Source organism: Crinia signifera, chromosome 8, assembly GCF_055691185.1.
Source record: "Crinia signifera chromosome 8, ASM5569118v1, whole genome shotgun sequence".
Classification (NCBI taxonomy): domain Eukaryota; kingdom Metazoa; phylum Chordata; class Amphibia; order Anura; family Myobatrachidae; genus Crinia; species Crinia signifera.
Window position 1 is genome coordinate 125,411,682 of NC_139224.1, and position 72,089 is coordinate 125,483,770.

At 44.5% G+C, this 72,089-nt stretch overlaps 3 protein-coding genes across 7 annotated transcripts in view; 2 read left to right on the plus strand and 1 right to left on the minus strand.

The window, feature by feature from the left end:
* The window catches only part of KYAT3 (kynurenine aminotransferase 3), a 55,116-nt gene extending 39,186 nt beyond the window's left edge, over positions 1-15,930 (plus strand). For all 4 annotated transcript variants that reach the window (XM_083157140.1, XM_083157142.1, XM_083157139.1 and 1 more), the window contains 8 exons: positions 308-433; positions 917-1,037; positions 3,250-3,326; positions 4,256-4,345; positions 6,933-7,119; positions 11,074-11,147; positions 11,976-12,062; positions 15,725-15,930. In XM_083157140.1, the coding sequence (XP_083013266.1) occupies positions 308-433; positions 917-1,037; positions 3,250-3,326; positions 4,256-4,345; positions 6,933-7,119; positions 11,074-11,147; positions 11,976-12,062; positions 15,725-15,778 (816 nt within the window). In that variant the 3' untranslated portion in view covers positions 15,779-15,930. The remainder of the gene's footprint in view (positions 1-307; positions 434-916; positions 1,038-3,249; positions 3,327-4,255; positions 4,346-6,932; positions 7,120-11,073; positions 11,148-11,975; positions 12,063-15,724) is intronic.
* Positions 15,931-26,025: 10,095 nt separating this feature from the next.
* On the plus strand, positions 26,026-54,657 carry GTF2B (general transcription factor IIB). The gene is made up of 7 exons (XM_083157143.1): positions 26,026-26,209; positions 46,437-46,537; positions 48,718-48,851; positions 49,681-49,827; positions 49,907-50,036; positions 52,185-52,466; positions 54,402-54,657. The coding sequence occupies exons 1-7, from the start codon at positions 26,193-26,195 to the stop codon at positions 54,533-54,535; spliced, it is 945 nt and encodes a 314-aa protein (XP_083013269.1). The 5' UTR covers positions 26,026-26,192; the 3' UTR covers positions 54,536-54,657.
* A 10,724-nt stretch (positions 54,658-65,381) lies between these two features.
* PKN2 (protein kinase N2) overlaps positions 65,382-72,089 on the minus strand; it is a 113,672-nt gene continuing 106,964 nt past the window's right edge. For both annotated transcript variants that reach the window (XM_083157144.1, XM_083157145.1), the window contains exons 19-22: positions 70,762-70,904; positions 70,264-70,371; positions 69,483-69,563; positions 65,382-69,289 (exon numbers count right to left, since the gene is read on the minus strand). In XM_083157144.1, the coding sequence (XP_083013270.1) occupies positions 69,086-69,289; positions 69,483-69,563; positions 70,264-70,371; positions 70,762-70,904 (536 nt within the window). In that variant the 3' untranslated portion in view covers positions 65,382-69,085. The remainder of the gene's footprint in view (positions 69,290-69,482; positions 69,564-70,263; positions 70,372-70,761; positions 70,905-72,089) is intronic.

A 72,089-nucleotide genomic window follows, 5' to 3' on the forward strand; every position in this document is an offset into this window, starting at 1 on the left:
ATTGAAATGTTGGGCGCCATGCTCCCATTCACGCTCGCTCGCTGGCGGTATTCAAATGTTGCTGCCGACGGGTGCGCACACATATTTTCTGCCCGCTACCCCCAGGGGAAGCAAGCTAAAAGATGAGAAAAGACACCCGTTTGGGAGCCCAAACAGGACTTTTCTTGTCTCGCCCATTAGTGTAGTTTGCAGGAAATGGGCATTGTTGGGCTATGGAAATGTGTGCAGGCAGACATTGCTGAACACTGAATGTCCCTGTTTTAGTATTTAACCAGCTACTAATATTACACACAATTATGATTCACAGAAGGACAGTGGTAAAAGTACTGCATCAAGTGCTGACTGGACTTTAGACCCTGAGGAATTGGCCAGTAAATTCAGTCCCAGAACAAAGGCTATTATATTAAATACTCCAAACAACCCCATGGGCAAGGTAAGAAGAAGTGATGTATTTCCCACTTTCAATAGCTGTTCTGCTTAGGGTAGAAAATGTAGAATCAATTTAAGGATAAAAGAACTGAATTCTTTCGTTATCCTATTTTTTAATAATGAGTTACTTGGCCAGATAATTTAATTGGCTGCATAGGCTCCTGCTGGGTCTCCTGATTCCTGGCGGTCATGTGACCATCACTACCAGGTCAGACCTCCAATCCTCCAGCATAAGGATTTCTAGGCTATTCCTAATCCCCATCCCCTCCCTCTATTGCCTGATGTCACCAACAATGCATGTCATCTATATATTCTTACATAACCACAGGTAGCTTAATTATTTTATGTATGTGTACAGATGATTCATTGATTAATCTAGCTGTCCTTTGAGGAGATCTGCAAGTTATTACATATGTATGTCAGGGCAACAGCAGTGGCTGAGGTGACTATGTAGTGTGACTGAAATACCTTTCCTACTGTGTTTTAGGTGTACACCAAGGAAGAACTAAAGGTTATTGCTGACCTGTGTATAAAATACGACACACTGTGTATCAGTGATGAAGTGTATGAATGGCTGGTGTACTCTGGGAACAAGCATGTTAAAATAGGTACTGTGGTCCTGCGTAATGGCTATGCTATTCCTGGTTTGTTGGAAGCATTCTCAAAGTTACTTTGAACACTAAAAAATTAGTAAAATGTCTTTAAAGCTGCCAAAAAAAGTATTTATGTACATTTAAAGCAACAATAATTTAAAAGGCAAAAAAAAATGGTTTTGCCTTTTAAAATACTTTTCAGTCTTCAGGGAAACTTTCTAGAATCTCGCACATGTCTGCAACAAAAATGCTATTTAGTAAGAGCCTTCGAGCCAGATGTATCAAGCTTCGAAAAGTGATGAAATGGAGAGCCAATCAGCTTCTAACTGCCATGTTGTAGGCTGGGTTTAAAAAATGGCAGTGATGAGCTGATAGGCTGGTTGTTTGTCAGTCTCCATTTTATCACTGTTTAAAGCTTGATACATCTGACCCTTAGTCAGTGGTGTAGGGCGGGGTGTTCATGTAGTGCTCTTACAGAGGGCCAAATGTATCAAGCTTCAAAACATGATAAAATGGAGAGTAATATATAGCTAGCCAATCAGCTCCTAACTGGTATGTTACAGGCCGGGTTTGCAAAATGACAGGGAGGAGCTGATTGGTTGATTGGGTACTTGTGTAGTTTCACGGCGCCTTGCGGGGCTCGCTTCGATCGCCCACACTGCGGGCTCAGTGGCTCGCTACGCTTGCCACGCTATCTAAAATCAACTCCATGCCAACATGGATAGTGGAGGTATGAACTATCCATGTTGGCATGGAGTTAAGAGGTAGATTTATGTACCGGCGATCAGGGGAATCTGCGCTATCCCCGTGCGTTATAGCAGGGGATAGCGCTTCCCCTGATCTATCACACCCGCCGAGCGTTTACTCTAACGCCGGCGGTGTGGGGCAGGAGGCATAGCGCAGAGGCGATATTTTGCACTGCGCCCCTGCCTCCTGCCAGATTTATGAACGGTCAGCATCGCTGACCGTTCCGCCGCCTGCAGCTGTCGACTTCGCCAGCTGCAGACGGCGATGCCCTATACCTAACAGCAGGGACAGCGCTGTCCCTGCTGCTGGCGCTCAGCTGCGCTGGGATCTCGCGAGACTAGCGAGATCCCGTGCATGCGCAGTCAGCCGGCCGGGGGGGAAGGAGACGGCGCATCAGTATTAACTGATGCGCTGTCTCCAGGAGGGACATCGCCGGAGGGGGGAGTTAGCGCTTCCCCACTCCGGCGGCAAGATCTTAATAGATCTTGTTGGTGTCCCCTCCTGCTTCGCCTCGCTAATGAGGCGAAGCAGGAACTGTTATAGCGGCGCGATAGGCGCCGCTATAATAAATCTACCCCTAAGTTACTTTATTTTACATAGTTTGTGGCGAGCGTACAACCCGGAAGTAGCACGGCGCCATACTGGCGCCGTGAAACTACACAAGTGCCGTTGATTGTTTATCACTCTCCACATTATCACTTTTTTAAAGTTTGGTGTATCTTGCCCTCAGGGTGTAGGGCCCTGTGGGAAGCACCATCACTGCCCATGGCCCCTGCTTCTTGCTTTACAGGGTGTCTAGAACCAGTGTTATTGCTCAGTGCTGCCTGGAGCGTCCAAAGGGTGCTCCAGACAGACATCCCGCAGTGTGTGGAGTCTTCCAGAGCACCCAGGTAGCTCTACACTTTCTTGTGCTTTAGCACTCTCCCCTCGCTTGATGAAAGTTGTTCGGGGATAGTCCAGTACAGGTGTTGTAGTGATTATTAGATAATATGTATAATCAATTTCCTCTGTCCTCCTTTCTTTGAATACCTCTGTCTGTTGTGTAGTGGCAGCGTGATGCATGTAAGAGACACTGACATGGAGATTGTAGTGTAGTGTATTATCCCCAGCACACAGGGATGTATTAGGGTACATGGTAGCTATGAGGCCGGAGATAAGAGGGCTCTCTGCCAATTCTGTTTTACCCTAGCTCTACCCTGAGAAGCCAAGTCTGCCTCCAGTACACTGTACATGTCAGAAGAGGCTCCCTCGCGCTCTGCCTCAGTGACCGTAGAGTTTGAGGCCGGCAGGGTGACCACAGAATCGCAAGGCCCCTACCAAAGTGTTATTATGGGGCCTATACACTGCTCCTCCTGCCAGGACAGTTGTTTAAGTTATCAGTTTATTATCTTTATAAATAAATACAATTGGAATGACATTACATATTTCAAATGACAAGAAAGCTATTTATAACACATTGTATTTTTATATTATTTTATAGCGAATTTACCTGGAATGTGGGAGAGAACCATAACAATAGGAAGTGCAGGGAAGGCGTTTAGTGTAACAGGGTGGAAGGTAAGAACTTTATGCATCCTAGTAAAGTGCATCTGTCACATACAGTGGAGCCAGTCATCTGGGCTTATGGAGCCTACACATATAGACATTTTGCTGAAAGATATGAGTGATGCCCAGCACACAGCGCTGCACAGTGGCATCTGCATAAAGTCACAGACATGCAATGGGAAACAGACACAGACCTGACTGCTAAAGTATAGTAGATTAGAAGGAACCAAATGCGCTTCTGAAAGGCTGCTGCCAACCGGATGAGTGCTGAAGGCCTTTCCCAAAAGACAAAAAAAGGCAATAAACGTACAAAATGGCGCACTCCCTATGGCGCTGCCCCCTGCACTCGCGATGAGGTGAAAGTAAGGAAAATTACTATCCTTATATTTGTTGTAGTTCTCTGGATGCGCTGTTGCCAGCTGACGCTCCCTTGAATACACAAGAGGACCACCAGCACCACCTGCATTCCAATCAAAAAGTTTGAAAGTTTTTCTCAGTTGAAGAAGCTGTAAAAAGCAACCAGGAAACTCATTATTCCTTTCAGTCAGATGACCGTGACTTCCTGATGGAGAGATTCAGGAAACACATCCCGGGAGCATCCAGGAAACTACAACAAAGATAAGGATAGTAATTTTCCTTACTTTCTCTTCATTACGAGTTCAGGGGGCAGCGCCATAGGGAGTGCACCATTTTGTATGTTTACAGACGTGACTGCGTCCAACTCAGAATAAGCCCCAATATGTTTATATTTATTTCATCAGCCACTTGAGTTCTATCCATTCTAGTGGTGGTTTTCTGAAGCACACAATTGGACACCCATAATGGTTACCGCATTCATTGCTTCAAGAACCTGTCTCTGTATTGGTTAATCCTGTAGATCTCTAGGTTAGAATGTGATGACATACAGCAGCAATGACTAATTATTCAGTATCGTTTCGCAGCTTGGCTGGTCCATTGGCCCAGAACATCTCATCAGGCACCTTCAAACTGTCCAGCAGAACTGTATCTACACCTGCCCAACGCCACTTCAAGTGAGTATGACACAACACTTCAATTCTGTTTTATAAAACAGTGGCAGATCCATACTAATCTTCTAAAATATAAATGGCAGAATTTAGCAATCCCACCATTTGTATGGTATCATTAGTATAAATCAGTACAGTATGTAACAGTCACAGGTTATGTTGCTGTTGTTGATACGATGTATCAGTTCCTTTAATGTTGCACTTCCCTCTGGTCAAAAACATAATTTATGTCAAAAATATATATGTATAAAATAAAGCCATTAGACAAAAGCCTACTGACACCCTAACATCGCAGTCATGTGTTTAGTGACCATCTCATTACAATTGATGAGTTTGTTCTCTTTTTACATATTTTGGTCTATGAGGCAGTTGGTATTCCTAGTCATCTCGGTGAGGTCAATCATTTTCTACACCAAACTCGGCAAACTGTTTTTTTGAGGGAACTTGCTTTGGTACTTGTTTCCTAGCACGGCCACAATCGTGAGTAATCGTGTCCCTTACTTAAGGGACACGATTACCCACGATGGACCCGATTTCTTTTGAAATCAGGTCCATTTTGCCGGCTAGGATAAAATATCGGGGGCATCGCGTCGGTCGGGACCATTAACATTGGTCCCGACGCGACCGACGCGATGCCCCCGATATTTCCATAGACTTCAATGTTAAAAAATATTTTAACATTGAAATCTTGTCGGGAAAGGTAAAATATCGGGGGCATCGCGTCGGTCGGGACCATTAACATTGGTCCCGACGCGATGCGACGCGATGCCCCCGATTTTTGCATAGGATTCAATGTTAAAAAAATTTTTAACATTGAAATGGTGTAAAAATGTCAAAAAATGTGAAATGGGTCCATATGACCCATTTCACATTATAGATGTCCCCGTCGTCGCCCCACGATAGACGCCAACCCGAAGCGTGGCGAGCGCAGCGAGCCCGCGAGGGGCGGCGGTACGCGTCCTCCGACCTTTTCATGCCCTACTATCCACGTCGGCGTGGAGTGAGAATAGAATAGTGTGGCGAGCGCAGCGAGGCGAGCGCAGCGAGCCCCGCGAGGGGACGCGGATACCTTCACAGTTATACGCGTCCCCTTGCGGGCTTCACAGGTGTCCGTGGCGACGCGGACACCTGTGAAGCCCGCGAAGGGACGCGTTTACCTGTGAAGGTATCCGCGTCCCCTCGCGGGGCTCGCTGCGCTCGCCACGCTTCGGGCTCGGTGGCTCGCTGCGCTCGCCACACTATTCTATTCTCACTCCACGCCCTAGTGGATAGTAGGGCATGAAAAGGTCGGAGGACGCGTACCGCCGCCCCTCGCGGGCTCGCTGCGCTCGCCACGCTTCGGGTATGCGTCTATCGTGGGCTGCTGTTTACGCGCTTCAATTTGGGGGGGTTGGGAATTTTTTTCATTGAATACAATGTAAAATTGGGTCCCAGGGACCCAATTTACATTGGATTCAATGAAAAAAATCGGGTCAAAAATCGGTCGGTCGCGTCGATCGCATCGCATGCGACCAAATCGCATGCGATGCGATCGACCCGATTTTTTTCAGCACGACCACCCCGATCTTAATCGGTGTGGCCGTGCTAGGAAACAAGTACCCTTGCTTTTAATATTTCCCTTCAACTAATACCCCTTTCACATTCACCGGCCCGGGTCATACCCGGGAATGTGTTTCCGGATGCATCCCGGGACATTACCCGGGAATGTAGCCTTTCACACTGGCCACCCGACCCGGAATGAAGTCGGGCAGGTGGAGTCATCTGGAGGCTTGGCCGGGGCGGCACTGGGAGGTGTCAGCACCTCCCAGACGCGCATTTTCACTGCAGTGAACGGGATCTGGGTCACGCTGACCTGGTATACCCGTTCACACTGACCGCATCCCGTGCCGATTCCGGGTTCTACCCAGGTCAGGACCTGGGTAGAAATCCCGGAATGCTGAACACGGGATATTCGTCCAAGACCCTTTCACACTGAGCTAAATCCCAGGTTGATGCGCATTCATGTGCAAAAACCCGGGATATTTTTGCAAGTGTGAAAGGGGTATAAGGGAGGCAAGCAAAATCATGAAACACCGCCACAGCCCCATTAAATTCTGGCCAACCCAGATCTATCCACCAGACTGCAAGATGGTGAAGCCTTCCTTGTTCCTCCTTGTAAGAAGGTGATTGCCGTGTTGCAAGCCACTGACCTCTTCAGTGCTACCCATTCTACTGCTAATCTCTGTATACGGAGGTTGCATAGCTATATGCTGGATTTTAGCCTACATATTTCTATGGCCAAACATACTTTATTAGATGACATGTCTGTATACTAGTTGTCCATAAAGGTCTCCAGAAACTCTCTAAATACATTTGCTATTTTCTGTTACAAAGACAGTGCAGCTGGGGGTTTGTGCAGCACTTTGAGGGTGAATTACTGCCGTAGTATATGTGGCAGGTCCGCACAGACAATTGTGATATATTTTTAAGTTTTCTAAAGACCAATATGACAAACTACCTAGATCAAATTTATGTAGTTCTAGATTGGGCTTCTTGCAAACAAACCCCTGTATATTGGGTCGATTACTGCGTCACTTTATTTTCCGATGTGTAGGAAGCTTTGGCTCATGCCCTCTTCAAGGATTTTAAGAGGATGGATGAGCCAGAATGTTACTTCAATTCGCTGCCACGGGAACTGCAGGTGAAGCGCGACCGAATGGCTAGCTTACTGCAAGAAGCTGGACTGACACCAATCATCCCAGAAGGAGGGTATTTCATGATGGCTGATGTCTCCATACTAGGTAATGGAATGTTCCTTGTTTAGGATTTATGATATAACAGATGTATGTTCATCTACAACAATCTACTGATTGTTCCACAAGAGCTGTCTGTTTACTAGTGGACAGTTTGCAGTAGTGTAATTGTAACAACAATAACTTGAGTTGAGAGTGCGCTCTGAAGGGAGTATAAGAGAAAACCTGATTTAAATTTCTAAGGCTATAATGGTTAGGTTTATTTAGCATATTCAGCCTCAATCCTCTTCTGCCACTCTTACATTCTACCAAAGCAATAGATTTTACCCCAACTTATACCATGCTTTTATTTATAGATATATTACATATATAAATTAAAATATAATACAATGAATACTAATTCAAGAATAGTCTAACAATATAGTAAAAAAAATTGTTTTTGTTTGCTATGCACGGCGCTGCGGATACTTTGTGGTGCCTTATAAATAAACGTACTACTACTACTACTAAGCCCTTATTTTGTCAAAGTTATTGTGAGTGTATAGACATAACTAAAACACACACACAAAACGTGTGTGTGTGTGTGTGTGTAGAGCTGTCCATACACACCTTAAGATTATCTGCCTAAAAATCCAACTACTTGGCTGCTTTTAAAAAAAACATTTGGACATGTATGGGATCAAATGAAAACCATCCATTAGCTCACTAAAGTCAGAAAATAGATAAAACTTGCGAATTGATGCAGGTTTCGGGTGAGAAGGGGCTGTAGTTTCCAATGAAATGTATGGACCAGGCCTTTTGTCTTCTTTGTGATGTGCACAGATTTATAGAACAGAGCTGTTTATCGATATATTTTTAAAAGAAAAAAAAACATTTGTGCAGCTTGTAATATTTGTTTGAATCATGTCAAACTTAATTAACATATGAATGTGACAAAGTTAAGCTTATTCAAATAATGAATACAGCCATTTTTTGTGGTCTAGCTTGTTCAGAAACAAGGCATGACTGACAAATTTGAGGTGATTACATGAGTGTATATGCTGTTCTTTTGTTATCTGCTGCCACCTAGTGGACTTTATACAGAGTTTTGGATTTGTAGATTGAAAGGTTAGAATGCAAAATAACGTGTCTATACTAATATTATACGAACGTTGTGTCTGTTTGTTCCAAGTTGGTGAGAAAACTACTGAACCAATTTTTATGAAACCTGGATCATTTAGCATTGGAAAATAACCTGCACTTGGTTTCATCTCAATCTGTCAAGATAAAGCTGAGCAATTACTAAACATAATTGATTGGCATAATCCAGGGGTGGGGAACCTTTTTTGTGGCAAGGGCCGTTTGTATGGGGAAAAATCCTTCGGGGGCCATATGTGAGCATTTCTCTTACAAATTGTCCTGCGGCAGCTGTCCCACGCTCCGGTGAATAGGACTGACAGTCTCCGACTGCTGTTGATTAACAGGAATCTTGCGAGAATTACGGATCTCTTGTGAGAATTCCCCAGTACTTGACTCCCGGCAAAGCCTCCGGGCGGGTGGGCGGGCCACTCAGAACGGCTACGGGGGCCGGCCTGAGGTTCCCCACCCCTGGCATAATCCATGCAAGATAGGATATATCTCACATGGGGAAAACATCAAATGTGAAGACAAATAAAGCAAGAGTGATTAGATAAACTGGAAGCCAGCAAGTAAGAGAAGAAAGGCTTAAATATTTGGCAGCGTAATGTAAGTGCTACCGAAATAGAAAAAGAGCAAGAAATATGTCTACTTAAAGACCACGAGTATCCCGTTCCAATAATATATTCAGAATTAAAGACTGGGAGGCAGGGAACGATTAGCCTTAGAAAGAGCTCATCATTTTTTTTTGCATTGGAGCATAAAACGAGATTTGCAATTTCTACCCAATCATTGAGTACACCAGTCAGATATTAGAACACTGACTGACATCCGCACTCTGCATCTGATTCAGACCTGTTTGGACAGGTCTGAATTTGCTTATTGTCCGATGTTATTAGTAGTGCACATTGTCTGCAATTAACCCCTCAATTGCCTACTCTGGACCAAAGAGGACCTATCTACACTGGAAGTGGTAAGTATTATTTTTTTCACAGGTACCCATTTGGATTTTTATGGGACAAGTGGTCCGAACCTACGTGTCAAGATAGGTATGTATGGGTGTTGTGTGTAATAAACCTATACTTTCTTTGCGTGTGTTATTTGGGTATTGGTTCTGTAGTGGGACTACAAGACCCAGCGCGCTAATTAATGCCCCCATGTTGTGACTTGTGGTTCTCCAAGTCCCTGTATGCGGGGATGCTTGCTGGGAATTGTAGTTCCACTACAAAACCCAATACATCGTTTTTACTTTATTTTACACTTTATTTGTATTAGCCCGGCACCCACAGCCCTAGAGTGCCAGGGCTGTGGGTTCCTTAGGGGGTTCCCACTCCCTCATGGACTCAGCCAGACATGACCAGCCACACTGCTGGGGAAGCTTATAAAAATATATTTACCCTGTATTTCTAGAACCAGAACTGGCTCAAAGAGCCTTGAGCTGGTTATGCTTGTGTGTGTGTGTGTGTGTGTGTGTGTGTGTGTGGGGGGGGTCATATTATCTGTTGAATAGTACATTTATCGATAGAACTCTATGGCCATATAAGGCAGAGTTCTATTAATGGAGTACTTATTCATACACCCAAATTCGGCTGAGCTTGCCGTATATAAATACGGCAAATCACACAAATTTGACTGATTGTAAATTGGGCGATTGTGGGGTTCTCGGATGTAATTAACATCAAATGAGTACGAATGGGTGCATTCGGACCCATTCAATCTTTTTAAATTTTCCCCTTTTAAATCCATCCTACACGTATGGGTACAAAATGCTTCCCCAACTCTAGAATTATTTCAGGATAACCTTTTTTAAATTTTCATATGGATTGGTTGGAGGCATCGCTACAAAAAGACACGTACCAAATTATTTTTTTATTTTTTTTGAGATACGCGAGGGTATGACAGAGAACCTACCGCTCGCTATTAGAAGCTATTTATAACTGTTTTCTGTATACCTTGTGGTATGAAACACTGTATAGCGCAAAGGGCGTGGTGAGGTGCGCAAACAACTGTGCTAGGTAAGAGGGTAGCCAGCCCTCTAGAAGTAAAAGAGAGAGGATATACCAGCGCAGGCTGAAAAAAGGTTTATAGACGCTTTTCTCAGTTAATTTCTCATAACATTTAATGAATACCACTGGATTAGTTAAGAGCATCCATATCAGAACGAAGACCCTTTTTCCAATAACACTGGGCAGCATATGGTTGTTACCAGTTCCTTGATCCAATCCTGTTGTGCTTTTAGGAACAGGCAGTAGTCCCACAGTAGAAGCACAATCACACTTTCTCAGTTGGAGCCAGATGAATCGGCTAATTTTACATATATTTACTGTGTAATGTGGAAGATCATCTATTTGCAAGCCGAAATGGCAGCAGCTGTGACGTGTCAATGCTAACCGCAAAGGTATATTCTTTCTCAAATGGACAAAACCATGTGTACTGGAGGGGGGGGGGGCAAATGTAACATGCAGAGAGAGAGTTAGATTTGGGTGAGGTATTTTGTTTCTGTGTAGGGAAAATACTGGCTGCTTTATTTTTACACTGCAATATAGAGCTCACTCTGAAGTAAAACCCCACCCAAATATTACTTTCTCTGCCCCACCTGCAGTGTACATGGGTTTGTCCATTTGAGAAGGAATTTGCCTTTAAGAGTGAACGAGAATAGGGGCCTATGTACGTGCTCTTGCACACACAATGAAGCCCTTCATATAATTAGTGATAGAGAAGAACATAAAGGTATCTTTGTTCTGAAAGCCCAGTGAATAGGCATTGCCAGCACTGTCAGATGCAGTCTATTATATAAGTAGTGCAATGATTGAGAAATCCCATAGACAATATTGTTACTTATATTTAAGACCTATTTCTCTTAAATCATTGTATTGTCTATTAAAGGAGTGGATCTGTCCCATATGAAGGACGATGAGCCTTATGATTACAAATTTGTGAAGTGGATGATTACAACCAAGGTGAGTAAAATACTGTCCTAAATGGTATCTGGTCTGTTTTTTTTTTTTATCTAGGGACACTATAAATATTGCTATACTTTTACACTAGTTAACTTGTAAGAGGCTCATCTGCAACTATCTTGTCTCCTTATCATTGTTTTGTACATTTGGGCACACAACATATAGAGGAAAATTCCTTCTCAAATGGACAAAACCATGTGCACTGCAGGTGGGGCAGAAGTAACATGCGCAGAGAGAGTTAGATTTGGGTGGGGTTTTACATCAAAGTGAGATCTATATTGCAGTGTAAAAATAAAGCAGTCAGTATTTTCCTTACTCAGAAACAAAATAACTCACCCAAATGTAACTCTCTCTGCACATGTTACATCAGTCCCCCCCTGCAGTGCAGCATGGTTTTGTCCATTTGAGAAGGAATTTGCCTTTGTCCTGCAGTATTCAAATTAAGCACTACGGGTAAACAGCCACAGGTTGGTATTATTTTATATAGCTGCCATCCTAATGATTTAGGTAATATTAACCAACCAGAGGTGGCAGGAGAGTGCTGGGGACAGTCACCAATATCAACTAAATGGGTCCCTAAATGTATATTATACTTTAAAACTAGGTTTACTTTCCTTTGACTTATAGTTCCACACCTGCCAGAGAGCCCCAAACTCTGATTTTAGTATATATAGCTTACATTCCGGTGAACCTCGCCATTATATAAATGCCATTGCAGGTTATTCTACTAAAGACAATAATAGTTTTACTGTCTAAAAAGTGTGACTGTGTGATTGTTCACCTTACTCTCCTAACGTTTCACTTGTATATTTTACTTTTTTTTCCTAGAAACTAGCCGCTATACCTATAACAGCATTTTGTGGACCTGAAACTAGAAAACAATTTGAAAAATATATACGATTCTGTTTTATCAAGGTAAGGGTGTCTGATTTTGGTAAAGGGTTGTGCACAATATCATTGCATATATTTATAAAAGAGATAAGTGATGCTACTTCAATGGCCACGGGCAGATAAAATATTAGGCAAAGATTCCACTGGAACAGTGGCTCATACTGGATATCAGAATGGTGGAATGTTTGCTGGCTTTAGGTTCTTTGTAAAAATAAAAAAATGAGCTCTTGTCTCTCCTTGTTTTACTCAGCAGTTAAGTTAATATGGTTACATGAAATAGGTTGGGTGCGGGGTCCCGGTGCTTAGGATGCCAGCATTGAGAACGGCACCCCAATGCTGATGATCCCGATATCACATAGGTAAGTATCCTAACCCTCCCCCCATTACCTTAACCCTTTCTACCTGCAGCCTAAAGCCACCCATCAAACTTAACCCTAACTGTCCCGTCTTAGTGCCTATCCTGGACCTTAACCGTACTCCCTTGGTGCCTAACCCTCCACCCCAATCTTTACTCCCTCCGGCATTGCCATTGTGAGTGGTGCCGGTCTTCTGACCAGTGTCGGGATTCTGGTGCCAGTATTTCAACTGCCAACATTCCAGGGGCATCAGTATGATATGACCTGCATCTTCATATACGTATAACATAATTGATAGGAAGACCAAAAGCTGGGTGTAACCATTGTAACACGACTCTTTTTTTTGATATTTATATACTTTTAATGCTACTTAAACCATAGTTGCAGTCTTTCTGACTGCCTTGTCTGGGTGGGGTAAGCCATCATATGTTGAACCACTTAGTAAGCGAAAGCCAGAGGATCATGATATGCATATTGTGCAACTGATTCGGACCTGATTGCACGGCGGCGATTATCGATATCCTGCGCATGTGTACATTTCGCAGTACACTTGCGCTAGCCCAGCCTGCAATGAAATGCTGCAACTATGTCTACACGCAAGCCGTTCGCGAGGTGATTGACAGGAAGTAGGTGTCTGGCGCCGGTTCCAAGCCAGGACGGATCCAGGATTTGCACCGATCCACCGTGTAAACGGGGGCGGCGCTTGGAAATGACATCATTTCCAAGAGCAGGGACTGCCGCTTGCTGCACTGGAGCCCCGGATCGCCATGCTGGGGGCAAGCCCAGCACCAAAGGAAGCTGCTGGGCTGCCCCCAACCTCCATGAACCCACCCTAGTCCCCGTCCGTGAGGTGAATGGATGTTGCACACAGGCATCCATTCACCTCCTCCCGTTTGCACTGCCCACTACCCAGGTCCTGCTCGTGTTCCACCCTGGTCAGGACCTGGGTAGAAGTCCCGTGTAAATGGTCATGGACCCCTTTTACACTGCTGCTGACATGGGTCGATGTGGGAATAACCTGGGTTTTTGTGGCGGTGTAAAAGGGGTATTATCCAGCATGCTGGATATTAATCACCGGGCGATAGTGATGCTACACACAGAGCACTGTAGTGGCATTTTCTAAGTAATCTAGTGAGATTGCTTAGAAAATGCCCTGAAATCGTCAAGTGTGTAGGCATCATTACAGATTTAATGAGGTTGTGTTTCCCACTGTTATACATTAATTTTGTACATCCTTATTTCACAACATTCATGGTGCACTTTAGGTGCTTTATGTATACAACCCTAAAGTACACTGCATCTTGTAGTGGAAGAAGGGTACCTTTTGACCCAAAAGTCCTGTTCTACCAATGACTGAAAGAAGGGGGTTTTTGCTAGCGCTCAGTTACCTTTTGAGCGAAGGGGCTGCACAGTGGTGAGTTGCCCAGACCCACAAGGAAATAGTAATAAACACAGTATACTATGCGCTCACCTTCTAACAGAGTTCTGCCTGTATGCAGAAATCTGTCCTGTATGAGACCCTTTATATGTGATGAGTGCTGAGGATGGTCAGCCACTCAGAGCGTATGTAAAAGACAATTGTAGGCAGTAATGATTTAAAGCACCGTTGCTTTATTAGTGAGTGATGCACGTGAAGCTAACAGTATCCCAATATCGGGGATGAGTCACTGGGGGGAAAAGGGGAATGCAGGGAGGGTGATGGATGGCAGCAATAATGTTATTACTGTCCAATGGTGCACAAGGTAAGATGCGTCTGTATGTCAGACAGGGGGGGAGGAAGTCAAGTAACTGAAGTGTAGCATAAAACACAGGGGGTGGTGCAGGGGGCTGGCGTCCCGTTCCCCCCGCAGTGCACCTCTCACCTGTGTGATGCGGTCGGTGGTCCCGCGGCGTTCCTGGTGTATCTTCTCAGCCGCAGTACATAAAGCGTGTAGACGACGCTGTGTACCCGGCTCTGCAGTGACGCGGTCGAGTGCGACTTCCGGGTCCCGGCGCCTGGTTGCCAGGGAGACCGTAGCCGCGTTCAGTAGCGTCTGCGCTGCAGGCTCAACTCCCAGCCGGGAGGAGACTTAGATGTTGTTGGCTGAAGTGCGTATGTTGGTGCTAGTGTCCAACGCGTTTCGACCGCTGTGCGGTCTTTTTCAAGGATAATGCAAGGTAATCCTGGTCAGTGTTTTATGCAGAGGATCAGACCGCCCTCTGGGTTCCTGATTGGTCACAATGCAGGTGGGAGTGTTCATATTTAGATTGCGTGATGTCAGCAACCTGTATTGGAGGTTTAAATATGAACACTCCCACCTGCATTGTGACCAATCAGGAACCCAGAGGGCGGTCTGATCCTCTGCATAAAACACTGACCAGGATTACCTTGCATTATCCTTGAAAAAGACCGCACAGCGGTCGAAACGCGTTGGACACTAGCACCAACATACGCACTTCAGCCAACAACATCTAAGTCTCCTCCCGGCTGGGAGTTGAGCCTGCAGCGCAGACGCTACTGAACGCGGCTACGGTCTCCCTGGCAACCAGGCGCCGGGACCCGGAAGTCGCACTCGACCGCGTCACTGCAGAGCCGGGTACACAGCGTCGTCTACACGCTGTATGTACTGCGGCTGAGAAGATACACCAGGAACGCCGCGGGACCACCGACCGCATCACACAGGTGAGAGGTGCACTGCGGGGGGAACGGGACGCCAGCCCCCTGCACCACCCCCTGTGTTTTATGCTACACTTCAGTTACTTGACTTCCTCCCCCCCTGTCTGACATACAGACGCATCTTACCTTGTGCACCATTGGACAGTAATAACATTATTGCTGCCATCCATCACCCTCCCTGCATTCCCCTTTTCCCCCCAGTGACTCATCCCCGATATTGGGATACTGTTAGCTTCACGTGCATCACTCACTAATAAAGCAACGGTGCTTTAAATCATTACTGCCTACAGTTGTCTTTTACATACGCTCTGAGTGGCTGACCATCCTCAGCACTCATCACATATAAAGGGTCTCATACAGGACAGATTTCTGCATACAGGCAGAACTCTGTTAGAAGGTGAGCGCATAGTATACTGTGTTTACTACCAATGACTGGATAGGGCTATTGACAAACTGCAAAAATATAAATCCTTGAATCTGACCCAAGAATTATCGGAATCGGCAAGTTGGGATTTTGCCAATTATCTGATATCTTGCCTATAATCGGTGTCTGATGACCAGATTGTCAACTGGGAATTGCTGGGTTCATGTATGGCATGTGTATTAGAATACCACTGTTTATGAAAAAAATGTAATGTTACATTAATGTTATTATTTATTTTGTTTTTATATAGCAAGATGAAACGTTGGATGCAGCTGAGAAGATCCTGAAAAACTGGAATAAGTGAAATATAACATCTAGCTCCAGTGCAATTCCTGGTGCTGGTGTCAGACGTGGAGCATCATGTGATGTAGAATTTAACTAAGGTCTTATTTTAGACTATTATATTTTATGAAAATGAATTGATATTGTGAATAAAATTATCGTTGAAATACTGTACTGTATTTAGATATGCTCTGCCATCCCTGATAGATAATGAATCATAAATCACTATTAGTGCTGTGGATTGGGGAGAACTAAAGTTGGTTCTTTGAAAATAATAGAACAATGTTCGTGACACTAGGCCAGATGCACCAAGCTTCAAAAAGTGATAAACCAACTAATGAGCTCCTAACTGTCATGCCACAGGCTTGATTTGAAATATAAAAGGAACTGGTTGTTTATCACTCTCCACTTGATCACTGTCTGAAGATTGGGGCATGTGGCCCACTGTCTGAATTCTTGGGGGGGGGGGGGGATTCAATTGTTTATCACACCTCCTCCAATCTCCCGCCTAAAGTGACTGGAGATCACAGGACGATATTCAAATGATGTTTTTGATTGCACCATGTCATTATGTTTTTTTTTCATGTATACAGGCTAAAGCCTACCAAAGTAATAAGCGAGACATCAAAAGTCCCGTTTGGGCTCTCAAATGGATAACCTTTCACACATTTCAGCTCGCCACCCCCAAGGTGAACACTCCCACTTCCGGCGATCCTCACACAAGCACACAGTGTATCAGCTTAGTGCTGACATCCTAGGTCTCCCTTCCCAGCCATCTTCAGTACGCATGTGCAAGATCTTACATGCAACCCCTAGGCCTGACACCTTCCACAGCCTCCCTGCTATGGTGAATGGGCAGCTGTCAAAGTTGATTAGAGGAGGTTCTGAGTTTTCTTTTTCTCTCATGAGAGAACATAGCTTCATACAGCAGGCATGTTTCTTCTATCACTGAAGCCGTACCTGTGAGTGTCTACAATTCCTGGAGCAGAGGTTCCACACTTATGAATACTGTATGCTGGAGTCTGCATGGACAGGTCAATATAATATAATAATATAAAAGCATTTGTGCAGTACGGGTGTGGTATAACACACCGACAGTTGGGATTCCGACAGTCACTAGCGTAACGTTGGAATCCAGACTGCACAGCAGGGGAGAGCAATGAAGCCCCTTATGGGCTCGCTGCGCTCGCCACCTATTTTATTCTCCCGCTATGGGGGTTGTGGACCCCCACGAGGGAGCAGTCGGGATTATGACGTCGGATGAATTACTGTCGGAATCCCGACTGTCGGTGAGATGTCCGGCAATCGTGCAGTACAAATCAAGTAGAGCTCCGTGATCTCAAACATATAAAGTTGTTTTTGTTTTCTTGTAATATCTAATTATTCATCTAGATCAGTGGTGTCAAACTCATGGCCCTCCAGCTGTTGTGGAACTACACTTCCCAGCATTCCCTGCCTTAGTTTTCGCAATCTATTATATAAAATCTGTGGTAGGGCATGCTGGGATGTGTAATTCCACAACAGCTGGAGGGCCGTGAGTTTGACCACTGCTCTAGATCAAAAATGTATTTATGTTGCCAAGATCTGTTCCTCTGAGTTTACCATGGAGCTTGTTTCTTGGGTACACAGTATACAACATATATTTTCTTATGTTACATTGCCCAGTGTTGTACATATATTGAGTTCTACAGATGGATTTTGCAATGTGTATGCGTACAAGTCAAGCATATTCAAGTTTGAGCAAATACAGGCGATTTAGAGATGAATAGATCTCCGCCGCATCCTTACTGATGAAGCTGAATTAGGTGTAACTTGTATGGCAGCTGTGCCCTCACACATCGGGCCAGATTCAGGCCTGCCAGCCGATTATCGCATGCATATATATATATAGCCCGTAGTACAAAAACACAAGGCCTTCCTGCAATGAAAGCTTGCTGGTTTTTTTGATCACTGGCCGGTCACCAGGTGATTGACAGGAAGTAGGCATCTGGGTGGTAATCAGGTGTTTTCATAGAGGTGTCAAGAAAAATGCTAGGAGTGCCGGAAACAAACCGCTGGGAGTGTCAAGGAAACCGCAGGCGTGCCTAAGCAGTTTAGGGGAGGGTGCGTGATGTCAGCAGCACACCGTATATGCCTATTAAATCGCAGCCGCCAAGTAAGTCTCTGGCTACACTGAGCCTGCGATGACTGGTGCCCAGTCCATGGTGAGCAGCTTACGAACGGTATTGAACATGAATAGATTTGCAACCATACACCTCTTTTCGGACAGCGATCACATTCATTTGCAAGGCTGCATTTCACTCACTTTGGACAGCATCTACCTGAAAACTGGCCACTACACATTTGCAGCCTTGCGACCAGGTCTGAATTACCCCCAAGGGCAAACTGTTCTGAAGGCAGACTCTGATCTGATTGATTTTAGACAGTACTCCTGCACCAAGGATATGATTGGTGTAAATGCATGCTGACAGTGACAGCTACTTTCACAGGTGACTGTATAGTGCGATGTGGCATACTCTAAACATAGGTGAATATTTGCATGCAACTTTGAATTCAGTCCAAAAGTTTTCCAGTCTGTAGCTAATTGTGCTAGGAATTTCAAATGGGCTAATGTCAGGTAGCGGATGCTGAGAAATGTATACCTCCCTACAGATGCAGAATTATGTAACACTGTGCCACAGAGTATCTTTAGTCCAAAGGTTCACAAACTTGGTTCTCAAGTCTCCCGAACAGTCCAAATAAACATGCTTGGACACAGTGTAGTATAGCTGAATGCAAACAAAAAAGAGACACCCACAGACTATAAATAGGCATCTATATGAGCCATGGGTACTTGTGTATTATAGCGGTGCCCCCGATGTTGGTCGTGTGATGTTTTTATCGCATTGCATGCCATATAAGCGATGGCATGCGATGCGACGCGATTTTTGCCCCCTAGATGATGAAAAATTGTATAAGCACCGAAATGGGTGCTTACAATGTTAAATGCACCCCCACTATAAACGTGAACCCGAAGCGTGGCAAGCGCAGCGAGCCCGCGTCCAACAACCTTTTCATACCACCACTATCCACGTCGGCGTGGAGTTGAGAATAGAAAGTGTGGCGAGTGCAGCGAGCCACCGAGCCCGAAGCGTCTCCTCGCGGGGCTCGCTACACTTTCTATTCTCAACTCCACGCCGACGTGGATAGTGGGGGTATGAAAAGGTCGTAGGACGTGTACCGCTGCGCTCGCCACGCTTCGGGTTCACGTTTATAGTGGGGGGTGGCGTGGGGGTGCATTTAACATTGTAAGCACCCATTAGGGTTCTTATACAATTTTTAATCGCATCGCATTGTATGCCATATACAATGTCATACAATTTAAAAATTGTATGTCATTGTACAACATCGCGCGATATCGCATACCATTGCATGCCTTTTGGTATGCGATGCAATGGGCGCCGCTATAATACACAAGTACCGAGCCATGTACTCTCTCCAGTTTATATTCTTCTTTCTGCCTATTTACAATATCCCATCTCCAGTACTTAAAACAAACTCCTCTAATACCATCTAGAAGCTGAGCAAGGAATATACCTCCCTATTTGAGGGCCCGGTACGTAGTTTGAGTAGTGGTGTATTGAGAATACCAATACACCACTATGCTAGTTACGTAAACTACGTAACTTACCTAAACTACGTAAGTTACGTATTTGGAGCTACGTTAATGCATAATGTTTCATATCCCCATTATCCATGTCATACCCTCACTATCCACGTGGGCGTGAAGTTGAATTCAAGTGTGGCGTGCGCAGCGAGGCGACGCGTATCCCCTCGCGGACGTATCCGCGTCCCCTCGCAAGGCTCATTGAGCTCGCCACGCTTCGGGCTCGGTGGCTCGCTGCACTCGCCAAACTTTATGAAATTAACTCCACGCCCACGTGGATAGTGGGGATATGCTCTCCGTGGGTCCACCATGACAGTCCCAGCGCTTAGGGATGGCCATCGATGTTTACAAAACAGTTTGACATCGATGGGGGGAGAACCAGATGGTTTCCCCCCCATCAATGTCACCATCCCTGGATGACCATCGATGTGTAAAAACATTGATGGTCAGTTGCACTTTTGTCATCGATGGTAACCATCGATGGCAAAGATGGACATCCCTGGTTGACCATCAATGCTTAAAAACATCGATGGTCATCCATTGCATACTTATACACCATCAATGGTCATCCCATTGCATACTTATACACCATAGATGGTCAGTTGCACTTTTGCCATCGATGGCAAAGGTGGCTGGGGGACGATCGATGGCAAAGGTGGCTGGCTAGTGCCGCTGGGGGAGCCGGGAAAACATATGATGCTCCCCCAGCGGCCGCATCGCATCACTATTGCCCGCCCACCCTCCTGCTCGCGTCACCACCGAATGCCCACCCGCCTGCATCACCGCCGCCTCACCGCCCGTTGCCTTACCACCCGCCCGCCCGCTGCTTAGCCGGCTGCCTGGCAATGGCTATGCTGACAACGGCGCCTGGCTAACATATAAGTACCGGCTTCACTACATGAACACAGCATTGCGTGTTACTCAGAATCAGGACCATTGCCTCTGTGGATATGCCTGTTGGGAGAACTTTCCTTTTTGAAGCAGACATGAGTGCTATAATAGGGATATTGGGTTTACTATGGTTGCCACCACTGCATGCTTTTCTCTCCAATGGCTGTATCCATCCTTAACAAAGGCCTCAAGGGGACCAAACAAGTTGGTGGAGGAGTGTTAGGAGACACTACTAGAGGATGTGAGGGAAGCCAAAGTTGTTGACTGTTGGTGACTTGCCCAGATTGCCATCTAAACACCAATGTGCATATTGACGTTAAGGTTGGCCATACACTACTAGACCAACTTTCTCCAACCATCCGACTAGTCGGTTGGACTGAAAATCTGGCACTGGATGAGAGCAAATGACAACCGCCAATTTGCTTGAAAGCCCAGGAAAATGGACAAAAAACATTTTCAAATAGTTTAAATCAAATTCAACTACAGTACCATGCCTGACCGACCGTTTTTGTTTGTTTCCAAATTTTGGAAGCAAATTACTTAATTACAAATTACATTTGCTCCCATCAAGTACCAGATTTTTATTCCATCTAGTCTCTCACATCTGATTGGATCCCAATGTAAAGGCAACGAGATGTGTGTAGAAACAAACTGTTGATGTGATTATTGCTACGGGAGGTATACATACAGCAACTTTTCATCTTCAGGAGGACTATATAATCCAGTTTTTTAAATAATAAATGTCAAAATTCCCAATCCTTGACAGCGTTCATCAAGATGCTGTATTTGAAAAAAAAATATATATATATATATATATGAATATATATATATAGAGAGAGAACCTATGTGAGATATCTATCTACGTCTAGCTGCGCAAGTTATTTGAGGAGTGTGGTGGAGCCTTTAGAATAGATCAAGGCTGGCCAAACCTGTCCTCAAGATAAACCAACAGTTCATGTTTTTCAGGCAACCTGTGGGTCTATAGTAGGAATGAAAGCAGCATGTCTAAAAATGTGACCGTTAGCAACGAGTACAGCTGTGCACCGAATTGGGAAACGTGGACCATTGGTAGATCTCGAGGACCAGTTTGGCCACCCCTGCTTTACAAGGATCTTGTGTTGTTTGAATCTTTTGCGCACCAGATGGATTTCAGATTTTGTATGATTTGTATTGTATCCATTCTGTTGTAGACACCATGGTCTGAAGAACACCCCTCACTATGGGCCTTATTTTGGTTCATTCTTTCTGACAAAATCCTTCTTAGATGGGCAAAACCATGTGCACTGCAGGTGGGGCAGGTGTTACTTGTGCAGAGAATTAGATTTGGGTGGGGTTTTACTTCAAAGTGAGATCTATATTGCAGTGTAAAAATAAAGCAGTTATTATTTTCCCTGCACAGAAACAAAATTACTCACCCAAATCTAATTCTTTCTGCACATGTTACATCTGCCCCCCCTGCAGTGCACATGGTTTTGTCCACCTAAGAAGGATTTTGTCAGAAAGAATGAACCAAAATAAGGCCCAATGTATGCATTTGTTACACACCATCAGACCGCATACTGCAGTGGCCTTCCCTAGTCAATGTGCTTCTGTTGTGTGTCACAAGAAAGGGATGGGAATATATGAGTGCTAGGCAGATACATGTGGCGATGTCACCCCCTATCTGTGCAATGAATATTGTGCAATGAATGAATAAGTGACCATTCCAGCAGCATATCCCTACACTAGTAATCCTACAGAATCCTCAGACACATAAACCAGGGTCCTATCCCAGTAGCAGCAGAACGATGATTTTAACATCTAGAAACCATATTCTGATGTTAAAAAAGGGGATTTTTGTAAGAACTTACCGTTCGAACCCCTTTCTCTGAGTCCAGTCCGGTGACACAGCTAACCTTGGGATGTAGAGGGGTCCGCCAGGAGCCAGGCACCTATGCTTCAAAACTTTGGGAGCAGGCTCCTCCCTTCTGCATCCCATCATGCCTCAGTTCGACTTCAAAAGCACACTAGGATACATAACTCAGAACAATGCCTGAACATCTTTTATATATATATATATATGCATATATCTTTCAAGGCAACATAACATTAACCATAAAATGGCAACACATGAACGGTACACTTAACTGAGCGTAAGGGAGGGATCGCTGTGTCACCGGACTGGACTCAGAGAAAGGGGTTCGAACGGTAAGTTCTTACAAAAATCCCCTTTTCTCTTTCGTCCAGTCCGGTGACACAGCTAACCTTGGGACGTTCACGAGCCGGTCCTTTGGGAGGGTACGCTCAGACTAGCAGATCTCATCACTGCCCGTCCGAATGAAGCGTCCTCCGACGCGAACTCATGGAACCTGTAAAATTTGGTAAAGGTATGAACAGAGGACCAGGTGGCAGCCCTACACAACTGCTCCGCTGTAGCCCCATGGCGCACCGCCCAGGAAGAAGCAACCGACCTGGTAGTGTGTGCATTAATACGAGATGGAACAGGTCTACCCGCTTTACAGTAGGCAAAGGCAATGGTAGATCTTAACCAACGTGCAATGGTCTGCTTGGAAGCAGGCCACCCAATTTTATGCACATCATATAGCACCAAGAGCAAGTCTGACTTGCGAAAGTCCTTTACCCTCTCTATGTATATCCGCAAGGCGCGGACAACATCCAACCTTTTCATTCTGTCCCTATTTTTAACCCCTTCTGGGGGAACAAAAACTGGAAGTACAATCTCCTGGTTCAAATGAAAAGACGTCACTACTTTAGGTAGGAATTTAGGAACTGTGCGTAACACAGCCCTGTCATCATGAAATATTAAGAATGGTGATTTACATGATAAAGCACCCAATTCTGACACACGTCTGGCTGATGCAATAGCCAATAAAAAAGTAAGTTTCCATGTCACATACTTCAATTCTGCAGATCTAAGTGGTTCAAAAGGAGGATTCTGTAGCATGGATAGAACCAAGGACAGATCCCAAGGTGCCACTGGCTGCTTATAAGGTGGTTTGAGTCTAGCAACTCCTTGTAAAAACGTCTGAACCTCCGGCAACAAGGCTACCCTTTTTTGAAAAAATATAGATAAGGCCGATAGTTGTACCTTTAACGATTGCAGACTAAGGCCTGAAGAAAAGCCATCCTGCAAGAAATTCAATAGTCTAGACAAACTGAATCTGGAAGTGTGCAGCTTCTGTCTCTCACACCATCTAATGTAGATTTTCCAGACCCTATGGTAGTTAGCCGCAGACACTGGCTTGCGGGCCCTCAACATGGTCTGAATAACCTCATCCGAAAACCCCTTTTTCTTCAGTAAGGCGGTTTCATAAGCCACGCCGTCAAACTTAGACGAGCTGGGTCCTCGTGAAGGAACGGCCCTTGTAACAACAGGTCCTGGCGTAGAGGAAGTTTCCATGACTCCTTGGACAACCTTAGTACATTGGAGTACCAAGACCTCCTGGGCCAGTCTGGAGCAATCAGAATTGCTTGTACCTTTTGGTCCCTTATCTTCCTCAATACCCTCGGTAACATGGGCAAGGGAGGAAAAATGTACACCATCTGGAACTCCCACGGCACTGTCATGGCGTCCACCGCCCATGCAGTCGAATCCCTTACTCGGGAGCAAAACGTCTGAAGCTGACGGTTTGATCTCGTTGCCATAAGGTCTATGTCTGGGAGACCCCAACGACTGACAATCTCTTGAAAGACTTCTCGATGGAGAGACCACTCTCCCTCCTGTAGGGATTCTCTGCTGAGGTAATCCGCCTCCACATTTTTGACTCCCGGTATAAAAATGGCCGATAATGCTGGAACATTGATCTCCGCCCAGCTGAAGATTTTGGATACCTCTGCCATAGCCATCTTGCTGCGAGTCCCGCCTTGATGGTTCAAATAGGCCACCGTCGTGGCATTGTCCGACTGAACTTTCAGTGGAGACCCTCTGAGATACGTCTCCGCCTGTAGTAAGGCATTCAGTACTGCCCTCAGTTCTAGAATGTTTATGGGTAATTTTGTCTCCTCTACTGACCAAAGCCCCTGCAGTCTCAGATGAAGGGTCACTGCCCCCCAGCCCTTCAGACTGGCGTCGGTCGTAATGACCAGCCAATCCCAAGACCTGAGAGACTTTCCCATTTGTAAATTCTCCACATCTGTCCACCACAAGAGAGACCTCCTGGACTCCGTGGACAGGTAAAGAATCTCCAATTTCATCCTTTTGGCATCTCCTGACCAACAAGCCAGGATGTTCCATTGAAAAATTCTGGAGTGGAACCTGGCATACTGCAAGGTTTCGAAGGTCGCCACCATCTTTCCTAGTAGTCTGACTCCCTGCCACACTGATGGTGCCGGGGCTTGTAGAATTTCCAAGACCATCAGTCGAATTTCCATCGCTTTGGATTCTGGGAGAAACACCCTGTGAAGATGTGTGTCTATGATCACCCCCAAAAATTTCAGAGTCTGCGTTGGTGTCAAGTGGGACTTGGGTAAATTTAAAATCCAACCCTGATCTCTTAAAAACTGTGTCGCTCTCTCCAGGTGGATCATCAACTTCTCTGCCGATTCCGCTTTGAAAAGCAAATCGTCCAGGTAAGGGATAACAGTTATCCCCCCCAACCTGAGAACTGCCGCCATAATGGACATCACTTTGGTGAATACTCTCGGAGCTGTGGCTAGTCCAAAGGGAAGTGCCTGGAATTGCCAATGCTTCTCTCCTATTGCAAATCTTAGCAAGGACTGGAATTCCCTGTGAATGGGAACATGGAGATAGGCATCTTGAATGTCTACTGATGCTAAAAACTCCCCTGGTTCTATACTCAGCAGCACTGACCGTAGAGATTCCATGCGAAAGTGATCCACCCAGAGATGAGCATTCAAAGATTTTAAGTTTAGAATGGGTCTGAAAGACCCGTCTGGCTTGGGAACCAAAAAGAGTATTGAGTAAAACCCTTTTCTTCTCTCCCCTAGGGGCACTGGAATGACCACCCCCTTCTCCTCTAGAGATATGGCTGCTGCCAAAAGAGAAGCTCTGAGGGAGGCTGTTTTTGGTAAGGGCGTTGGAAGGAACCTGCGAGGGGGCGGTCCCCTTAGCTTTATCTGATATCCTTCTGAAACAATTGAAAGCACCCACGGATCCTCCGTGGCTACCCTCCAACTGTCCTGAAATTGCAGGAGTCGACCCCCTACCCTGATTCCAGAACAGGGAGTCGCCGCCCCGTCATGCCGAGGGTTTGTCCTCCCCCTTGGCAATGTGCTTCTTATTAAAGGCGCCAAACCTAAAAAACCAAAGAATAAAAGTGTGGCTGCGCGCAGCCACTCAGCATTGCACCCACTCCTGTGGGCACCTAAACGAAACTGAGGCATGATGGGATGCAGAAGGGAGGAGCCTGCTCCCAAAGTTTTGAAGCATAGGTGCCTGGCTCCTGGCGGACCCCTCTACATCCCAAGGTTAGCTGTGTCACCGGACTGGACGAAAGAGAAATGTTATTATAGAAGATTAGGGGGTTACAGCTAGGTTCCTGTGCAGCTGTAACCCCCTAATCGTCCTATGCGCTCTCACAGTTCTTGCAAGTGCAAGTTCAACTGCCCTCCTAACTTGTCTTATTATAACTCTAGTCTGTAGTGACTGTTTCCGGTTTATTATCGGGAATCAACTAGGCAGACAGACCAGACCAGGTGCTACTACGCTCGAAAAGCGAAACCTCGGGCGCTCGCGGTGATGTCACCACAACGCTCAACGTCGCAGCGACTCGACAGTGCCGAGTGGCGCTATGTGCGCATGTGCTGTTGACAACAATGAGCTGACTTTTGGAGGAGGCCGCGTTCCCTGCACCACGTGACCGTATTCTATATAAGGGGAAGCGCGGTGCTTGCTGGTTCGTAGACTCACGGGTACCACAGGTTTACGGACGCCTTAATAATGGCGTCGACGAGTCGGTGAGTGACCCGTCGCTTTGTATTGTTGCCGGGCTCGGCTGTATCTCTCTGTGTACACCGCCGGGGTTCGTGTGTAGGCACCGGGCAGCTACCGAATCTCGCCGCAGTATGGTGGCTGAGCACGGTACCCGCTTCCCCTAGCTCCCGGACGCTCCGTCTTTGTGTCCCTGTGACTGCAGGTGGCATGGGCTCCTACCCCAGCCGCAGCGTTACCCGGGGCATTACCCCCCGGTTACATACAGGGCATTTGCCTGTGCCAGCCTTGCTGCTGGTCAGTTATACGCCGGGCATGCTTGGATTAGTGGTTACACAGAAAGCTGCCTGCTGCATACGTTTTGTTGGTAGTTAAACTGTTGACATATGGTGTTGATTACATAATGTTCATATGTACTTCATGTCGACTGAGTAAAGTCTTAATTTTCACTGTCAACATCACATTATTTAACATTCTGGTGTCAGCATTATGAGTGTCGACATGGTGACTGTCGACATGGTGAGTGCGAACACTGCCGCCTGGTAATGGAGGCAGAGTGTAGTTGTAGTCCCCAGCTGCTGGAGCGTTGTACGAGCACACTTTGCTGGGAACTTGTTTAGTTTCACGGCAGCAGCGTCTTAGTCGCAGCAGCGTCTGTGTCCCCTTGCGGAGCTCGCTTCGCTCGCCAACAGTACGGGCTCGGTGGCTCGCTACGCTCGCCATGCTATCTAGAATCAACTCCATGCCAACGTGGATAGTGGGGGTATGAACTATTCACATTGACATGGACTTTATTTTAGAAAGTTTGCCGCGCGCCGAACCCGGAAGTAGCTGGCGGACATGCTACCCCCGTAAAACTAAACAAGAACCCTTTGCTGTATGGTATACTGACTTCAGCCAATTAGTACTTATTATTATTTATTACCAGTTTTTTATATAGCGCACACATATTCCGCAGCGCTGTACAGATTGAAACCTAATAAATATTCTCCATCCTATAAATCGGACTTTGTGTAATGAATTTAATGTATATCTGAGCGGCCAGTGACTGCTGTGGCTTGTGTTCTGTACCATGGCAGAACTTGATTTTTATTTTCTCTGAAATGTTCTAAGTTTCACATTTGTTTTTGTGTTCCAATATTGCATTTGTTGTGCAATGCTCTCTATGAACAACATACATATTCTTACACTTATGCTGAGGTGCCAACACACATAATCAGACTGTCAAATTGTGAATTTAAGGAGCAGTTCAATTGTTGCTGGGATCAGGAGCCATGGAGCCCCCATTTCGTAGTGTCCGGAGGTGACGAGTGAAATGTGTGCAAGGTCTGGCTTAACAACACTTTAACAGAGTTAATTCATTATTTCAGCTTGTGCATCTAAACCTGGTTATTTTGGATGATCAAGCATGATGAGTAATGGGTAGTCAGGACAATTAAATTGCTCATTCCTGCGCTTATTTTGAAGTAGGGATAAAGGGGCACATGTATTAAGCCTGGAGAAGAGATAAAGTGGAGATAACATGGAAGGGATAACGCACCAGCCAATCAGCTGTGTTTAAAATATGACAGTTGGGATCTGATTGGCTGGTGCGTTATCTCCTTCCACCTAATCTCCAGTTTTTCTCTTCACCAGGCTTAATACATCTGCCCCAAAGAATCTACACATCCCAGCATGCCCTGCTATAGTTTTGATTTGCCCATGCTAAAACTTGCAGGGCATGCTAGGTGATGTAGTTCAACAGCTAGAGGGCCAAAGGTTCCCCATTCCTACATGTAGACACTCAATCCATGTATCCATGATGTTGGTATAGTTTAGACTCCATAGTTCATAACTAGGTTTTGTACAAGCTTGGTAGTAATTGAGGGCAGGATTGTGATTCCCCTGTCTAGTTGAGTTTTTTTAAAGGGGTCCTTTTATTTGGGCACAATAAGTGTGGTTATATGCTGCATTTAATGTAGCACTGTACTTGTGGAATTTTTTTTGCTGCCCCTTGCGTAAAAAAACATGAGTTTGGGGAAAGGTGTGGGTGACTTCAGCTGCCGTTTCCAACATGATGGCTCCCTCCTAAATTAATTGACCCATAAAATTTAAAGTGGTAGGTTTGGACAGGCCAGTTCAGTGTAGAAACGGTGGTAATGATTATAAGCGGTCATGATAAAACTCCCATCACCGCACTGAACTATAAAGGGATAATGGATAGTTGCATAGTGTACTTTTGCATAATAAACCTACATGCAACATTAAACTAGTGTGCCAGCTTATAGTGCGTGCCATGTCAGAGTGCCCCCACACAGAGGTTCTACTCCTATTTCCTGGATTCCTTTCTAGGGACTTTATTCTGTTTGTATTCTAAAATCCAGGAGAGCCCTACCAACGCTTACATTATCTTTGACATCCTCGTAAAATTAATTATAAGCATATTGTTGGTTATTTATTGTCTTATATATGTCTTGTGTGTATATGCTCCCAGCCCCTCCAATCAGCAACAACATGCCGGTCTCAGTTTGATGACGCCGAATCACGGCGTGTCTGTTACATAAGGGTGATTACCCTAAGGCTGAAAACCCGTCATGTCGGGTGGAGATAGCTGCGGTGCGTTGCAGGTGGTGAGTCCAGCTGCCCATTTTAATCTTAATTACAGGGGGCGGGAATCAGGGGGAGGGAACTGTTGTTTTAAAAGTGTGTTTGTTCATTTGCCAATTGTATGTCCTTGAGAACGGGGAAACCCGAAACGCCGTAGGTTTAAATAAAGGCTTTTTAATCTTGAAACAAGTCTGGAGAGTGCCGCCGTTTCAGTCTACCTGTCTACCTGTCTACACTGGTGCTGTGCACTATTGGAAGGCTACCCCAGCAATTATTTGGATGTTCGAAGCGGAGTGCCGGGCCCACCCCTGCTAATATATATATATATATATATATATATATATATATATATATATATATATATATATATATATATATATATATATATATATATATATATATATATATATATATATATATATATATATATTGTATTCTATGGTGAGATTGTTTTTGGTTAGTGTTTAGCTAGTCCTGTCACTAACTGCTTTAGAGATACAGTATCTATGTAGGACACTGTATACATGGAATATTGCAAATATATGTCAATATTCCAATTTAAAGAAAGGAATTTAATCACAAAACATTAAAGGGCTGATTACATTAGAACGATATATCTGATGCTGAAATTGGATGCAATTTCTTTTGAACTCCCCCTGGACCTTCCCGGGAGTGATTGCATTCAATTTGGTACTTTGGTGTCATTTTGTGCATGCAATTTGGTCCAATAAATTGTATGAGATTTATCTGGCCAAATTGCATGTGTACTATACTTTCCGCAATATATTAAATGCGCCAAAAGCACTCCATTTTCCATCCGATTCCGACAAATCACAGGTGCGGTCCAACCAACCTAGAGGCTCCCATCCGAAACTCATGGGACCTCGGATCGGATGGAAAACACAAACTACGTGGCACTTTTCAGACAATATATCGGCCGAAACATCGAAATTTGCCAAAATCAGGCCAAATCGTTCTAATGTAAGGGGGCCTTAGGATTTACACATTATCAGTTCAATAACTGCATACTTTTTTTTTTAATGTTGCTTAGACAGTCTTTCTCTATCACTGACTGTTAAATTATAGTAATTGTGTTGGGTGTGTTTTACCAAGCTTGTGGGAAACCTAGAATTTAGGAGTCAGCAGGAACTTTTAGAGGGCCAGGGAACATGTGATTTCATAGACACTAATAGAAACAACTCACAAAAGTTAAGCATAAGCAGTAACTTTTTATTTTCGGTCTTTTGATTATCTAGCTGCTGTGACTTGACCTTAGTGACTGTCCAAGTATGCTAGCCATACATGTCTATAATAGACAGGATATGATTGCCTACAAAGGCACACATAAAATCATTTACATGTCTTAGGGGGACACTGCAGCTACTGAATGTCTTGTATGGTGGATCTTTCTTGAGGCTATGTAATGGGCTGATTGCTAATCATATGACTTGTATGATTAGTGGCGTTCACACCAACATGTGAGTAACACATTTCTGCACTTCCTATAAATACATTTTTATGAAGGACTTACAGTGGCTTACATTTGACACTGAGATGCTAGATTTTTAGTGCCATGTCAGAGGTGTACAGAAGCCTTTCTTTAAGGCCCATACACACTGGGCGACTATGAGCTGAAAGCAGCTCAGTTTACTAATTTCGGCTGCTTTCAGCTGGAAAGTCAACCAGTATGTACAGGTCCTGTTATGGAAAGCCTCCACCCTGAGGAAAATTGCTTAGACGGGTGAAAATCACTGAGTGCGCACAGGGCGTTTTTTTTTACCCCTGCGATTTTCCCTGTCATCGGTCACCATACACGCTGTGCAAAATTCCCCCCCCCCATTTTTGTTATCCTTCTATTGAAATTCTTTCTAAGGTCATGTTGTGCGAATACTTTTTGAAAGTGTCTAGTATATAGTATTTGCCATCCATATCGATGTACCTGCCTCCATGACACAGTGCTGTGAATAGCGCCTGGAGGGGATCTCCTAGTGCTATTCTAATCGATGTGCTGCTAAATCAGACTAGTGGAATTCTATTCACATCCCTGGGGTGTGAGCAGACATCTGAAAAACTAGGTTGCTGTTTTTGCCCTAGAAAATGTCATCGGGGGCACTTAAGTTTGAAATTCCTGGTTCTTGTAACTAAACACCCACGAGTACTGACATTCTCCAACATAGCAGCACGTTGTTTTAAATGACCTCTTGAGCTCACGCCCGACGCTATTCACAGCCCTGTAATCCCCTGCATCCCTCTACTTTCTCCCTTTGGTCAAAAAAGAGCCGGTTAAAAAAGAGCCGCCCAAAGAAGAGCCGGTCCCAAAAAAAAAAAAAAAAAACGGCTCAAAGTAAAAAAAAAATAAAAAATAAATAAAATAAGAGCCGGTCAATAAAAAAAAAAAAAAAAAAGAGCTGGTCAAAAAAGAGCTGGTCAGCAATGGCGTCGTTTGGTTGTCTCTAAGGCTTAGCTGCAATTAAAGAGCTGGAATCCTGTGATTCAGCTGCTCAGTCACTTCAAATGTAATTGTTATAGTAATCAAGCCTACATTGATAACAGGGTTCCCCTATTGATGCCAAACTGAAAAGTAGGAGATTGGCAAATGTGTCACCGCGTGTCTCAGGTGAACCATGTGGAAACTGTCAAGTGATGATAGAATCTTGAATAACGTTTAATGTCCCACACAAACCTGTACCTTGTGAAAAAAGCATCAAATATGAGTGGAAATTCACTCATGAGTGGTTGAAAAGAGGAAGATCTGGATCTCTTGTCACTTTAGTCAATGAGGTGTGAGGTTAAAGTGATGAGAATGGATCATGCCCAATCTGGAAAAAAAGGATCTGCAAATAAAGTGATCCTTTTATCTAGATCGGTTTGTCCTCTGCTAGCTATAATACGTATGGCACAGGTGTGATATGCCAATGTGTTTTGAGACTACCAGGTCTTTTCCAAGGCAAGTTGTTGGCTGGGAATGTGCTGCACATTGATGTCACCACACAATGCACTTCATCCAATCAGTGATTGAGAGCAACTTTAACATAGTATTCCAGCTATTTATTCTGCAGCCTTTAAATCTCCCATTGACCATAGTATTAATCAGGGCTGTGGAGTCGGAGTCGGAGCAAATTTCGAGTACCTGGAGTCTGAGTCGGCAAACAATGCACCGACTCCAACTCCGAAAATTATAATTAATGACTTCTCTACTGTAAGAAAAAAGACCAATGCATGCAGTGCCTCACGTAACCGAAAAACAAACATGTTAAGTGACCATGAAAAAGCATGCTTTTCATGTGCTTCACTATATGGCACGCAACGCACAATTCGGAGCACCAATACTTATAAATGTATTCGGTACTTGTGTATTTTAGCGGCGCCCCCGATGTTGGTCGCGCAATGTTTTAATCGCATTCCATGTACCAGATGGCATGCGATGCGACGCGATTTTGGCCCCCTATACGATTAAAAATTGTATAAGCACCCTAAAGGGTGCTTTTAAGCACCCAAATGGGTGCTTACGATGTTAAATGCAGCCCCACGCCAACCCCCCACTACAAACGTGAACCCGAAGTGTGGCGAGCGCAGCGAGCCCGCGAGGGACGGCGGTACGCGTCCTACGACCTTTTCATACCCCCACTATCCACGTCTGCATGGATTTGAGAAAAGAAAGTGTGGAGAGCGCAGCGAGCCACCGAGCCCGAAGCGTGGCGAGCGCACGCGTATACCTTGACAGGTATCCGCGTCCCCTCGCGGGCTTCACAGGTATCTGCGTCCCCTCGCGGGGCTCGCTGCGCTCGCCACACTTTCTATTCTCAACTCCACGCCGACGTGGATAGTGGGGGTATGAAAAGGTTGTAGGACGCGTACCGCTGCGCTCTCCGCGCTTCGGGTTCACGTTTATAGTGTGGGGGGGTGGCGTGGGGGTGCATTTAACATTTTAAGCACCCATTAGGGTGCTTATACAATGTTTAATCGCATCGCATTGTATACCATATACAATGTCATACAATTTTAAAATTGTATGACTTTGTACAACATCGCGCGATATCGCATCGCATACCATTGCATGCCTCTTGGTATGCGATGGGTGCCGCTAAAATACACAAGTACCATGTAGTTTACAACTTATTTCAAACGTTCAATAAGGTTTTCAATACCTTAAAAAATTCATTCAACCAAGCTCTCCCACCATACGCACAACATCTTTTTACGCGGATGAAGATCTTGTTTCATGCACGGGGTCGTTTGTTTACCTTGGCTAAGCCATTCCTTACGCTGGTTCATATTGATGTACAGGCACCATTTTTCGTCGCCAGTAACGATTCGGTAAAGAAATCGTTCCTTGTGTCCGTGAATTGAACGGTGATGAGCAAGCAAACCAGCGGACAAACATTATTTGTCCTTTGCTTAAACTGTTCAATACAGTAGACTGTTGGCTTCCCAGCCTCTATTTTCTGTAGTAATATGTATGTTGCCTTTTTTTCCTTCAAGGAATGTATCAAATACATTCGCATATTAATACAGAGGAGTCTGAGTCGAGGAGTCGGGGTCAGCCGTATGAGGGGTCGGAGTCGGGCCATTTATCTACCAACTCCACAGCCCTGGTATTAATTCAAACCCGCACTTCTGTGTTTGCCAGCAGGTGGTGTCCTGACCAGGGTCTCCCTTTAGGGGAGGCTCTCTCCATAGTACCACCATAGCATTATATGCCGTGTGTCCAGAAACTGTTTTTTAAATGTTCTTGGCCAATGTTGAATTGTATGTTATCACTACCTGTTTGTTTGTTTGTTTATTGTAGGCTTAGTCTGTCATTAACGTTAAGTTGGCTGATGCTCACCGGGCATTGTTATTTCTCTATGGTACTCTTTTGCCAGTGCTTCTGAAATCCAGTCCTCAGAACACCAGGCCCTCGAGCCGTGGAACAGAAGTAGCTCAGACCCCATCATATTAAGCCCTTTATAAAGCAGCAATCCCACAGAGCCTCAAAACAAGCCCTTAAGGGACTACAGGTCTTGAAACACGTTGACCTCATTTTCGATTCTATTCATTTCCTAGTTACATAGTAGTTAAGGCTGAATAAAGACTTGGGTCCATCAAGTTAAACCTTGGTATTCACCTGGTTTTGAACTGCTTAGGAGCAATTGCAGCCTGTTCTTGGGAATGCTACTAGATCAGTGATAGTGCCATTCCGATGTTCTAATTTCTCTATCATTCTTATGGGATACAGGGAGTCGTTCATAACGATGGGGAAAAGAGCTTATCCGAAGGAGACAGGCACATATAAAAATTTATACAGGGTGTACTGGCTCCTCCCCTCTGCTCCCCTCCCTCTAGCTTCAGTTTGAGAACTGTGCCTCAGGAGAAGCACGCATCAGGAAGAGCTCCAGAGAGTTTTTCTTCTGTTTTATTTTCTTTATTATTTTGGGGCTGCTGTTTGGACTTTACAGCAGTCCTGCGTCGTGGGAGACTAGGGGAAGGGTTCAGCTGCTGGCCACTTCAAGGTACCGAGCTGTCCCTGCCACAGGACCACCGTCCTGAGTGGGTGATGTTACCGCGGGCATTGCGCTGCAGCGCGCACACCCCTGGCACGCCGCACACCCCTAGTCCAGTCTGAAGACGTCTGTGGTGAGTAGTACCCCGGGGTCCCCCGCCGTGGGGTCCCCGGGTTATTGTGCGGCAAAATGGCGGCGGTATGGCGGTGCCCTGCACAGGGACCGCGTAACCCCCTGCCTACACTGAGACAGGGTACAGTTCCTGTTTTGTCCAGGGCAGTTACCAAAGAGGATTTGGACATTCCCCAATGTCAGTCTCAGTATAAAATGCAGGTAAGCTCCGGCGCCATTACGCTGGGCGGAGCTTACCCAGAGTGAGACCAGCTCTGTGAGGGCGCCAAAACCTGCTTCCTGCTTCTTCCCTGGCTGCTGGAAACGCCATTATACTGCTCCAGACACTCCTCAGCGGTGTGGATCAGAGGGAATCTGCTTGCAGAGACAGCTTCAGGTTTTCAGCGCTTGTGTACTTGTGCACTTGCCTGCTTACACTGTAAAGTACTGTTATTGATACTGTACTGTATTACCAGCTCTTCTAATCGGAGAGCTAAGGTTATCAGGTGTATTGGTCTCCTCCATTATCCTCTGTACACCACCCCACTGGCTTGTTAAGCTGTACAGATCAGATAAGGCTACACATAGTATTTATCTGGTTAATTTCACACTGCATATCCACTGTGTGTGCGCGCTGTGTGAGGGGAGACTGTTTGTTTGTCACAATGGTGAGGAAACTTACATGTATGGTGTGCAGTGATAAGTTTGTGCCAGCATCTTCATCACAGGTTACTTGTGAGTCATGCATGTCCCCTCAAAGTACTGGGGTCCCCCCACAACTAACTGGGCAGCAAAGTAGCACACAGGACAGCTCACAGGAGCCAGCCTGGGCTACAGGTATAAAAACCATGCTTGAGACTGTAACTACACAGTTAACTGCTACTGCAGCACAGACCCAGAGAGTACAAAGGGAGCTGGCTGTCCTCACTGCCAGAGTGGATGTAATTACTCCCACCCCTGGGGATACTCGTAAGAGAAAGACCCCCTCTCAAACCCCTGATTCCGGGGCTGATGATGGGGATGATGGTGATGATATGGATGATGCAGACGCAGGTGATGACGAGCCTGATGCTTCACAGTCACTACTGCGGGGCACAGAGCCATTGATTATGGCAATCAGGGAGGTGTTGGACCTTCCCTTAGCTGAATCCACAGCAGGTGATACCTTCTTTGCTACTCAGAAAAGGCAACAGGTAGTTTTCCCTGAGCAGGCTGACCTGGAAAGTACATTCAAGTCAGCGTGGAATAACCCAGAAATGAGGTTTAAAGTGGCTAAAAAGTTTAAGTCCACGTTTCCCTTCGATCCTGAGGGACGTAAGGTGTGGGAGGAGCCACCAGAGGTTGATGCTTCTGTGTCTCGCTTAGCCAAAAAGATGGTACTCCCAGTACCAGGGTCGTCTTCACTTAAAGACACCACGGACAGAAAGGTTGAAAACACTTTGAAGTCCATTTTACTGCTAGTGGCGCGTGTCAGCGTCCTGTATTAGCTAGTTGCTATATGGCCAAGTCCATATACACGTGGGCCTCCCAGATACAGAAAGGTCTTCTGGGCGACATGACAGTTGCGCAGGTGTCTGAAAAATTACACCATATTCAGGACACTGCTAAAGTTCTGTGTGAAGCGCAGAAGGAGTTAGGTGCCATTAACGGCCGTAACTCAGCCATGGCAGTGTCTGGGCGCAGATCCCTCTGGCTCCGGCAGTGGGCTGCTGACGCTGACTCCAAAAGGAGTGTAGAAAACCTCCCCTTCACAGGTGGCAGGTTATTTGGGAGTGATTTAGACGAATTAATCTCTAAAGCCACGGCGGGAAAGTCCACTTTCCTGCCATCCACTCCACAGGCGCCAAAGCGTCCTTTTCAGGCTCACTCCCAGCAGCAGTCCTTTCGGGCTAGTAAATTCCGCCCTAAAGCAAGAGGTGGTTCAAACGCTGCAAGAGGCTCCCGTGGTAAATTCAGGAAGCCTTCCGCTTCGGCCACCGCAGAGCGGCCATCTGGGGCAGCTGCAGGAAAACCCGCAGCATGACGGTGGGGCTCCACCATTAGCTCCGGCAGAGGTGGGAGCCAGACTGGCGTTCTTCGGCCAGGTTTGGGAAGCCTCGTGCCTCAATTCTTGGGTACAGGCTCTTATTACGCACGGCTACAAGCTGGAGTTTGCAGTTCAGCCACCTCAGAGGTTCTTCAAATCAGGCCTCCCAGCGTCCCCAGTGGACCAAGTGGTGTTGCAGCAAGCAATCCAAAAGCTGGTGCAGGCCAAGGTTATAACCCGGGTCCCTCCCCTAGAGAGGGGGCAGGGTTATTACTCGAACCTATTTGTAGTTCCGAAACCGGACGGGTCAGTGCGCCCAATTCTGAACTTAAAATCCCTGAATCCATTCTTGAAAGTAACCAAATTCAAGATGGAGTCCTTGCGGGCCGTGATAGCGGCACTGGAGGAGGGGGAGTTCTTGGCGTCCCTAGATGTGAAGGACGCCTACCTTCACATCCCAATATGGCCCCCTCATCAGAAATACCTGAGGTTTGCGCTGTTAAACGAGCACTATCAGTTTCGCGCACTGCCATTCGGCTTGTCCTCAGCCCCGCGCATATTCACCAAGGTGATGGCGGAGATGATGGTGGTTTTAAGGAAAAAGGGTATCTGCGTGATACCATACTTGGACGACCTGTTGGTAAAGGCGCGGTCGCCACAGGAACTACAGACAGCTCTACAAGTTACCATACAGACCCTGTCGGGCCATGGTTGGCTCCTGAATCTGGCAAAGTCTTCTCTGATCCCTTCACAGAGACTCCAGTTCCTGGGCATGGTGATGGACACAGCTCTCATGAGAGTGTCCCTGCCACAGGACAAGGTGTTGGACATCCAGCGGCTGGTCACAGACTTGCTAAGGACCCCCCAGGTGACAGTACGCCAGTGTATTGTCCTATGGGGAAAGATGGTCGCCTCTTTCGAGGCTCTCCAATTCGGGAGGTTTCACAGCAGGATTTTCCAGCTCGATCTCCTAGCGAAGTGGTCCGGTTCACACCATCAGATGCACCGGCGCATTGCGTTGTCATCTCGGACCAGACTGTCACTACAGTGGTGGCTCCACACGCCCAACCTGCTGGCAGGGCGTCGGATTGGCATCCAGGATTGGGTCTTAGTCACCACGGATGCAAGCCTCACGGGATGGGGGGCAGTGACCATGGGTCAGTCCTTTCAGGGCAAGTGGACCCTATGGGAAACACGCCTCCATATCAACAGCCTGGAGTTACGTGCTGTGTATTACGCACTTCTGAAGGCGGGCCCTCTCCTCTGCGGTCAGGCGGTCCGTATACAATCAGACAACGCCACCACGGTGGCATTCCTGAACAGACAGGGCGGGACCAAGAGCAGGCCCTGTATGAGGGAAGCATCGAAGATCCTGTCCTGGACAGAGAGTCATTGCCAAGCGCTCTCGGCCATCTTCATACCCGGGGTGGACAACTGGGAAGCAGACTTCCTCAGTCGCCACGAGCTCCACCCCGGGGAATGGAGTCTACACCACCAGGTATTCGATTCTTTGGTGGCTCGGTGGGGGACCCCACTGGTAGACTTGATGGCATCAAGAAACAACTGGAAAGTATCCAGGTACTTCTCGAGGGCAAGAGACCCTCAGGCAGAAGGAGTGGACGCCCTCTCCATACCGTGGACGTTCAACAGCCTGGTCTATGTCTTCCCACCGATTCCCCTAGTGGCTCGGGTGCTAAGGAAGATAAGAAGAGAAGGAACCGAGGTTATTCTGGTGGCCCCAGACTGGCCACGAAGAACGTGGTACCCGGAACTTCTAAGTCTGCAAAGGGACTCGTGGCGCCTACCCCTGCAAAGAGATCTACTCATGCAAGGACCGTGCGTCTTCCAGGCCTTGGAACAGCTGCGTTTGACGGCCTGGAAGTTGAACGGCAGATCCTGACTCAGAAGGGGTTTCACACTTCAGTCATCAGAACTATGACAAGTGCAAGGAAACCGGTAACAGCTGCACATTACCACCATATCTGGAAAAGATATGTGGGTTGGTGCGAACAGGGAAAGTTTTCTCCATCAGAGTTCAGACTTGAAAGATTTCTTAGCTTTCTTCAAGCTGGTCTGGATCTCGGCCTACGCCTAGGCTCTTTGAAGGTGCAGGTATCTGCGTTATCAGTTTTCTTCCAGAGGAAACTGGCTAATATTCCTGAAGTGCAGACATTTCTGCAAGGAGTATTGCATATACAGCCTCCTTTTGTGGCCCCTACTCCACCGTGGGACTTGGATGTTGTGCTGAAGTTCCTTAAATCCTCCTGGTTTGAGCCCTTGGAGGAAATTGACCTGAAATATTTAACCTGGAAGACAGTGGTCTTACTGGCCCTAGCTTCGGCTAGGAGGGTCTCGGAGCTAGGGGCGTTGACTTGCAAGAGTCCTTATTTGATATTCTTTGAGGACAGGGCAGAATTACGTACTAACCCGCGTTTTCTGCCCAAAGTGGTGTCTGCGTTCCATGTGAACCAGCCAATTGTGGTTCCTGCTGGTGGGCCTCATTCTGAGGTGCCGACGTCCTTGGACGTAGTAAGGATTCTCCGTGTCTACATCAGGAGAACAGCAAGGATTCGAAAAACTGATGGACTTTTCGTCCTTTATGATGCCCAAAAGATTGGACGTCCTGCTTCCAAGCAGTCTATTGCACGATGGATATGTGCAACCATTAAACAGGCTTATGCGGTAGCAAAGCTGCCTATGCCTGTTGGGGTGAAAGCTCACTCTACTCGTTCCGTGGGGACATCCTGGGCGGCTGCCCGAGGAGTTTCGGCCTTACAATTGTGTAGAGCAGCCACATGGTCTGGCCAACACACTTTTGTCAAATTTTATAAGTTTGATGCTCTGGCCACTGAGGATACTCAGTTTGGGCAAGCGGTGCTGCGGCAATAGGTTCCGCACAATCCCGCCCGTTCTGATATCTTTGGTATATCCCCATCGTTATGAACGACTCCCTGTATCCCATAAGAATGATAGAGAAAATAGGATTTTAATACCTACCGGTAAATCCTTTTCTCGAAGTTCTTATGGGATACAGGGCACCCGCCTCTGTGCGGAGGTTTGCCTTGCTCACTTTGTGAGATATGGACCAATTCTGGGTCCTTCTGCTACCCTTCTTGTTCCTGGCGGACATAGGGTGTAGGTTACCTAGGTAACTTAATCTTACATAGTGTACCTTAAAGGTCCACGAGTGTACATGGTCACTTAGGTGATTTTTCTATGCATTGTTCCAGTTGGAACACAGTTCAAAATAGTTGTCATGTTGACATGTTCTTAGGCCCTTAGACTTCCCAGGTTATGGGGTTGCTAATGTGGTCTGTTATGTTGAATGTTGGGTGTGCTGGATGAATCTCACCACGGTAAATATACACATATTCCTCTCATATTGTTCTTCTCCTTCGGCACAGTTCACTTAACTGAAGCTAGAGGGAGGGGAGCAGAGGGGAGGAGCCAGTACACCCTGTATAAATTTTTATATGTGCCTGTCTCCTTCGGATAAGCTCTTTTCCCCATCGTTATGAACGACTCCCTGTATCCCATAAGAACTTCGAGAAAAGGATTTACCGGTAGGTATTAAAATCCTATTTTTGTTTGCTTTTGCATACTGCATCTTTTTATTTAACTTATACTTTTTATGCTCGCCATGCCCTTGCTGTGATCTATAGTCAGGACAGAAATAACCCCCTGAATTTTCCTATGTGTTAATATTCCATTTCTTCTGTGCCATATTTGGGTAACCCCTGTGTCTGGGGTGGGCTTGTTATGCCCAGAGAAGTGTTTGATATTCTCCATAACTACCCTAAAATGAGAATAATATGGTGGCTGTATTACCTCTTCTGCCCGGCTTCTGATGCACGTTTGTCAATCCTGCAGTCTTGATTTCCGTTTCCTTTATTTGAAGTGAAACTGGAGGCTGGATACTCTTGTAAAGGGATAAGGGATTTCATAGGTTATTAGGGCGAGTTAAATAGCTATACATTGTTGTATCTGAGAATGTTTAGACTGGCAGGTGTTCTCCGCAAGCTATTGCTTATAATGCAGACGTGACATGCTAGGACACATTACCTGTGTTTACGTCCTGGTAAACCCTCACACCACCTGTCTGGGATGCTCTGAGTTAGTCATGTTATGATTGTATCCGTGTGTCACAGTAGCTGGTTATGAAGAGTTGTTCTAGAAAGGAGTTCTTTGTGTCAAATATATATGTCGCAGAAGCAAATGTACCACCTTTTATGAATACATTTATGTGTGGTTTTAAAACCGTACTGCACTATTGGTCTGTATTTGGAGTTCCTTACAGTGTCACTGTGAAGGATTCCAAGAAATAAGAGATACCTGAGTGCCACCGTTGTGGAAATGACATGCTTATTGAATTGAAGTCACATGTGAGTGTGAATTCTACCTAATAAAGATTCTCTCGAGTACAGACAATATTGCACTATTTTTGGTTCTTTTGAAGTTCTTTCAAGTTAAAAGGAACTAAAGAGAATAGAAGATTCCTGAGAGGAAAGTGTTCTTTAAAAGAATACATTTTGCACACGTTTGAGTGATGCTTTGGGTGGCACTATATTTTAGAACACATTTGTAACTGTTTGTGAATTTATTTTGGTACTTGGTGGAAGTCCCTAGTGTTTCTAAACTTGCTGCACCCTATAGGTGAAGCGCATCGAGTTAGTCATAACTTTCCATTTGATTACTATAACAATTACATTTGAAGTGACTGAGCAGCTGAATCTGCGGTAACTTGCTGGGGTCCCGTAATTATTTTCAATGTCCAATGGGGTCTCAGAGCAAAATAGTTTAAGGACCCCTGGATTAGAGTAATTTGATTATTAGGGTAATTTGATTGTCATTATTGTCCTAAGCAATTTCTGATGCATGGGATTCTACAATGGACTGCTGCAATCAGAAAGTGATCACAATCACCACTTCATGTTGGACAAACTGACAGATAGGGCTTCCCCGGCAGCTCCCCGGGGGAGCTTGATAAGATTGGCACTTGATGTGCCATTTTTTACATGTGATAAATCGTCTCGATTTATCACATGTAAACCCGGGGAGCAGGGGGGGGGGGGGGGCTGCAGAACAGGGCTGCTGGTGGGGGGGCGCTGCTAAGGCAGCGTGCAGGGGGCGCTGCGGGGGACAGTGACAGAGCCGTGCAGGGGGAGGAGGGAGCTGTCAGTGCTGGAAAAAAAAGTAGTGCAGGCGTCGCAGAGCTCAGCCAATCAGCGGCCGCCCGGTCTTTTGAATAGGATTTCTTCCTATTCTCCTGCCGTGCCGACGGTCTCTGCTCTGCGACGCCTGCGGTCCCCGCCTGCACTACCTCCGCCGGGAGCCGTCAATGCGCGGGGGGGCGCTGTATATAAAGATATATCGGATCTGAACATCGTGGGTGCTAAAAAGCCCCCATGATGGCTCAGATTCCGATATATCTTATGTTCTTTAGGTCCGACGCCGTGATCCGATCCGACGCGTGCGGGACCGCGCATCAGATGTCAAACACATGCGATTTTGGGCCGATTTCACCCGATTTATCGGCCCAAAGGGCCGAAATTGGATGAAATCGGCCGAAAATCGCATAGTGTATGGGGGCCTTTAGTTTAATGATCAGGAATAAAACCCCGGTCTAGACTTATCGTGGGTACGATGGCGGCTTGCCGGACATTGTCATTAGTGTTTCTGAGGCATCGGGGCTAATTGGATAACCCCAAAGACCTTCTATATGGAAATCAAACATAAGTCTAAATCAGATTGTTTTTTTATTATCGGTGTTGTTCTCAGGGGTTAACTGACCAGTTCTCGTGTAAATGCTGGAAAGGTTAGAGCCATAACAGGCTTGATGCTTAACGGTCATGCTAAAATATGCCACCGCAGTTCCATAACCATCCACCTCAGTCAGTAATCACTGTGTGCAGCAAAGACATTTGTGTTGTGACGCAGACTTCAGGTATGTATACCTCTTTTGTTGGACTGTCCTCAGTAAGGCAATCTTCTTAAAAATGTGACCTGATAGGTTGGATGACTACATATAATTGTAGTGTAGCTATAATGTTTATAATGCCACTGAAATATGAATCAAACGACTATTTGTAGAGTGTGTAAATGATAGGTTGTCGGTGTGTTTCACACAACCTCTAGTAATAGTCTTCTTGAACTTTGTTCTGTGGGAAAAGGATGAAAAGTGATTCATATTGGAAGATCTTTTTGGAGGGAATTGTCGATAGCTTTTTAAAAAAAAAATACTTTCTATAATGTCTAAAAAGAATCTGTCATTCATGTAAAAGCAATGCGTTTTTATACTGGGATTTCTCATAGCTGGAGATCCCTGTAGAGCTTTTTAGGGAAATCTGCACTATATGTATTTATATTAGTTCACAGCTGATAATACAACTATTCTTTTAGTATGGAGGGTGGTTGTGCTTTTTCTCTTGCACCCAGTGTCCCATCTAAAGTAATGGGGTGATCCATTGTCTTGCTAATCAGGCATGAGTAACTGTTCTCGGATCCTACACCCAAATGCAGCGGGATTACAGATAATTAGATAAACCTATCTAACTATCTGTTGCGCTGCTGAGAATGTGAGAAGCTGGATTGCAAGTGTGCTGCACTATAGATATATTGGATCCAGCAGCACTTGCTGGGATTGCATGCAGTATACTGCGATCCTGCCGCACGGGAAGATGCAGGGGGTTGAAAGTCGCAGTAAGTATTTTATTTTTCAGTTCTAGGACAGGAATTAAAACAAATTATGATCAATGGGGGTTCAATTAATTTTAACCCCATGATCTCCTGGCTATTCAAGTGATGTTTGATTGTGCTCATTATGGTTGGGATAAATCACACTTGGCAGCTAACCCCAAGAAACGAATGACCGCAAACCAGAAAGTGAATTAAGTGCTGAAACGGGTCAACTTTCGCACATTTCAGCTCACCAAGCCCCAGGAGGTGTAAGCTGAAATAATGAAGGTGCTGACAGCAGATCACATGAGAACTGAGCTACAACTGAAGACCTCAATTGGGCCGATCTGCCCCCACCCCCACTATGGCCCTTATTCAGATCTGATTGCAGTACAAATTTGTTCTCAAAATGGACCAAACCATGTGCACTGCAGGTGGGGCCGATGTAACAGTGCAGAGAGAGTGAAATTTGGGTGAAACTGAAATATAAATTATTGTGTAAAAATAATGCAGCCAGTATTTACCCTTCACAGAAACAAAATAACTCACCCAAATATAATTCTCTCTGCACATGTTACATCTTCCCCACCTGCAGTGCACATGGTTTTGACCATTTTGAGAACAAATTTGTAATGCGATCAGATCTGAATAAGGGCCTATATGTATAATATAAAATATACATCACAATATTAGAAAACACTTCTGTCTTGGTAATTTTAGTTCTGCTAAGCAATAACAGACATCCACGCGAGCAAAGCTATGAGTAATAGCTAGTTTCCAATTGGTTTGGTTACACTGATAGCGGAAAGGGTATGCAGACTTCACACCAAATTCATTTGTTTTATGATCAAATCCCCTCAGCTACAAACAACTGAAGCTCCTCCCACATCTTTAGATGGTCTGTCATCAGGGTAGGCATTACAGCAGTTCTGCTACTGTTACATTGCTGCCCTTGCATGAGTCCACCCAGATGCACAAGGTATTTATGCAGAACAGTAGCTTCCACCAATGTGTCCTGAGGGATGGCTGCCCCCGTAAACAGCGCAGTGAATGTATGTTAAGCTCTTGGCACATAATGTCAAGCAATTGTTTAATGTGATCTTTACATAAAGGGCAAGACAGCAGTTACAATTTGAATTCGTTGCACTTGAAAGTGAAATTAATTGTTGACGTTTTCAGCTGCAAGACATTAATTAAAATGTAACCAGAGTTATTTGGTTACCACTGAACATTACCAGTGGCACGGACTAGTTTATCATTTGTTTCACATGGACTAGAATGAGGACAAGTATTTCTGCTTTGTTGCTTGCAGTCTGTAGTGCAAGTAATGCTGGCATGCAGTGCAGAGGTTACATTCGCCTTATAACATTGCTAGAAGACCACTAACACCCTGTACACACTAGACCAGTGGTTCCCAACCCTGGTCCTCCAGTACCCCCAACAGTGCACATTTTCCAGGTCTCCACACAGAATCACAAGTGACATAATTAGCTCCACCCATGAATCTTTAAAATGTGCCTGAAAAATCTGTCCACCTGCTGGGTGACCTGGAAAACATGCACTGTCTAGTTAGTGACCATTAGGTAAGTCCTATTATGCCTTCTGGGAATGTAGCAGTCTGAGAGCCACAAGCAACAATATAGTTACCATCAGCCTGAGTATGGATCCACTCCTCGTGTATGGTAGGTGTCATGGACCAGCAGTGTTTGTCCCAGCTTTTACCAGAGGAAATAGGTTGTGGCTCCTTAGGGTTGTTAAACCACAATGCTGGTGTGCTTGGCAAGAGAAGTCTCATTCAGAGTATCCCAGTGAAGAGGTGATAGGTGGTTCCAACAATGGCAAAAAAGAGGGAGAGGTCTGAGGTCAGTATGCAGATAGATGATGGTTCTCCTTTCTGACACATTGGGCATGCACTACCTTTACAAAAGCTGCGCAGTGTACGATATAAGCAGTGGTAGTTAACTATGCACCGGCGCGAGCGCAATGTTAAAGATATCAAGTGTACACACTAAAGCCCCATACACTCTTTCTGACAAGGGCTGCGGCTGATATAGTAAACCATATTGTGCGTCCACCCAGGCCCACTAAACATGCAGGTTGCTTGGCTATATTGCCAAGTTGACCTAAATGTTCAGCAGATGTCAATTTTCTTTGAGCGTGCTTCGGTAACGATATTGAGTGTCCACGCTAGAAGATATGGTGATTAATATTGCTCAGAAGCCCCTTTCAGAGTAGTATTGTTAACCAGATCGCCTAATGTGTATGGGGCTTAAGCATTTCAATAGACATTTACTAGAAAGTATGTATAACTTTAGGTATACTGTAGTATCTGAGTATAGAGGTGTCTGTACTGTGTGTGTGTGTGTGTGTGTGTGTGTGTGTGTGTTTTTAAAACCATGAATAGTAATGTAATAATGGGCCACACTTTTTTTTTTTACATTTCTACAATGCATTAAGTGTGCCGCCCTATTCACTTGTTTCTGTTTATGGGTGTTCTAACATTTCAGCCCTCTACCCCGAGTGGTGAGCTGAAATGAAATGATTAAGTGCTCAAAATTGCCTTTGTTTAAATGGGGTTATCTGCTTTACACGGCTATACCCGGACACTGAGCATGATAAATAAAAACTATTCTAGATTGTCCTACAATCTACCTTCACTTTAGGTGGGAGATAGAGAGCCATAAACAATTGAATATGCCCATTTAACCCTATGAATGCCAACATGTGTGATGTTCGAAATATCAGCTAAAAATATCACGTCGCCCACATTTATTATATAAATTCAAACAAAAAATGTTGTGTAAAAAAATATATTTATATTTCCTATATAGTGTTCATTCTAGCACCTTCTATCTTTGAAAACCCATACAGTTCCTGTTCCCTGCCTGGGGTGTCGCTGTCTGCTGTGGTGTTTCTAGCACGAGTCTGGTTTGCATATCAATACTGACCACACTGTGCTAGAAACACTACTGCAGACAGCGACACCCCAGGCAGGGAAGAGGAACTGCACGGGTTTTCAAAGATAGCGGGTGCTAGAATGAACAATATTATATAAGGTAAACATTACAGGTCATTATGATGAATAAAAATGTTTGCTTGCTAATTTTCACACCTATTTACAAATTCGCTTGGCACTCAAAGTGTTAATAATTTATAAGCGCTACAACAAGCAATTTTAACGTGTTTAATCTCTGCATTACAATGCTCTAAATCCGATCATAAATGACAATGACAGCAGCTGCCTTAGCCAGAGAATACTGGTGTTTGTAGCGCAGCGATAATACACTATTGTTTTTATATTTGATGTAAATGTATTTGGTAAGTATAGAACTATGCTCATAAGTTTCTGAACAATTTTCCATTTCTTTTTAGTGTGGAACCAAGAGTCACCTGTCCAAACCATCCTGAAGCCATATTGGTAGAAGATTATAGAGCAGGGGACATGATCTGCTCGGAGTGTGGCTTAGTTGTTGGTAAGAACTATACATTTATACATTATATGACCCTTAATGCCTCAGTATCTAAAAGCCTTAACATTTTAAGGTTTATGTAATTGTATATAGAATAAATGGTACTTGTGTACTAGCACGGCGCCCATCGCATCGCAGACCAATAAGGCATGCGATGTTATACAATTTTAAATTGTATACCATCGAATTGTATGGCACTGTATGCCATTCGATTACATATACAATGGTATGCGATTTAAAATTGTATAGGCTCCCTAATGGGGGCTTACAATGTTAAATGCACCCCACGCCACCCCCACTATGAACGTGAACCCGAAGCGTGGCGAGCGCAGCGAGCCCACAAGGGGCGGCGGTACGCAACCTACGACCTTTTCATACCCCTACTATCCACGTCGATGTGGAGTTGAATTTATATAGTTGGCGAGCCACCGCGCCCGAAGCGTGGCGAGCGGACGCGGAATACATGTAAAGTAATATGCGTCCCCTCACGGGGCTCGCCACACTATATAAATTCAACTCCACGCCGATGTAGATAGTGGGGGTATGAAAAGGTCGTAGGACGTGTACCTCCGTCCCACGCGGGCTCGCTGCGCTCGCCACGCTTCGGGTTCACGTTCATAGTGGCAGTGGCGTGGGGGTGCATTTAACATTGTAAGCCCCCAAACATTGTATAGGGGGCTTATACAATTTTAAATCGCATCGGGTGTATGGCATGCAATGTGATTATATGTTGTGCGACCAAATATCGTTGGCGCCGTGCTAGTACACAAGTACCAAATAAATTTTACTTTATAAAATCAAATGACTGTGAAACAGCTAGCTGCTTCCTTGGGAGTGTTGATACTTGGTGGTATTCTTCCTGCAGCCTGAGTTCGGGGTAGCTGTGGCTGCTCGTGCTTTTCCAGCAATGCTAAATGATTGGCAGATTGACCCATTGGCTGACTACATTCCCTTCTCCCATTAGCAGTGATGTTTCTTGCCCTCCTGACAGGGCTGTGAGGTCCTGGATGTGGTGCATGTAATACAATGAAAACAAACCTGTTTACATAGAGAGAATTAGTGTTTTATTATTGTATAAATGTACAGGATTATCCCAAGTGTCCCCATTTTTTTTTTTTTTCAAACTAGATCTGCCTTTTATCTGTGTATTGATATAATACAAAATCTTAATATGCAATCAAACTGTATACAAACTTTCCAAATCCTCATAGGCTGTTTCCCAAAACCATGCTTGATTCCAGGTGGTTAAATCAAATAAACAGAGGTACTAATTCAGTCACCTATCCTCCAGCATAGATATCCTTAACATAGGAACTGTAATGGCAGAGTTTGGGAAACTACTATCCCAATTATGGGCATATTGTTTCCTGCTCAGCCTCCTTACCAAGGTAGGCAAGAAGCTGCATCACAAGGTGTATCTTGGATCCCAAACTTGTGGATAGCAGCACTGATAATTATGTGCCCTCTTCACCTTGCACACTTGGCACATACATGGTATCAGGGGCATCTGTGCTTGTACTGCTTCTCTCCTATAACTCTTCGTACGTCTACCTCGGTTTCCATGCTTTAAATGATCCTTTTAAAAATCATGGTCAGGGGAGGCAAACATGTTGGGAAACTGCTTCGTGAAGAACCATTCACGCACATCACTCAGTGGGTGTGCTGTAATTAGAAATGGCCTGGTAATCCTATCCATCTGTCTATAGTTAGAGCCAATGGTCTTCCTGGAAGAATTCATCCCATGTAAACAGGATTAGTACCTAGTGCATCAAATGATGCTTGTCATGATGTGCACTTGTAGAGTATACCTTCAACTCTACCGTGTCTCAGGATTTCAGCGCCATTTTGGCTTTCACATGTAGTTTGGTTGCATGTTGACCAACGTAACAGATGCTTGTCAGCATAGTATTTGGGGAAAACCTATATGGCAGAGGTGGCCTAACTGGTCCTCAAGATCTACGAACAGTTCATGACCACCTGTGGATCTGTAGAATGTCCGCAATGAATGCAGCACAGGTTTCAAAATTGTGACTGATAACTCGCTCGACAGCCGTGCCCCTGACATTGAATACCCCCCTTAGTGTGTTCTATATGTAGTAACTGCATATTGAGCATGGTTATTCTAGAGCTGCCCGTTTCTCTATGTTCTGTGTAAAACCATTGCTTGCCATTTATGTCTTTAGGTGACCGAGTTATTGATGTTGGTTCTGAATGGAGAACATTTAGTAATGACAAAGCCACCAAAGATCCATCTCGAGTTGGAGATACCCAGAATCCCCTGTTAAGTGGTGGAGACCTGACAACAATGATTGGCAAGGTAACTTCTGAAACCTGTTGGCACTCCTGTATCGGCTTATGGGGTTCTACAGAAATGTGTTCTATTCTTGTTTGCACATGTAAATTCCGACACAAAGGGATGAGGTGTAGTGTCTGCTATATGAAATGGGATTTGGAATAAAAGTATTGATGGCAATGACCACCAAACATTGATCTTATCTACAGCTCTAAGGGGGCAATACAGTTTGGCTGGCGCTGCCAGAAAGGAGCGGAATTACTTGTAACAGTGGCATAATGCAACGTTGCTCACTTTATATGTTCACACTAGGCTGGCTTTAGCAGGGTGCCACACGCTGCCAGATTTTTAAAGGGCAAAATGTGCCCTGCTGAAACAGCCTGCTCGTGCCAATACTGCTGCCTGAATAGATGCTGTGCATGGCAGAGGGCTTAGAGGAAGCCCGGCACCTACAATGGTGTCGGCGGTGCCGTGCTGCCCCCATTCCCCTGTGCTCTGCCCCGCCGTGATCCTAGCGGGATCACTGAGGAATATTGGTACCTGGTAAAAATTGGCTCAGCGGAGGGCGAATAAACACTTGGCAACCAGATCAGGGTCCTAGTATTAGGATTCCATATATAGGAAATGCTTGCAGGGCATAAAGCAATATACTGTATGGTCTGAGATCCTACAAATGCCATACCTTTCCCCTGGGCAATGTTCAATGTTCCATAGATGTATTTGTGCTTCTCGCATGTCCCCAGAGTGAATAACAGGAGTACAATGTATTGTATAATGTGCGTCTCTATAGTCAGTCTGTTTCCAGGATCCTCCTGTTGTACTGTGTATTATAAGAACCTTACTTGTATTACAGGGAACAGGTTCTGCCAGCTTTGATGAGTTTGGTAACTCCAAGTACCAGAACCGCAGGACGATGAGCAGCTCAGACCGCGCCATGATGAACGCGTTCAAGGAAATCACCACCATGGCAGACAGAATAAACCTCCCACGCAACATCATTGTAAGCCCCAGTCATGTAGGGATACAGCGGCGAGAGCCACCGTCTCCTAATCACACAATCTTCTCTCTTTATATTAAAGGATCGGACTAATAACTTATTTAAGCAAGTATATGAACAGAAGAGCCTGAAAGGGAGAGCCAACGATGCTATAGCCTCTGCCTGCCTCTACATTGCATGTAGACAAGAAGGTGTACCTCGGACATTTAAAGGTAAACTTTTTTTTTTTTTTTATTGATTACAAAACATATAGAAGTATGAATATACATACAACAGTAGTAGCTTATATGGTAAACACATATAGGAATGAAACAACAAAATACTGAAAATTATAGAACGGTATCTATACGTGTATCCCTTCAAAACTCAAAACCTGTATATAGAAGGTGAAAAAGAAAAGGTAAACTTTTTTTTTTTTTTGGACAGTGACTATTGTAATTGTAGAATTGTTTATGCATCATTGTGTAACTTAAATGATGGATTTAGGAATGCAATCGGTTTTGACCATGGAACATCCCTAGAATCTGCTGCTTATATGGTGTATTTTACTGTTCTAATGTGTTCTATATGTACAGCGCTGCGTACCACTTGTGGCGCCCTATAAATAAAAATATATTGTCTGCACAGAGCCCCTGTCATAACGGCATGCTGTAAGCCTTAGATTGAATTTTAGTTCCAATTCTGTGACTGAAGAGGTTTTGTTAGCCAAAGCATCTGTATTTGACCACTCTGCTGGCTCCTAGCCAATTTCAGTACACCGCCCTAAGTTATAGCCTGCCCTCTCCCTTCGCGTAAGCTGCCAAGCCATCACTGTGCTGTGTCTTTTGTGCAGCCCCCTGACTGAGCCAGACTAAACCATACAACGCATCAAACACCAATAACAAAACCACTGCAGAACCTGCTGTCTATGCCGGCCAAGGTAGCAGTGTTGAGGATCCTGAATACTGTAGACCTGCTCTGTGACATTGACTGAGAAATGTGAGGGGTGCGCTTAATGCCAGGCAGTGGGGTAACTGGTCTCTCTGCTATGTTGCTGCTTCTAGGACAGGTTTGCAGGTGAGGCAGAGGAACACCTTAGTTTAGTCGGCTGCATCACAGAGCTGATGTACACTGCACACTGACTGGCATCAATATAATCTGCAATTACCTTATAAAAGTCACCAACTTACTGTAAACAAATACCAATGACAGAGTAGGATGTTTTCTAATACTTTTTACCAGCTTGTTCCTTCTCCACAAGCTTTGTAGCATTCCATAAGGCTTAGTGTTTTGAGCTCTACAGAACCTGTATTTGTGAGTCCTGAGAACAGCAGTAGCTGCTAACTAATGGCCGGTGTCAGATCACTGCACTGTAATGAGACCTGTGTAATAGGGAGTAATGGGGACCAAGGGAGAACAGCTGCATGGATGCTGGATACAGCTCTGCAATGTGGGTGACATTAACTTCTACAATAAAACTAGGTATAATTCTACTGGTGAATAAAACCATTGTATGTATGTGGATTACTAGCTACTTGCTGTGTCGCTGTAGACTTAGGTGACTACGACAACAGTAATGATCAAAGTTCTAGGGGATATTCAATGTCGGCTGTTATTTCCGACGGGAAATAGCCGCTGCCGTCTATTCGATGCCGCTGTTTCCTACAGCATTGAAGGCGGATTTCTACAAAATAGATCCGGCTTTAAAACCCGTTGGAAACTGCTGTGGATTGTCGAATTCACAGCCGTTTCTTGACAATCCGCGAACCATTTTTTGCCACTCCGGGTTCTGACAGTCGGAATCCCAGATTGAATAACCCCCACCCCACCCTAGTCTTCTGCAGGGGTGCCGGATGACAGCTGGGATGCCGACAGTCAGTATCCAGACGTCGGGATCCAGAGTGCTGGTACTCCGACAAGAGGGATCCCAACTCACTCACAGGGACTATTCTCCCTTGTGGGGGTCCACGCGCCCCATTGAGGGAGAACAGAACCTGTAGCGAGCCACCGGGCCAGCAGCGTGGTGAGCCCGCACGGGGGCCCCCTGTCGGAGCACTGACTGTCGGGATCCCCACTGTCTGAGCCCCATACCACACCTTTCTGCAGACCTTGTTTGTGGTGTACTTCACTAGTGTCACATTTTAAAAACAAACCACAGTACTATGCTGGGTGATCTACTTTGCCTACCATTCTGTGAGTAGACCGGCAGACTATGAACCGATATTTGTCCCTCAGGATCAGTACTAAGAAATAGAACAGGTTTCTTCCTTGGATATATTTGCTCAGCCCATATGAAGCAGATTTGCTGGTATTTAATGAAAGGTTAGATGTTACAAAATGAATCCAGTAGTCTAATAACTCCTTATTTTGTTACATTGTAGAAATCTGCGCGGTCTCCAGAATCTCCAAGAAAGAAATTGGCAGATGTTTCAAGCTGATCTTGAAAGCCTTGGAAACAAACGTGGATTTGATTACAACGGGAGACTTCATGTCCAGGTTCTGTTCAAACCTGGGTCTAACCAAACAAGTGCAGATGGCAGCTACTTACATTGCACGCAAAGCTGTAGAGCTGGACTTAGTCCCTGGAAGGAGTCCCATCTCAGTGGCAGCTGCTGCTATTTACATGGCTTCACAAGCATCTGCTGAGAAGAGAACGCAGAAAGGTTAGTGAAATGTTGTTGGATTGACCCACTCTGAATAGCCCCCTCCTTTCTCTGGCGGTACTTACCTGCTGCAGCGTGGCAGACACAGCATTATCCCATGCTTTTGTGTGTAGTGCAGCCTGTGACCCTGACTGCCTTTGTGGTCACATGGACCACTTCTCACCATTCATGAGTAGTATCTGCTGGAAGACCATTTCTAATTAAGCTAAGCTGTTGGAGCAGAGTGGTGCAATATCCCACCCAGTGACTTTCAGTATGAGCTGCTTGCCATTACTACACTAGTCCAGTCACCTGGATCTTCACTTCGTACCCATAACCTAGAAAAGATCCATAGAGCTGTAAACAAAACAAGAATGGGTGAGCTCGGCCGGGGCAATTTTTCTCAAAATACTATTTTCAGAGAAGTCCCATTTTTATATGCTGTCATAACCCGAGATTAGAATTCTACTGCAGCAGTTTTGTTCAAACCTTAGGGATTTGCACTTGGGCAACGGATTTAAAACCAACCGGATTTATGACCTCTGAATAGATTTTGCATTGCTACCCGTTTAGTGTGGATGTTTTCAGATAACCGCTCTTGGCAAGTAACAAGTTGTTTTTTGTTAGGTATTTAATTGTGGAATGATTTCAGATTGAAGACCGTTGAACTAAATCAATGCTTGCCTATCACAGGCTAAGTTACCATGAGCCTAAAACTGACATGGGCGCACATTATACTGCTCTTTCTAGGTACATACCTGCCTATGCTGACCTGTCCTATAGTGAGAGATGGCTGTTGTGGAACAGGGCCACATGGTGCTACTTAAGCCCTGATTGGAAAGTTCTTGTACATCCGCAGGTGTAACCGTTCACAGCATATAGTCACTAGGTCAACAGTGCTTAGATCGACATATGAAATAGGTTGACAGTGCTGGAAGGCTGACACAAGCTGAAGGTCGATGTGCCGACAGGCGGTATCCACTACTGCATGGTGGGAGAATAATGTAGTGTGCTGAGAGCAGCGAAGCCAAAACATGGCGAGTGCAGCGCTACACGTCGACTGTGTCCATTTCGACTGTTGAACTTCGGAACCTTCCCATTGTCCAACTATTGCTTGTGTTGACATTCCAACCCTTAAGGCCCATACGCACTGGGCGAGTTTAAGCTGAAAGTCGCACAAAACTGCAGGTTTAAACGGCTTTCAGCTCAAAGCCACCCAGTGTGTATGGCCCGGCGATGAGCGCTGCTGTGTGCTCCCGCAACATCGCCGGCAAAGCCGGTCATCTGCTGGTTAAACCAGCAGATGAGTGGCTTTCAGGGCGGTTTTGCATAGCGCTCTGCTATGCAATGCGGCCCCCCCCCCCCCTGTCGGTGCCGGGAATAGGGGGAAAGTAGTTCAGTCTGTATGCACTGAGCGGAGCGGCTTTCCCCGCAGCAATTAATGCGATCATCACTGTCCATACACGCTGGGCATAGCCACTCAGTGTGTATGGACCTTTAGGTTGACACATAAAATAGGTACACCTGTTGGCGACCCAATACCCCTTTTCACTGCATGTTCGTACTGATATATTATGTACAAGGGTTTAGTTCCCCTGTAGCAATAGGTATTGGGATTGTATTGGTTGCTGCACTTCCACAGTGCTTACAGATCAGATTAAAAACAATATGTACTATAGAGCAAACTCTGTTCTCAAGGGCTCCTAACGTTCATGTTTTCAAGGTCACCTGTGGATTATTAATGTGGGTAGGTGACACACAGTGCTCCTGCCAGTGATCTGGGGTCCTTTAGAGCAGTGGTTCCAAAACTCACAAGCGTGTAAGTGTGTTCTGCTTCAATACAGGGCAGTGTTTTCTTTAGAAAAGACCGAATACTTCAACCTGAATGGCTGACCACTCCTGTAGATTCTTCCTGGCTGTACACCTTATTTAATCTCACAATATTGTTTTCAACAGAAATCGGGGACATTGCAGGAGTGGCCGACGTAACCATCCGACAGTCCTATAGACTTATCTACCCACGGGCTCCAGACCTCTTCCCGTCAGACTTCAAGTTTGACACACCCGTTGACAAGTTGCCGCAGTTATAAACGGACTCCTGACTTGTGGAATATGTGACCTTTTGGTCCCAGTCTTATTTTAAGTGTTAATACTGAGCCTTGAAATACAGTTGGAGAAATTTGCAAGTTTGTGATAAAACATTCCGAAACTAGCATTTTGTATGTGTATATATTATAGCGGGTTAAATATTTAAGATTTCAACAAATGGTGTTTTTTTTTTTTGTTTTGTTTTTGCAAACTTTGTAAATTAGCAAATATTTAACGGCTAATAAAAAAAAAAAAAGAAAACCTTCAGTAAGCATTTTGTCACAATTACAACTATTGTTGTATAACCCTTACATACAGCATGTGGCGTACCGGACACTTCAGGAAGGGGATTGTCAGGGTGGAATGCAGCGCTGTATATGATTTAGACCTTTGTACTATACATTGTCACGTTTATAGTGGACTTGTTTTAATGCTTTTTTTTTTTTTTTTTTTTTTTTTCTAATATACACTTTTCCTTAATCCAATGGGCTACTGAGTTTTCATTTAATGCAGCGATTCCCAAACTTTTTTGAATCAGAGTACCCTAGAGCATCAAAATGTTTTCAAGGCACTCCTAGGTCAAATGTTTCTTATTGAGAAATTCAGAAAAAAAATCTAAAATTAAGTGCATTGTGTTTATATGTCACAGTTATGTGGTGAGGGACAGGATTTGCTCCTGTTTGTCCACATATATTATGATTGGCAGCCACTAGCACAGCTTTTGCCTGGTACATTGACCATATATAATATGAATTAATCCTGGTTCACCAACCCAAGGCACCCCTGTAAGTGTCCTGAGGCACCCCAGGGTGCCTAGGCACACAGTTTGGGAACCACTGATGTAATGCATATATTTTAATACTACACTATGAAACCTAATGCTTTGGTTCACCCACTGGAGCCTTATAGTGTACAAATTAAGCCCTTTGAGAGCTTGCCAACAAGCACAGTTACTGCTAATCTTCTACTGTGTACCCAGATATACAGTGACGCATTTCCCATGTTTTAGTGATCCTGATTTATACCGACGACCACAGGATACTCCTGGATGTGGTTGCGGAATAATACCAGTTGATGTGTATATGCAAGATATCGTTTGACCAGGAAGATCAGGCAGTTGAAGGGAAATGAACAGATGGAACCATGGTGGGCGGATGGGGACACGTGAGCCCCATTGTGGCAGATAGGGATGGCGATCAGATTGCCAGGAGCTGCTGTAATGAGAGCTGCTCCATCTGTATATTTTGCACTGCCTGCTAATGTAGGGTAGCGCTTCCCAGTGGCTAGAACACCCATGCACAGCCATGTGATCTAACCAGTGTTCTTTATGCACTTGCTAGGCAGTCTGTTTAGCTTTTGAGCAGGCGACGTGTGGGAGTGTGAGTGCATAATCTATAACCTATCTAGACAGATTGCTGAGAAAAATCTAACCATCGCCCCATGTGCGTGGGATTTAATGCTCGAATCCCCCGCCCAAAAAAAAATAATTAGTAAAAGTATGTTCAAACAGCTTCCTGCTTCTGTAATTGAACTTATTTTACACCTTGATCAAAATGGCGATGCATCTCCGATTGCGGAGTTCTCTAAGCCCTCTATGATGATTTCAGGAATTCGTTCCTGGTGCAAAAGTTCTGACTGACGAGGTAGTGGCCACAATACAAGCATTTATTAAGAGTCCCATACTCCTTGCTGGGATTACTTTCTATACATCGTATGTGATCCTGCCAGATGGTTCAAGGGGGATCATATGACATCTCACCTTAGAGAAGTCGCATAGTGTATGGGGGCCAATACTTTTACATACAGAAGAACCAGTACATCAGGTTTTGGCTCTTGGCAGCCCAACACAAATCACCTCACCATTGCAGAACACTGATCTTGGAAACATGAACTGCGTAATTAAACTTTTTTTTTTTTTTTTTTATTAAACTGCTGTGTTGTATATACACACACAAACCGTATCTTTATATAGCGCACACATATTCCGCAGCGCTTTACAGAGTATAGTTGAACATTCACATCAGTCCCTGCCCCAGTGGAGCTTACAATCTATATTCCCTACAACATATACAGGCACACAGACATTCTAGGGTTAATTTTTGTTGGAAGCCAATTAATCTACCAGTGTATTTTTGGATGGTGGGAGGAAACCTGAGTACCCGGAGGAAACCCACGCAAGCACAGGGAGACTATACAAACTCCGGTTAGGACCAGCGCTGTGAGGCAGTAATGCTAACCATTACACCATTGTGATTTGTAACAAGCTGAGTATGACGCCTATACATAGGGCGGTATTCAATGAGCCTGATTCGCCAGGTTTTTATGGCGAATTTGTGCTGTTTGGCGAATTTCTGACAAAAACGGTGAATCACCCTATTCAATGACCACATGGCGAATACATTTGAAGGTTTTTTTCGCCATGATTCACCGAGTAGCAATCGCTATCTTTTTATGGTGAAGTGGAATGTGAACTTTTAAAATAAAGTGTTTTGTTTTTTACATTTGGTGTCAAAAAATCAGGAATTTTATTCTGAGGAGGGGCATGCTATTTTTATTCATGTGCTGTAAGCACATGAATATATATTTAATTTTAAAAATAATATTTTTTTTTTTTTTTTTTTACACAGCAGCCAGCAGGGGGCGCCGGAGCCGAGCCGCTCATTACATATTCATATATTCACTGCACGATCATTACGATCGTGTGTAGTGAATATACGCCCCCCTGCTGGCACCCCCGGGGGGGCAGCCTGTGCTGCCTGGCACCCGGGGAGCCCACCTAACCCCCCACAAAGGTCTGGGCTAGGCAGAGAGACTACCATCTCTCTGCCTGGCACCGTCCTCAGGCTCCCTGCGGCAATCGCCGCAGGAGCTCATATTCGCCAGTCAGGGGCTCGCTGCCCCTGATTTGTTGAATACCGGAGCCCGCCGGCTCCGGAACGTGGCGAATGTGCAGCGAATCCAAAAAAGATTCGCTGCACCTCGCAGGTATTCACATTGAATACCGCCCATTGTGTGATGCGCGCTCCCAATCACATTTACGCATCTAGTTCAAAACGCATGTGATGGGTTAAAGCACCGTGCATTGTGAACTAGATGTGATGCACCCTAGTTCAATCCGCTCTGTGTATGGGCGGCATTAGTGATATTCAGGATTCAGCTCAGATCTAAATAAGTGAAGTCCAAGGGCCAAGTCTAAACAGTACTGTAATGGGTCCATGGTTAAGATCAGACCATTTGTGGATGCTAGAACTATAAAAATGTAAAAATCTGCTATTTCCGCTTGTAAAAGTAAACCTAGTGCCCTTAATCAAAGGCAAGAGAAAGATATTAACAGTAATTACAGTTAAAGTGGTTTTATAAATCATTGCAACAAGCTCAGCAATCAGATTTCATTTAAAGGGATCAGCTGATATTTGATTGTGAATCAAGCCACAGATGCAGGCAGCGCTCTCCTAGTAACCACTGCTTTACTGTATTCCATGATACTTAAGCAATATTTAATCTTTCTACAATTATACTTCTTAATCATCTAAAGCACAGCTGTCTTCAGGATACCACATGTAGTCCTAGCCACACCAGATTTGAGTAATTTCTTGTTTATATGGTGCCACGTAGATTCTGCAGTGCCTGACAATACATAGATAAGCAAATGATGAGAATAACGGTACATGGTAATAAAGAGTTTCAGCAGGGGACAAGATTGATGCAATTTTAAGGATAGCAGATTATATATTAGTACATTAGGAGAGAGGGCCCTGCTCGTGAGAGTTTACAATCTAAAGGGGAGGGGCAGACAGACTGGGGTGACACAGAAGTCAGCATAAACAGAAAGTGAGGATGAGAGAGTTAGATTTATTGAAGTGGGTCTTAAGACCTTGTTAAAAGTTGAAGAATTTCAGAGCACAGGGGCCAACATTTTAAGGTGCGTACCCACAGTACGATTTATGTTCTGTATGATATTGTATAAGATTTCCCAGGAAAGTCCCAGTGGTCAAAAGCATAAGATTTGTGCTTAAAATAACATACAATGTGCATAAGATATCATATACGATATGACATCACAGCTGTACTACACTATACTATCTTATGCTTTCTAGACAGAATTGAGTTGCATGCTCACCCGAGCAGCTCCCTGCCAGACGACCAGCGGGAGCGCGCATTGTACGTCGGATAGTGCACTATATCTTACCATGTATGCACTATCTAGCATGCTATTCGAAACTAGCTAGATTTTGCACTATATCTTACCGTGGGTACGCACCTTTAGAGGCAGGAATGGGAGGAACTAATGTTGTAAAGCTCCTAGGAATTTTTCCTATACGTTTTAAAATGAACAGGACGCTGCAGACCATCACCGTCTTGAGAAGCTGGATCCACCTAATTTTAGAAGCACCTTGCATTCACCAAAAGTTCTATTCTCCCTCTATTAGGCTCATGGACAAACAAAGGAAAATAGCCCCTGTAAGTTATTTATCATCATAGACCAATGTTTTGCTTTGATCTAGACACCTAGGAAAATGAACTCTGAGGGAGTTTTGTATGTGGTTTGTTTTCCTATACCGAAAGTAGTCAATCTTCATTCAAACGTCTGTTATAAGATCCAGAGTCCATGATGACATTTTGAGAGGTAATTCACTACCCTTTACAAGCATTAAAGCATATATTACATATGGCTGGCTTCTCTGTTGTACTAGAATGGCAAACCTCCAACCTCAAGCAATTATTACTAGCATCCCATATAAATCATCCCTATCCCTGCATGGCCTCCTGAAGGTCCCTGCATCATGGCACAATCCAAGCTCACCAGGAGCAGGTAGGCCATTCGGAAAATACCACCTTAATCATGTGCGAGACCAAAAACCTACCTACTACTCGGTGTCAATCAAATAGGTTAACAAAGCATGTTAGACATTATTAGAACTCATTTTAAACAGAGCTGTACATATGTTCTAATTAGAAGTTATTTGGTAAAGCTGTGTACACATGGACAATATGGTCGCTTGGAGCTCATGTTTTAAACCCCCTTATGGTCGCAGGAGCTTGCTCCTGCAACCAGCGGATTCCCTCTGCAGATCCCCCGGCAGAGGTTCCCTTTCATCAGAGACCATCTCTGGTCACTGATAAAATGGGACACTGAGCGATATATCACCCCGTGTGTACGCACCTTAAGCGAGCGGTGTTAAGGTAGCCACCCAAACAAATATTTCATTAAATGTCCAGGGAGGTAGCCAAACCTGTCCTCAAGCTCTACCAACAGTTCATGTTTCCCTCCTGTGGATCTGTAGTAGGAATGAATGCAGCAGGTTTGAAAATGTGACAGTTAGTAATGACTTCAGCTGTGCACCAGCTAGGTGATTTGGAAAATATGTACTGTTGGTAGATACCAAGGACCGGTTTGGCCAGCCCTGCTTTATCCAATACACAGAAACTAATAAAACTTAAAGAAACCTTTCATATAGATTACCTCCCTGATGAGATAATTGATCTTTTAAAAGACCGACTCATGGTTCAGGAACAGCACATCATGTGTGTTTAGTAGTAGTCATTCTAATGCTGTGTACACACGGGGTAATATGATTGCTGGGGATATATTGCTAGCAATATATCACCAGCAATCATATTGCTCAGTGTCTCCTTTTCATCAGCGATGAAAAGGAGACACTGCTACGGGGCGGAGGGGGAGCGCAGCAGCAGCAGACGCTGCTGCTGTCACTTTGATGGTAGGAGGGAGGGAGCAGCGGCACGGGGCTGGGGAGATCAACGCTGATCTCCCCGGCGCTGACCTTCCGGCACAGCGATCGCCGGGGAAAGCCGCTGGAGCATGCTCCTGCGACCATTAGGCAGTGCACACGGGAGCGTGCAGCTGGCGATTTAGCTGGCTCAGCGACCATATTCCCAGCGATTTTACATGAAATTGCACCCGTGTGTACTCACCTTAAAGCTGTGTACACACGGGCGATTTCAACATATATCGCCGGGTGCGCACTCCAGTTTTCAGCCCCCTAATGGTCGCAAGCTCCTCCGACTAGCGACTTCCCCTGCCTCTTCTCGTCGCAGTGTCCTTTCAACAGCGAACATCTCTGGTCGCTGATGAAAATGGGACACTGAGCAATATATTGCCAGCGATCATATTGCTCCGTGTGTACGCACCATTAAACGTACAAAACAACCAGTGGGAGGGGCTAGAACTGTTCCCTCCGCAATGCAGGAGCTGACTAACCTAAAATTCTCAAACTGGTAAGGATAGAAAGATTGTTACTAGTAGTGGGCAATAGACTTATGGTTCCTAATATACAGGTGCAGGAAGATTGGTTATGCATGGGTCTTCAAACTGCGGCCCTCCAGATGTTGTGAAACTACAAATCCCAGCATGCCTTGCCAGTTTTAAACACTCCCTTATAGCAAAACTGTGGCAAGGCATGCTGGGATTTGTAGTTTCACAACATCTGGAGGGCCGCAGTTTGAAGACCCATGGGTTATGGTATAAAACAGTGGTAGCCAACCCTAGCCCTCGAGAGCTACCAACAGTTCACATTTTCCAGACAACCTAGCTGCTGCACAGCTGCACTCATTAATCACTGACACATTTTAAAAGATCCACAGATGGAGCTAATTAGCTCACTTGTGATTCTGTGAGGAGACCTGCAAAACATGCACTGTTGGTAGCTCTTGAGGACTAGGGTTGGCTACCCCAGGTATAAAACAAGGTCTAGGTCTGCAATCATGACATTCGGACTGATCATAGGAGGAGTCAAGGTAGACAACCAGGAATATTGTGGTATCGAGCAATCAGACCTGAAATAAAGTAAAGTTCATACATCCAACATGTTAAATATGTATGTTATAGAAAGCAATGACCATCCATATATTACAATAATCAGAGAAAAAGGCAGGACCAACCAGGGAGCTAGGTACAGCTACATAATAAACTATAGAAAAATAAAACGTAGATATGTTTGTGTTAATGACAGCAACTGCTTGTAAAGTTGAAAGACATATCCTAATATTGAGATACATTACATGAACAATAGTATAGAGCAGTGGTTCTCAACCTCAGTCCTCAAGGACCCCCAACAGTGCAGGTTTTCCAGGTCTCCTGGCAGTTGCACAGGTGCACTCATTAGTCACTGACACATTATAAAAGATCACAGGTGGCACCTGTGATTCTTTGTGGAGACCTGGAAACTGCACTGTTGGGGAGTCCTGAGGACCGAGGTTGAGAACCACTGGTATAGACCACATTTGTTAATTGTTGAATTCAGCTGTTTCAATTAAACCAGTTTCCACATCTGTATAAAATCAGGCGCCCAGCCATGCAGTCTCCATTTGCAATAATTTCTCATACTAAGTGGCTCATTCTGAAGAGCTCAGGGACTCCAAGCTGTGATCGGATGCCACCTTTGCAATAAGGCTGTTCGTGAAATTTCATCACTGCTGGACATTCCATGGTTAACTGCAAGTGTTATTAGAAAGTGGACGTTTAGGAACAGCAGCAACTCCGTCGCAAAGCAGACGTCCAAGTCAATACACAGAGCAATGACTACTATGGCATGTGGTGCGTAAGTTACCAACCCTGTGTTGAGGTTGTAGCTGAAGAGTTCTGAAATTTCAAGGGCATTAATAAAAGCATGAAAACTGTGCAGTGGATGGAGTGATGTAAAGCACATGACACTCGGCCGCTGGGCAGCAGAAACATGTTCTGTGGAGCGACTAATCGCGCTTCTGTTTGGCAGTCAGATGGGCGAGTCTGGATTTGGTGGATACTGGAAGAATGTAACCTACCTGACTGCAGTTTAGTGGAGAAGGGATAATGATATGGGGTTGTTTTTCTGGATTTGAGCTAGGCTCCTTATTTCCAGTGAAGGGCAATCTTATGCTGTGTACACACGGGGGAGATATATTGCTCAGCCATATATGGCTGAGCAATATATTGCTCAGTTTCTACTTTACATCAGCGACCAGAGATGGTCGCTGATGAAAAAGAAACTGCCGGGGGAACCCGGCAGTGGTAATCAGCTGGTCGCAGGAGCATGTTCCTGCGACCAGCGATCACCACAGGGGCAAAAACGGGAGCGCGCACCCGGCGATATATCGCCGGTGCACACTTCCATTTGCATAAAATCGCCCCTGTGTGTACGCACCTTTAATGCTTAACAAGACAATTTGAACAATGCTAAGATTCCAACTTTGTGGCAACAGTTTGGAGAAGGACCAGTTTCTATTACAACATGACTGCACAAAGCAAGGACTAGAACAGACATGGTTTGAGGAGTTCAATGTGGAACAACGTGACTGGCCGGCACAGAGCCCGGGCCTTAACCCAATCAAGCACCTTTGGGATGACCTGGAACAGAGATTGTGACCCAGACCTTCTCATCCAACATCAGTGTCTGGCCTCATAAATGCTCTACTGCAGGCATTACCAACCACTGTCCTCAAGGCACACCAACAGTGCAGGTTTTAGTGATATCCAGGCTTCAGCACAGGTGGTTTAATCAGAATCACTCAGGTACTAATTAAGTCACCTGTGCTCAAGCCTGGATATCTACAAAACCTGCACTGTTGGTGTACCTTGAGGACCGTGGTTGGGAAAGCCTGCTCTACAGAATGAATTGGCAGAAATGGAAGCAGTTATAGCTGCAAAAGTGGGACTGACTCCATAGTAAAGTACATGTATCTGAATACAACATCTTTACACTGCCTGTCATCGGGACGCTTGTCCATTACACCAACAGTTTTTTTTTCTTCTTTTAGTGGAAGATTCCTTCATTAAATGTTTTTGGTTTATTATTTATTTTTAGATTTAGGGGGAAATTTACTAAAGGAAATTTGTAAAAAAAATAGGTGTATTTGTATTATTATTATTTTATTTGTAAGGCGCCACAAGTGTTTCGCAGCGCTGTACAAAGGAACAATACAGGGAGATGTGCTATCAATACTAATTGCCGTATTTTCGGGATAGTAAATGTCAAAAATAAGTGTATTTCTGGATACAAGTACACCTATTTTTTTTTACAAATTTCCTTTAGTAAATTTCCCCCTTAATGTTTAACATCACTAGTACACATTTTAGCCTACTGTACACTATTCACATTGATCAAATTTTTTTTTAGTTCGCGAAAGACTGATAAAATATTTATTTTCCTCTTTTTTGGAATTGTTTTGTGTTTTTACACAGCTCAAAATAGAGCTGAACCTTTAACCCGGTCATCATGGAAGCCTAAAGATGGGTACAAACGAATAAATATATCTGCAGATATATCTACAGACAAATTGACTATAGAGTGTTCTTCATACACTCTACCCGATCAGTCGGGACTGACAGCACATTGAGCTGTATGGTCGGTTGGCAGATTGCCCGTGCACACAGCACGATGCACCAATATCTTTCGATTAATTGGGCAACGGCTGTGTTACAAAGCTGACGTGATATATCTGTGAACTGCATTTACAAATATATTGATGGTACACACTGGCCAATGGTGCATCGATATAAAATCGGCCTTCAATAGAATGACCTCTATATCGGACATTGTGTATGCACCTTAGCAGTTTGCCGGATCATCCAGTTGAAGCACAGGTGTGTTAATTGACTTAAGCCCCGTACACACGGGGGAGATATATTGCTCAGCCATATATTGCTGACCAATATATTGCTCAGTTTCTCCTTTTCATCTGGTCGCTGATGAAAAAGAAACTGCCGGGGTGGAGCCCGGCAGTGGTAATCAGCTGGTCGCAGGAGCATGTTCCTGCGACCAGCGACCACTACAGGGGTAAAAACGGGAGTGTGCACCCGGCATAATATATAGCCGGTGCACACTCCCATCGTGGGCAATATGGTCGCTTAGCGACCATATTTCCCGCGATATTATACAAAATCGCCCCCGTGTGTACGCACCTTTACACTGGTACCCAAACTCTGTCCTCATGAATCTGTGACTTGCAAAACATAACCTGTTTGGGTTGCAGTGAACAGTTTGAGAACCTATGGATTAACAATAGATCTAATTATTCCTGGGGATCAGGCCTGACCACACACACACACACACAGACACACCTAGTTTATGAGGACACATAATTTTGCCACCAAAAACCCTGTTGACCCAGGTTTCTAGATGCTGCTCCTTGGACCCCAAGTATTTCCAAGTCAGCCCCATTTACACTGAACCCTGACCTGGCCTGCATGTCATTTACAAACACTCGCTTGAGCAGCTACAAATTATAACCTGGGTCAAGTGATTTACACTGCACCGTTACATCGGTCCAGTGGCGGTTTTTACCTCCGCCCCAGGTAAAATCTGCCACTGTAGTTAAGCCAGATGCAGTCCGAGACTGCACTGGCTTCACTGTGACTGGCAGTGACCAAGGCAGTCCCATTGAGAGGTGTTCCCTCCCTCCTGGACGCCTTTCTGCGGGCTGACATGCAAAATTGCAGATTGCGCATGCGCAGTACCTATATCAGTACTGCACACGCGCTGGTCCCGGTGTCTGTCATTTGTATTGTACAGGCGCCAGGACCGTGATCCTTTTATGGGCCCATAGAGACTGGCTGCATGCGCAGTACAGATGTTTGTACTGCGCATGCGCCAGTCCCAGTGCCTGTCATCATAGTACAGGCACTGGGAACTATGCAGGGACCGGCAGTGGCGACAGGGGGTGGAGGTGTGTGTGTGTGTCTGCAACCCAGTACCCCAGCTGCGGCGAGAGGCAGTCCCCCTCCCGTGAAAAGGTACGGGCTGCCACTGCCTGGGTCCACTTTCAGAGCCATTGACACCAGCAAGCTATAAACTAAAAGCAAAAAGAAATAAAGCAAATGCAACCAGAAAATGAATAACATGAGAACAGAAATCTATTTGAAAGGATTTAATTTGTGCATTCATATGACTTAATGACTGCAAAAACACTCCATTGTAGAATGACATTTCTTAAAGGCACATTTAATATCAATGCATAGTGTACCATCCTAAAAATACTCTAATTTCCTTACAAAGTGCTTTAGCAGCCACTTACAGCTATAGCAAAATATATTTACAATCTAGAGTTTAAAATCATAATTTGCCTAAAAATAGTTATTTGTATAAAAAAAACCAGAACAAAACAAAAAACACAAAAAAAAACAAAAGCCTTCTAAAATTAGTGCTTCTTTTCAGCTTACGTATGTGACATACCCTGGCTTATAATGTCTAGTGATTCCATTAAACTACAAGTTATGTACATATGTGGTTTACATTGATAAAATGTCAGTTAAAATGCTAAGAAGCCTTTCTGCACACAGCTGTCTTACTACATAAAACGATCAAATAGAAAAAAAATGCACCTCAAAAGCATAGTATCTAAAAATAAAGATTTACGGACAAAAAATAAAAAAAATAACACAACAGTACGAAGCCTCCTGCTCATATTTCCTTACACAGCGATGTTTATGCAGCCAAAATAGTTCCTCTCAGATGCAGCCATTTTGTTGTGTATGCCAATATTCATTAAGAAAATCCAGACTCAATCCTAGGATCGATCATGTGACCAGCTCTGGTCTCAAGAGTGACTGCATTCTCAGGAATATTGGGGCAGATGTATTAAGCCTGGTGAAGAGATAAACTGGAGATAAAGTGGAAGGAGATAACTCACCAGCCAATCAACTCCCAACTGTCATATTTTAAACACAGCTGATTGGCTGGCACGTTATCTCCTTCCACTTTATCTCCAGTTTATCTCTTCGCCAGGCTTAATACATCTGCCCCATTGAAGCATACAACAATATGGCTTCCTTAGCTATGTGCAAGGAACAGATGCAGTTTAAAACGCTGTATACAGTTCTTCTCACACACTTGAAAAATGCATTTACTATAAAATATTTGGATTTAAAATGATAGCATTCCATGGATACAGCGGATCGATATTCACATAACGCGTCTAGCCAATGCGAGGCACTTTCTGTATCATACGATCTACTTTATGAATAGCCTAGATAAACAAGGAAATATGAGCGATCTCAGACATACACAAAAGACATTTACTAGTTTCCGAATTCTAGTAAACAAAATATATAATATTAATCTCTCTACTGTTGGAAGGGTCCAACAGAGCCCAACAGTCAGTAAAAAGGCAGAACATAAACTTTATCTTCAGGCTTTGAGGTACAGCTACAATTAGTGTTACAATAGGATTATAAAATATACAATATTATCAAAAATATTTATACATTCTGTTACAACATATTGCGTTTACCCTCAGATGCGCAAGAATGGAAAATCCAGTGGCCCGCGTGTTGGTTTAGTGTACTTTTATCAAATGGTAGATGATCTCTGGTTCATGTTGGTCATCGCCAAGGTCTTGACACCCGAAAATAAATGCGCCATAAATACTAGTGTAAGGTTTGCAGAAGGAACGTGATTGTAGGTGCAGGCTGACCCAGAAAGCACTTCATCTCCAAGTATTGGAAGCCATCGGCACATTGTCAGTCATGATTACTTAAGGAACACTTTGTTTATAAAACCGCAGCACTGTTACAATTTGGGGAATACAACAATGCACGGGATATGAATAGGAACCATTGATAGATAGATTTTTTTTAATAAAAAAAATTATATATTTATAGGAAAATCAATAACTTTTTTTTCTGGGCATTCTTTCAAGCAGGTGGCTGAAAACATGCTATCCGTACTCCCTGATTGTCACATGTGGTTAAAAAATTCACACTTGCAGTCTACTTTTAAACAAAAAGCCCATATAGTCTACATTGCAAGTACATAGGCACTTACCGGGGAGCACATCAATGTGCCATAACCTTTAGCACCCAAGAACATTGCTTTCAATTTACTAGTCTGCTTTATAAAGCAGAATGCCAACTCCTGCTTAGTTGCTACGGGATACAACTGCACCATGACTTCTAGTACAGAACAGAAGCCTCTTGCACTAAGGTCTGAAACATTCCGACTTATTTCCAATTCAAAATGTAGAGCGCATTTGTGTTCATAATGCCAACATCTTGCTACCCCCCCCCCCCCCCCTCTTTTCCTCGGCTAGCGAATTTATTGGCACAGTAGCCATGACACCACTGTTGAGCAATGTGTTGGTGGACACACTGGCATCTGTGTAGTTAGAATGCTGCAAGGCAAAGTATTTGGCAAGTGACTTTGGTACACTTAGTGGAATTCTCTGTCGGAAGCTCATGGTTGTCTCACCGAGTTAAGGCATTAAGAAAAATAGAACAATGCACAAACTTTTTTTTTTTCTAATAAATATTGTAGGACTTTCACAAAAACAAGGCATCTCTTGTTCATTAATGCAAAACCCAAAGACAACGATGAACAGGACAAGATGGGAACAGATAATTGTGGTATTACATTCAAAAGGTGGAATTGCATGCACTGCTGTGCTCCCTGGCTTACGGACATGGACAACAGCATATTACTAACGTATGGTTCGTGCACAGAGACCTGGGGTGAAGGCGGCGGAAGGTTGCGGCTACATTTTTAACTACATTTTTTGTAAACATGGTTGGTTTGAGTACACAGTCCCCAGAATCATATTCAAGTAGCCCAGTCTACTATTCGGGATATCCATTCTATAGGTGTTTTATCAATGCCTCAGTGGGATCATGTCTGACCCATTTATAACCAGTGCCGCTTATATAGTGTTTGTAGTAACGGAGAGATGGAACTAGTTGTCCTTTTAAAATTCTAGTTCTAAGTAGTGGACGTTCTACTGTTGGGTGTACTGGAAAATGGATGTTCTAAAAGATCACTAGCTGCAACCAATGTCCATGGAGTCAAATTAGAGAACCCAGGTCAAACACAACAGAGGACTGTTCGAATGTAGATCATCACCAAACCAAAGCTCACCGAAACATGAAGACAAGTTAATGGCAGATGGCAGATCAGTACATTGGATGTGGCAGATTACAGATTTTTCCCAAACCAGTTTTAGAGGCTCTTGTATGAAAATCATTTTGATTGACCAAATGCATTAAGATCAAGGTCTACTTAAAGCATCTTTTCCTCTGGAAAGTAAAAAAATATCTAAAATTTAACAGTGTTGCAACGATTTCTCTGGGACATGAAAAGAATTATTGCAAAGCTTGAGCTGCCTTAAAATCAAGAAGCAGCCTTAGCAACCTTCAGCTTTAAAATTAAATAGAAGTCTGAATAATCATTTTGTTTTTGTTGTAATAAACCAAAGTTCTGTTATCCGCAGGTTCAGAGTCAGCAAGAGGATGGAGGACCGATATGTAAGAGTATTGCAGGGCCTGTCTCCTTGTGTACAACAGACCAGGTATAAAAGTTGCTTTCCAGTGCTCCGTTAAAAAAATAATATGGGTGTATGTTGGAAGTGGCCACTCCGCTGTAGAGTTCACACACATTTGTATTGAAAAGTACTTTAAAAAGAATCTTCATGTGATTTAAAAAAAAAAAAAAAAAGTCAGGAACTGAAGATGGCACAAAGCAGTGAGGAACGTTTTGCTTTTTCAGTTGTCATTTTGTCGGCCACCTCTCTCCAGTTTCACAGTGTCCCCCCGTCCTTCCCTCCCCTCCCCCCCCACCCCAATCTCTCTCTCAGCACCAATCGGCAACATAGTCAAAATCTCTGAATGCTTCTTGTTCATCCTCGGTTAGTAACCTTGGCTCCCGGGGAGGGGTTAGAATGGGGGCTTCTGAGGTAAATTCATCGTCAAAATTGCTCACATCTTCCCGTCCTTTGATTGTGGGCACAAATGGGGGTTTTACCTTCTTTGCCAATAATCCTTGCCAGTCTATGTGCTGCAAAATAAAATAAAGACCTATCAAATGATGTGTGTGCAAACAAGGTGTGCAATTAGCAAAAGGGAAATACTTATGCACTGTCCAATATACCCCCAGGATATATAGGTGCCTAAACCTGTATCCCAACTTTTATTGTTGCATAGTCTCTGCAGAATTCCTGGCTAGAAAGTATGGAAGAGGCAGCACTTACTCTAAAGAACGGATGTTTCCTCACATCTTCTGCATCCTTCTCACTTGCCCCTAGGCGGCGCTCTGGATTTCTCCTCAACAGCTGGTAAAGAAAAAAGATTTTTTTTTTTTTATATTAAAATTGAGCAAATAGGTTTTGGTTGACCTGCATATAACAATGTATTCATTGCGGATGTTAAAATAAAAACGGAGAGACTACATAAATTTACATTCCAAGCAATGGTAATTTAGAACAAGTCGATATTCCCCTATCCAGAGATCTCTTATCTAAAATATTCCAAAAAACATTTTTTTTTTTTTTTTTGAGTATTCTGGATTTTATTTTTGTTCCCCTCCCTGCCCCTTTTTTCATACTTACCAAGTCCCCTGGTGTCCACGGCGGCCTTCGGAATCTTCTTCAGCATCTTCAGTGGTCCCAGGAGTGCACGCCTGCAAACTTGCGCAATGCCCCCCTGGGACCACTGAAGAAGATCCCGAAGGCTGCTGTGGACGCTGGGGGACCAGGTAAGTATGTTAAAAAATATATTCCAAAAACCGGAGAAAATCCCTTATCAGAAAAGCTCGTGGTGCCAAGCATTTCGGATAAGGGATACTCTACCTGTAATAAGTTGATACAATATTTCAGTGATTGGAGCTAGGAGCAACAACAGACTGCACAGGATAATGGCTAATGGCAAATAAAAAGTTTATATAAGTAGGGGGAAAAAATAGACAACCTACAAAATAATTGAATGAACATTGATAAGGGTCACACCATACAGTAGGTGCCATTGGTAACTTACTCTTCTCATAATCGAGATGGCTTCTGTAGACAGGAAGCGGGGATATCTAACTTCATCATTGACTATACTGTCAAATACTTCCTCTTCATCATCTCCAGGAAAGGGGGACTGTGCAAAACAAGAACGGAAGCTGTGATGTGGTCATGCCAACTGCCTCACACAGACAATAGGCACTGCCATAAAAAGCTACATATCTGAAATACATGACTCATGTAGGAAATAACATCCAGTTATCACTAGTCTACCACACAGGCTGCTGTATAATGGAACAATGTGCCAGTAAAACAGATTAGTCCATTCTCTCTATCAGTATGCACCTTATACACAAACATTTCTCAACATTAAACGTTCTCAGGTTAAATACATTCTGTAACAGGGTATTTAATGGGTCTCTCCTTCCACCATTTATATTATTTATATCTAAAACTTGTGAATAAGGCGTGCTATGGCAAGATTACGCTGAAAGCATAAGAACAGTTGGTGCCTTTGTAGACCTACCTCCCCAACAAGCATTTCATAGATCAGGACACCCAGCCCCCACCAGTCCACCGCTCTGGTGTACGATGTCTCTGTAAGTACTTCTGGGGCCAGGAACTCTGGGGTTCCACAGAAAGTGCTCGTTCGGTCCCCGAAGCCCATTCCTGCATGCAAGAGAGAATGATAAATGGCGTCATGTCTGACCAATAAGTTGCCTGCTTCCTTGTGCTGCATGGAGAACTTATTTTATTATTTGCCTTCTAAGGTCAACTCTGCAGTACTGGCAAAACATGTGTGATTTTAGAAATGAATACATAGAATACACAGACACGAAGAGGCCACGTTACTCTTAGGCACACCTTTCTAGTACCAAGCATGCCACCTTTTGGGCTCAGAACACCCAGAATCCATGGCATGGCTCCGACAAGGTATAATAGTTTTATTTACATAGTTCTTTTCTCCAGCAGGATTTAAAGCGGCTTTACATTCATAAAAACAGTAAAAGACCACAGAAAAACAGTGAACAGAACAGGCACATTGAGCTGATGTAGCCATTTTGATTAATACGTTCCACAGGTTACATAACCCAACCAGCAAAGGTACCAGGCATGGCAGCCATTTTGGATACCATAGGTTACCCTGGGCAAAACATACCACGCCTAGAAGAAATGACACAAAAAGCTGCAATGTACTAACCGTTACATTACATAACAAACCGTTCCCAGTAGACTCATAGCTATGTTTATGGAAACTGCCTTATCTGCATTTATTAAGAGTAGACTGTGGCCATTGGGGAAAATACACGTCATGGTCCATCCTGCAATGCCTTTAGAGCTAATGTTGCATGAACAATTCTGGCCGATCGTCTCAGACCGGTTACTAATATAAGGGGTCAACCGGTTACTAATATAAGGGGTCAACCTGAGAATTGCTGCTCCCAGCCGATGTTTTTGTTTTGTGCAACATTCTAGAAATTGTTGTGCAAGAAAATCTCAGCTTTGGAGGTCCTCATACCCCCATATCCTGCCCCAGCAACCATTCCCTGGCCAGCGCCACTTAGCTCATATTCCTCCCCTATTCTCAGGTTTGGACTGATCAACAATGAAACCTTTTAGTTTAGCTTGGGGGAGAACACCTAATTTCTTACCCAGTACAACAATTTAACACCTGGTGAAAATTAGATTTGTCCCAGATCACAAGCAGTGAAAGCTCGCAGACATATTGGTGAAAAGACTTTCCTGTAATAGCAATAACCCTGGTTTAGGATCTGTGGCTACAATAATCCTATATGTCTGTAGTGAACTCTGATAATTCTACCAAATCCATAGAGGGGTACAGGAAATGATCTA

What these genes read in the sequence shown, in the direction of transcription:
- GTF2B (XM_083157143.1), top strand. An exon ending in GGAGTGTGGCTTAGTTGTTG is followed by an intron (nt 46,538 to 48,717) that starts GTAAGAACTATA and finishes TTATGTCTTTAG; the next exon opens with GTGACCGAGTTATTGATGTT. An exon ending in TGACAACAATGATTGGCAAG is followed by an intron (nt 48,852 to 49,680) that starts GTAACTTCTGAA and finishes CTTGTATTACAG; the next exon opens with GGAACAGGTTCTGCCAGCTT.